Source organism: Pecten maximus, chromosome 16, assembly GCF_902652985.1.
Source record: "Pecten maximus chromosome 16, xPecMax1.1, whole genome shotgun sequence".
Lineage (NCBI taxonomy): Eukaryota > Metazoa > Mollusca > Bivalvia > Pectinida > Pectinidae > Pecten > Pecten maximus.
The window spans coordinates 17,926,120-17,998,208 of record NC_047030.1 but is presented as its reverse complement, the minus strand read 5'-3'; the positions used below and the strand labels follow the sequence as shown (position 1 = coordinate 17,998,208).

At 33.5% G+C, this 72,089-nt stretch overlaps 2 protein-coding genes across 4 annotated transcripts in view; both read left to right on the top strand.

Annotated features, from left to right (window-relative positions):
- LOC117344963 overlaps positions 1 to 5,866 on the top strand; it is a 15,820-nt gene extending 9,954 nt beyond the window's left edge. Inside the window, exons 2-3 of the mRNA XM_033907867.1 lie at positions 1,367 to 1,509; positions 2,225 to 5,866. Coding sequence (XP_033763758.1) covers positions 3,542 to 5,323 — 1,782 coding nt within the window. The 5' untranslated portion in view covers positions 1,367 to 1,509; positions 2,225 to 3,541 and the 3' untranslated portion in view covers positions 5,324 to 5,866. The remainder of the gene's footprint in view (positions 1 to 1,366; positions 1,510 to 2,224) is intronic.
- Positions 5,867 to 14,177: 8,311 nt separating this feature from the next.
- On the top strand, positions 14,178 to 44,212 carry LOC117345202 (beta-1,4-N-acetylgalactosaminyltransferase bre-4-like). 3 transcript variants are annotated; one of them, XR_004536375.1, is made up of 8 exons: positions 14,178 to 14,732; positions 16,154 to 16,386; positions 16,664 to 16,851; positions 20,196 to 20,318; positions 21,000 to 21,104; positions 38,227 to 38,369; positions 39,258 to 39,891; positions 41,752 to 44,212. XR_004536375.1 is itself a non-coding variant. In XM_033908214.1 (7 exons), exons 1-6 carry the CDS (start codon positions 14,423 to 14,425, stop codon positions 38,366 to 38,368), a joined length of 1,101 nt encoding a protein of 366 aa, XP_033764105.1. In that variant the 5' UTR covers positions 14,178 to 14,422; the 3' UTR covers position 38,369; positions 39,258 to 39,897. The 3 variants fall into 3 exon arrangements, 2 of the variants coding, with proteins under 2 accessions (XP_033764105.1, XP_033764104.1); XM_033908214.1 differs by lacking the exon at positions 41,752 to 44,212 and having other exon boundaries at positions 39,258 to 39,897; XM_033908213.1 differs by lacking the exon at positions 39,258 to 39,891 and having other exon boundaries at positions 14,179 to 14,732.
- Positions 44,213 to 72,089: the final 27,877 nt, after the last annotated feature.

Below are 72,089 nucleotides of genomic sequence, written 5' to 3'. Positions count from 1 at the left end.
AGTGTGGTATCCCGGTACAGTTTTTTGATAGCATGATATGTGACATTTAAGGCAGTTATATCTGAAATATGTAAATTAAGACATTTGGTATGCGTATAGATTGTATGTATGTGATATAATACACAACATGTAGGGGGTAATTAAAACCAGATATTTGAATTTTGTCTGAAATATTGTATTATTGTTTAGCATCATCCCCTTCAGTATCTATACATTTTTGCCAGCGGGGTTTAAGGGCCTCAATGCCACTTTTATAGGACCTCTTTTCTTGACTGTTCAGAAAGTCATCTACTGCATGTATGACGTCATCCTCAGACTGAAAGTGGGTGCCTGAAATATCTGTTTTCAGTTGTGAAATAGATGAAAGTCATATGGAGCGAGATCCGGTGAATAAGGCGGATGCTCAATCAATTTAAAGTCACAATCGTCAAAGGCAGCCATGGCAATGACAGAATTGTTAACATGAACATTATCCTGATGGAATAACACACCTTTAGTGAACTTTCCGCGGCGCTTTTTTTTGATATTTCCGCGTAACTGCCTCAGAAGTGAAACATAGTGTCATTGATTGTTTGTCCCTTTTGGAGATAATCTATCAGCAGAATACCATCTGCATCCCAGAAAACCGAGACCATAACCTTCCCAGCTGACGGAACAGTATTTGCCTTCTTTGGCGATGGAGAACCAGGGTGCTTCCATTGTTTCGATTGTTGTTTGGTCTCTGGGGTAAAATGATGTTCTAATGTTTCTATCATAGTGACAAATTTCAGAAGAAAGTTGGCAGGAACTTCCTCAAAAAGGTCACGATTAGCACGCGATAATGTGCGCCTGATGTGCTTATTAACAGTCGGAAGTCTTGGTACTCGTCGGGCTGAAAGCTTTCTCATTGCAAGATCCTCGGTCAGAATGGAATGTACTCTTTTCTGTGAAACGCCAACTCTACTGGCCCACTCACCGTTTCATTGAAGCATATGAAGGGGAATCCTTCCCTCGTGTTGCTACCATATCATTATGGATATCCTTAGGTGTTACACCTTTTATCACTGCTCAATTACCGATTTTGTCCATTTTGCAAAAGCCGCTTGTCTTGTTTACTTTAAAACTTTGCGATGGTAACCCCTTATCTCATGAACATATTATGGTAAATTGTTCAGATGCGATATCAAAATAGCAATTATAATTAAACGATTTTCATACGATCCGGTATACTATCACCCGGAAGTATGTCTATATATATCTTACTAAAACCATTGTATTTATCTGATTTTCATTTTTCTACTTCTTTATCAATTTTTAGCCATTGTTTAATCTAAAACGGTTCACAAGTGGCTTGTTGTTTACCAGTGTGGTCGAATTTTATTTTCAGATTTAAATTATTGAAGGGTTGTACATCCCGAATGCAAAAAGACGGATTGAATAGTTTGAAATACAAACTGCTTAAAATTCAGCATCACAAACTGTACACGAATATTTTAGTGGAAGTCAGAAAAGAGGATTACGGATTGTAATGTAAGTATGTGATATTAAAGATATGTTATCGATAAGTTATTACCAAGCATATTCATTTTTATATTGAGGACATGATACAAATCTTTCCCAGACACGAGCCCTAAGGAAATAAAATGACATCAAACAGAAAGGGTCGGTTTTGTTGACAAAAATGTAATCACGTGTCAATTTGCATAATCATAACTTGAGATAGTATGACTTACATTAGCGAGATTGTGAAATAGTATCATTTATATTATTGAAATAGTGACTGTGTATAACTTATATTAGTGAGATAGTATGACTTACATTAGTGAGATAGTATGACTTACACTAGTGAAATAATATGACTTACATTAGTAAGATAGTATGGCTTACATTAGTAAGATAGTATGACTTACATTAGTGAGATAGTATGACTTACATTAGTGAGATAGTATGACTTACATTAGTGAGATAGTATGACTTACATTAGTGAGATAGTATGACTTACATTAGTGAGATAGTATGGCTTACATTAGTAAGATAGTATGACTTACATTAGTGAGATAGTATGACTTACATTAGTGAGATAGTATGACTTACATTAGTGAGATAGTATGATTTACATTAGTAAGGTAGTAGGACTTTTATCCAGAAACTATTTTGTGTCGCAAAATGTGTTGATTGAAACATAAGTTTCGTGGAGGCCCAATTTATAAGTTCCTTAAAAATATATTGATACATGTATGTTTAGAGGTGACCAGACAGCGCGTGCTTACGATGCAGCCAGGAGTCGAAACATGATATACCAGCGGAATAGACTACGGCACAGTAAAGAGAAGACACGTCAAAATCTGGAGCTACAAGCATTTTGCAATATAAAAACGCCTTGTTTAGAGACCAGGATTGATATAAGAAGAAAGGAATGTGAAATAATGTTTGAAAGGAATAATCGGAACATAAATTATGTTCACGATAAAATACCCACAGGAACAAATTTATAGCAAATTTCTGTTCTATCATCAAGGATTTTCTTAAGAAAGATGTATTCACGACAGGAGGCTCTAGCATTTCATGTTTTGTGATTTTGTTGCTTTTTCTTCAGTTTCTTCGCAAATATGTAAAAGTTATATTATACCCTTTAATCGCGTAGCGAATATTTACATACATTTATTAATTTGTTGTTTTTGTTCTGTTTTGATGATTCATAGATTTACAACAACCGTATAACCTTAAGGTTTAAAACTGTTTGGAGAACTCAAAAATTAAAAGTTGCATGCATTTGCTTGTAGGTAGATATTGATGCAGTATAATGACAGCAATTTATTTGTTTATAAGAATCTTCCTATATTCAACAAACAAAAATCGAAAAAGAATTAGACGAAAAAGAAAGCCAATCATGTGATGGACTAATCACTAATAAAGAAATTAAAGAAGCAATCAGTCATATGAAGTTAAATAAGTCACCGGGTATTGATGGTCTAACTGTCGAATTCTACAAAGAATTCTGGCCGTACATAGAAAACATGCTATTAAAAAGTTTTAACGAAAGCTACCAGAAAAAGAAACTTACAGCTTCACAAAGACAAGGCGTGTTATCACTACTATACAAAAAAGGTGATCCACTAAACTTAAAAAACTGGCGACCTATCGCGCTCCTAAACATAGATTATAAAATTCTAGCAAGATGCTCAGCTCAGCGATTAAAGACAACTCTCCCAAAAATAATAAATTCAGATCAAAATGGCTTCATTAAAGGAAGATATATAGGTTATAACATTAGACAAATCAAGGATATACTCAACTACACAGAAAAGCATAAAATAATGCAGCAATACTATTTTTAGACTTCGCGAAAGCGTTTGACACAGTTGAATTAGAATTTCTTTACCAAACACTCTCCAAATTTGGCTTTAACCAACACTTTATAAACTGGATTAAAATACTGTATAATAACATAAACTGTGTAATCAGTATTAATGGTTGGATATCCGAACCAGTCAAAATATCTAGAGGTATCCGACAAGGATGTCCAGCATCAGCATTACTGTTCGTTATATTGGCAGAAATCATGGCTACAAGAATTAGGAGTGATCAAAATATATTAGGCTTATCCATAAAGAACAATCAACAACGTCCATTCAAGATATCGCAGCTAGCCGATGATACTACACTATTTCTAAAATCAAAACAAGATATTAAAAAAGCCTTAAACATAATAGAAACATTTGGTTCACTCTCACGATTAATTTTAAACAGAGAAAAAACTAAAGGTTTAAGACTAGGAAATCAAAGAAAGATTGAAGATGAATTTGAAGACATCACATGGACAGATGAAATCATTAAAGCACTAGGAGTACACTTCTGCCTTAATCACAAAAAAATGTTAGAAATGAATTGGAATGAGAAAATAGAAAAAATGAAAAAAATTATAAATAACTGGAAAAGGAGAAAGCTAACCATGATCGGAAGGGTACAAATAGTTAAATCCTTACTCTTACCTCAACTAACATTTTTAATGTCTATGCTGCATATAGACCAAAACACGATAAAACAAGTTGAAAAGATAATATATAATTACATTTGGGAAGGAAAGACAGAGAAAGTAAAAAGAAACACAATGATTAAACCATACATAGAAGGTGGTCTGAACTCCATAGACATAAGATCACATATTGACACAGTGAGAATTAATTGGCTTAAAAAACTGGAAACCGAAGATAAAGCACTATGGAAAGTTATTCCACAATTTGAGATAAATAAGTTTGGTTCAAAGTATCTCATATGTAAAATGAATTTAGACAATTTAAAAAATCTCCCTATCAGCGAAAATATATCTCCATTCTATTATGAAATTTTATCAACATGGATGAAATTAAAAAAATCAAATGAACCCAAAAAATACAATGAAATACTTGCACAAATTATATGGGGAAATAAATATATAAAGCTTAAGGGCAAAACCCTCCTATTCAAAAACTGGATAGACTCCGGTATAATTACAATAAAAGACCTATTACAAAACAATAACAACTTAGATGAAAACAATATATATCGAAAACTCATTAGAAAATGCAACTGGCTATCAGAGATATCGATGTTTAAAAAAGCTATACCAAAAATATGGCTAAGGAAAATAGAAGAGAGTGATGTAGATCTACAGAACTTTACAGCCAGAATAAAAAATCAACTTATGTTGAAATTCCCAAAACAAGAACCTATCAAAATTGAAAAATGCACAAATCAAAAAATTTACAAACATATTGTCAGCATGAAGTCAGAAAAACCAATAGCTCACTTATACTGGGAAAACAAGCTAAATTTGAGCGACATAAGTATTACAGTGAAATGTTCAAATGAATTCATATTCAAACATTTACAAAATAATAAACTGAAAGAATTTAAATGGAAATTCTTAAATAAAATTATACCAACGAGGGAAATATTACATAAATGGAAAATTAGTAAATCACCGAACTGTAACTACTGCAAGGTAAAGGAAGACTACGAACACTACTTCATAAAATGTGAATATTTACAAGTTCTCTCTAACAGATTAAAACAAATATTTGAAACCCTTGGTTATAAAAAAGATATGCTAACATTAAAAAACTTGGTTATTGGATATAAAATAGAATACCCCAAATATAATGAAATAAACCACCTGCTAACAGTAATTGGATACAGTATATACAAAAGTTACTACATCAGTATATCATATTGGAGGAACATTCCTCACAATATTTTACAAGTAATAGCAATAAACAAAGCTAAAATAATAAGTATAATTATGTATATACTATATAACCAAATATATACATTGATATATTTCTTTAAACGAAAGCATACGTAATTAGGTCGATAAATGAAACACGTGTTCTGGCCCGTGGTTGAGCAGACGAAACCACTACGCCGTAGTCTACGGTACATTAAAGGTAACGAAGTTTAACTTCTTCTTTCAAAAAAATATATGGCATATGTATCGCAATAACAAATAAAAAAAATAAAATAAAATAGTAATACATACCAATTCTAGCCTTCGCCATACGGCATCCTCGAGAAACACATGTGCATGGCCACGATATCACGCTGAGCAGTCGGAACACCTCGGATTTCATTCTATGGCAACACATCCAAGGTGTTCCGAGATAGTGAGATTAATCTACCAATTCCTTTCTTTACTGATTATTATTGTTATCTATATAGATTTCTATTTCATTAATGTTATAAAAAAAATTAATAAATAAACAAAATGTAAATATCCATAAAACGAGAAAAAGTGAAAATATGCTGATTGTAAGGATGACGAGTGAAAGTAGAAAAATATGAATGAATGAGTGAAAGCCCTCCTGCGAGAGGACACCTATTGTATTGTATATACATGTATTATGTGTAATATGAATAAAATGTGTTTTTATCAAAAAAAAAGAAAAAAAAAAGAATAGTTGTTTCTACCACAATTAAAAAAATTAATATGCAAAACTGACAATGGCAAAAACCTGTGGAAGCATTATAATTTAAGATGCTAACAATTAATTAATTATTTTATTACCTTAAAGCATTAACTTCTTAAAACATTAACTTGATATAAATCAAAATAGAAAAATAATTGTCAGAGTGTGTTATTAATTCAGCTACGGCGTGAAGCGGCCTTCGCTTGTCAGCTAATCAAAACGCCATGAATCGTGTGATTAAAAAGTAGTCACGGTCAAAGTTCACAGTGTCAGCCAATCAAAACGCCATGAATCGTGTGATTAAAAAGTAGTCACGGTCAAAGTTCACAGTGTCCACTACACATTTATAGTTTATTCCACGTGTGGTAGCAAATTGATTTTTATTCAAAAGCTGTAATGAAACACCCATCAATTGTTTTAGAAAGTGAACTCGTATAAATCTGCTTGTTTTAGTATAAAGCTACATAGCAAATGAGTGTTGTAAATAAAACATGCGTATTGTGTTGATTGTTTTAGATACTGATATTATATAAAAGAATGTCATAGTCCTTTTTTTATAATTTCCTTTTTATTCAGTTTTTTCATCAAAAAATGTATAATCCATAACTTTCTCACACATACACACACAGGGGATGGCCTCCTGAACCCGCGGAGGAACTCGAGGTTGAGTTGCCTGAGGAGGGCTTTCTACCCATGATCCACGCTTTTGACAGCAACTTTCACAACTCCTGCTGGTTCACCAATGCTCAACGCAGGGCAGTTAAAAGTATCCCTGCTGACCGGCTCCTCCTGGAGACAGATGCCCCTTATTTCCCAGTCAGCCCTGAGTTCCCTTGCAGTGCTCCCCATCTGTTAGACCATACAGCTCGCCATGAATATAAAAAATAAAGGTTTGTTTATCACCGAAAGTAATTTATGTAGCATATTTGGATGTATTTTGTCTGGGTCGGGCGATATTTTAATATTCAGCTTATGGAGGTGTTGATTTACTTCATTAATGGCAATGCTTTTTACTCCATCTTGTGACGTCTTGACACCTTGTTACTGGTATATCATTCGGTATATCATTAGTCTTCTTCAGTGAAAACACTAGCACTTCGAGGGCGAAGACTTGGAAAAAAGGAGGGAGGTGTGTAGCGGGACTGGACTGGGTCGATCATCGGTGATCAGGTAGCTCAATTGACTAGTGTTCGGAGGTCCCGGGTTCGAACACCCGGTCTGGCCGCTACATTTTCTCCTCTCCTGTTACACTTTTCTTTACTGCGATCTTGTATGTACCTCTTCCACAGTCTGTGTTTCCTCTTTATGCTCTCTTTACGGAGTGGCATGGAGCCCTTGGTGTTTTTCGTCATACTTCTGGGAACATGTTTCTCCTCAGCTGATAAGAGCTTGTCTTAGAATATATCTCACATTTTCAAAGTGTCTACTTGAACTCGTTTTCCAAGTCTATGTATAACTCATACCGCATTACATCAGATACTCCCTTGTAGTAATTAAATCTTTCAATATTGCTTGTCTCATAGTTAAAGAAACAATTGTATTTGAATTTAATGACACTGTGATCACTTGATCCTAATGGGTTTAAATAGTCAATCATAACAATATTGTTGATATCATTCACCAACAACATGTCTAATAACGAAGACTCTTGGCCATGTCTTTGTCTAGTGTTTTTATTAACAGTTCGGTATGAAAAATTATCTCTGAGGCATTCTATATCTGCGGAGTTGAAGTCCCCAGTAATAATTGTATGTGTATAGCTGCATGTACAAACTTTGTTCACAAGTTCCTTTAGGTCCTCTAGATTCTGCTCATTAGATGAGGGACTTTTGTAAACACAACCAAATAACAGTGTATCTTCCTTATTGAGTCTTATTTTTACCCATACACTTTCTTGCAAATCTGCCTCTAGTTGTATTCCTACTGCACTCAGTCTTTTTGCAGCATAAACAAATACGCTTATTATACCTTTGCTAATTATATCACTAGAGAGGAAATCATAGTTAGGTAGCTCCAGTTCCACTTTATTCAAAGAACACTCATATTCTTAAGTAGAACTTTTATGATTGCAATAATATCTTGATAAAATTCTGTAATAATTGAATTCTTCAATCTTGTTTAGGAAATAGTGATGATAAAATGAAATCGAGTCTGTGTTTTCAAAACAACAAAACCATGTAAAACGCTCTTATTTAACCCAGCTTCGATGGTCAGCCATTTGTTATTCAGAATAACATCGAGATCTCAAGTAATCTTACTATTCTTCTTATACTGGTATTATATGAGTGAACTCCAAACATTGAGTTGGGCCGCGGTAGCTAAGTGGTTAAGGTGTCCCGACACGTTATCCCTAGTCCTCCACCTCTGGGTTGCGAGTTCGAAACCCACGTGGGGCAGTTGCTTGGTACTAACCGTAGGTCGGTTGTCTTTCTCCGGCTTTCCTCCATCTCCAAAACCAGGCACGTCCTTAAATGTCCCTGGCTGTTAATAGGACGTTAAACAAAATAAACCAAACTAAACCAAAAAAATGTATCCTACACATTAATTTCTCCTAAAATGAATAACCGTAATATGCATATGTAGGTGAGATAAATACATTTTATCAATTATCATCACACCATTGATGCAGATTTATTGATGAATATCCATGCATCTTTGTTGGGTAGACGGTCGATATTTCAAATTTTCACCAGGAAATTGTGTCTACTGTAATTGCAAATTCTCTACAATATTGGTAAAGCAAACCTTTTTTTTTGGTATATGTAACTATTATAAATTAAAATGCGGGTCAATGTCGTTTAAACAAGAAGTACATGGGTCTCAACAGTCATCATTGTTGTAAACATACTCAGAAGCAAGATTAGTGGTACGGTTGGCCATGGATGCCATCTTGGATTTCTGACCAACCCCGATATAACAGAACTTGATCAGGATAGAAAAGTTTGAGATGAATCACACATGTGGAAGAGAAGAATCAGTTTGAAATGTGTTTGAAATGATATGGCCACCATCTTGGATTAAGTACTAACCCCCAAAAATAGTTACACTTGTTCAAGACCATCTCAGGATCATTTCAGGCAAGTGAATTGAATCCAACAAATGAAACTTGAGAATAAGTTTAAAATGTATTTTTAAAGATGGCGGCAATCTTAGATATCGGGCAGACCAAAAGAATAACAACACTGGGACAGGACCTTTTTAGGATCACCTAAGGAACATTTCGGCTGAATTCCATCGTTGGAACTTGAGTTAAAAAGTTCAAAGTATGTGTTGTCCAGGAAAACCATGATTGCACAATCATGTTACAAATGAAATGACCGTCGAGACTGCCAGGTCAAAGTATTAATAAGGCAGCAAAATAGCAACAATTTGTCAGCTTCCCTTCCACAAAATCCTCATCAACTTCCAACTCAAACATAAATAATTGATAAACACGGCTAATGAATGTGTTTACCTGTATATTTGTTTGTAGAATATCATCCAAATATAGCTGTATCAAATATATTTAAGCATAGCACAGCAAAAAACATTGGTCGTATACTCTTAACTGTTAACATTTAAGTTATCTTTTAAGTATATGTTAAATAAAAAATGAGTTTCATTGTTTCAAACAATATTATATAGAAATGATAAACCATACAAACCATCATGCATTCCTGCATTCCCTAGCCAAAGTCTACCTATAATAATATCCTCAATCTTGGGGAACAGATCCCTGCTGCAATGATCAACTTTCATAATGAGTTGGAAAATAATATAGTTGAAATAATAATGTGTAAAATTCTGACATATTTGCATAGTGTATTACAAAACAGCTAAATATATATATATATTTTATAATGCATATTACTTCGGATGATATTCACTGTAAAACGTCACTATGAAGTATTGAGTAAGTACTAGGGGAAAACATTAAACAGTGAAATTGATATACCTTTGTACATTAACTACTTGAACTAATTTAGTTGAGTTACGGCAAGAAACATGAGTCATACCGGTTGACAATAAACTGTACGATGCTATCTACATTTCACCAGGACATGACTTCGCGAAAACTGGCAAAAATAATTGATATATAGCCCCTTTTTTGATTACTTGAAAAAGTGTTTGTACTCAAATTGCTTCACTAGTATATATACACAAATATCTTTTCCCCATAACTAAATAGCGAGTTGACTTTGCGAAATTGAGTAAAGATTGTGATCTTACACATGTCTTCATTAAATTTATTGAATTAGTTCCTTTCACCTGCAAGGAATCATTATACACACGGTAAATTACTTACAATGTTGACTATCTAGTGTACAATGTCAACAGTGTATATAGTACAATGTTGACTATCTAGTGTGTCATGGCAAGTGTATATAGTACAATGTTAACTAGTTTAACTTGTCAACAGTGTATATAGTACAATGTTGACTATCTAGTGTGTCATGTCAACAGTGTATATAGTACAATGTTGACTAGTTAGTGTGTCATGTCAACAGTTTACATAGTACAATGTTGATTATCTAGTGTGCCATATCAAGTGTATCAAGTACAATGTTGACTATTTAGTGTGTCATGTCAACAGTGTATATAGTACAATGTTGACTATTTAGTGTGTAATGTCAACAGTGTATAAAGTACATTGTTGACTATCTAGTATGTCATGTCAACAGTGTATATAGTACAATGTTGACTAGTTAGTGTGTCATGCCAACAGTGTATATAGTACAATGTTGATTATCCAGTGTATCATGTCAACACTGTATATAGTACAATGTTGACTATTTAGTGTAACCTGTTAACAGTGTATACAGTACAATGTTGACTATCTAGTGTGTCATGTCAACAGTGTATAAAGTACATTGTTGACTATCTAGTGTGTCATGGCAACAGTGTATATAGTACAATGTTGACTATCTAGTATGTCATGTCAACAGTGTATATAGTACAATGTTGACTAGTTAGTGTGTCATGGCAACAGTGTATATAGCACAATGTTGACTATCTAGTATGTCATGTCAACAGTGTATATAGTACAATGTTGACTAGTTAGTGTGTCATGTCAACAGTGTATATAGTACAATGTTGACTATCTAGTGTGTCATGTCAACAGTGTATATAGTACAATGTTGACTAGTTAGTGTGTCATGTCAACAGTGTATATAGTACAATGTTGATTATCTAGTGTGCCATATCAAGTGTATCAAGTACAATGTTGACTATCTAGTGTGCCATGTCAGCAATGTATATAGTACAATGTTTACTATCTAGTGTGCCACGTCAACAGTGTATAAAGTACATTGTTGACTATCCATTGTATCATGTCAACAGTGTATATAGTACAATGTTGATTATCCAGTGTACCATGTCAACATTGTATGTAGTACAATGTTGAATATCTAGTGTGCCATGTCAACAGTGTACATAGTTCAATGTTGACTATCTAGTATAACATGTCAACAGTGTATATAGTACAATGTTGATTATCCAGTGTACCATGTCAACATTGTATGTAGTACAATGTTGAATATCTAGTGTGCCATGTCAACAGTGTACATAGTTCAATGTTGACTAGTTAGTGTGTCATGTCTACAGTGTACATAGTACAGTGTTGACTATCTAGTTTGCAAAGTCAACAGTTTATATAGTGCAATGTTGACTATCCAGTTCAACATGTCAACAATGTATATAGTACAATGTTGACCATCCAGTTCAACATGTCAACAGTGTATATAGTAAAATGTTGACTATCTAGTGTGCCTTGTCAACAGTGTATATAGTACAATGTTGACTATCTAGTGTGCCATGTCAACAGTATATATAGTACAATGTTGATTATCCAGTGTGTCATGTCAACAGTTTATATAGTACAATGTTGACTTTCTAGTCTTCAATATTAACAGTGTATATAGTACAATGTTGACAATCTAGTCTTCAATATTAACAGTGTATATAGTACAATGTTGACTATCTGGTGTGCCATGTCAACGTGTATATAGTACAATGTTGACTATTTAGTCTTCAATATAAACAGTGTATGTAGCACAATGCTGACTCTCTAGTGTGTCATGTATACAGTGTATATAGTACAATGTTGACTATCTAGTTTGCAATGTCAACAGTTTATATAGTACAATGTTGACTTTCTAGTCTTCAATATTAGCAGTTTATATCGTACAATGTTGACAATCTAGTCTTCAATACTAACAGTGTATATAGTACAATGTTGACTATTTAGTCTTCAATATAAACAGTGTATATAGTACAATGTTGACTCTCTAGTGTGCCATGTCAACAGTGTATATAGTACAATGTTGACTATTTAGTGTGCCATGTCAACAGTGTATGTAGTACAATGTTGAATCTATATTGTGCAATGTCAACAGTGTATATAGTACAATGTTGACTATCTAGTGTGTCATGTCAACAGTGTATGTAGTACAATGTTGACTATTTAGTGTGCCATGTCAAGAGTGTAATTAGTACAATGTTAAATCTCTAGTATGCAATGTCAACAGTTTATATAGTACAATGTTGACTATTTAGTGTGCCATGTCAACAGTGTATGTAGTACAATGTTGAATCTATATTGTGCAATGTCAACAGTTTATATAGTACAATGTTGACTATCTAGTGTGTCGTGTCAACAGTGTATATAGTACAATGTTGACTATCTAGTCTTCAATATTAACAGTGTATATAGTACAATGTTGAATCTCTTGTGCAATGTGAACAGTGTATATAGTACAATGTTGACTATCTAGTATGTCATGTCAACAGTGTATATAGTACAATGTTGACTATCTAGTATGCAATATCAACATGGTATATAGTACAATGTTGACTATGCAGTGTGCCATATCAACAGTGTATGTAGTACAATGTTGACTATCCAGTGTAATATGTCAACAGTGTATATAGTACAATGTTGAATCTCTTGTGCAATGTGAACAGTGTATATAGTACAATGTTGATTATCCAGTGTGCCATGTCAACAGTGTATATAGTACAATGTTGACTATGTAGTGTAACCTGTTAACAGTGTATACAGTACAATGTTGACTATCTAGTGTGCCATGTCAACAGTGTATATAGTACAATGTTGACTCTCTAGTGTGTCATGTCAACAGTGTATGTAATACAATGTTGACTATTTAGTGTGCCATGTCAAGAGTGTAATTAGTACAATGTTGAATCTCTAGTATGCAATGTCAACAGTTTATATAGTACAATGTTGACTATCTGTTGTGCCATGTCAGCAGTGTATATAGTACAATGTTTACTATCTAATGTGCCATGTAAACAGTATATATACTACAATGTTGACTATTTAGTGTGCCATGTAAACAGTGTATAGAGCACAATATTGACTATCTATTCTTCAATATTAACAGTGTATATAGTACAATGTTGACTATCTAGTCTGTAATATTTACAGTGTATATAGTACAATGTTGACTATCTAGTCTGTAATATTAACAGTGTATATAATACAATGTTGACTATCTAGTCTGTAATATTAACAGTGTATATAGTACAATGTTGACTATCTAGTCTGTAATATTAAAAGTGTATATAGTACAATGTTGACTATCTAGTCTGTAATATTAACAGTGTATATAGTACAATGTTGACTATCTAGTCTGTAATATTAACAGTGTATATAGTACAATGTTGACTATCTAGTGTGCCATGTCAACAATGTATACTTTCTAGTGCGTTGTTGAGATTCAGTGAACAACATTTCTATATATTGAGAAATCACTACCTGCTCTCGATTCGATTCTCAGATTTTTTTCGGCATCTCAAATTACGTCAATCTTACTTTTACGATCGAATGAACGAGTAACAAATAACGATCAGAACTTTTACAAAAAATCATGACCTTTTCTATGAATGAGGAACGTTAAAGACGTGCTTCAAACCGTCACGAGTGTGCCTGATTTCGTTTTATTTGTAAAATAGGGGAAACGATCTGTAGGTCCATAACCCAAACGTATAATGAATATTTTACTATCCGGACCTATATCATATGCCTTTTTAACGTTTCTTTTCTAATTGAAAATTATCGCTGATTATGGCTTTGCGTACCTACATGGAATTTTTTTTCATAATATATAGGCTAACATGACTTGAAGGTGATTTTGATGAATTTAAAACAAAATTACCGAGAAAAAAATGTTAGGTTTTCGGTACGATGTTAGGGAAATATTCTGGCCAGATAACTCAAATCGGCTCATATTCCGTATGGATCTTTATCAAGAAAACACGTTTCTGCTTCATGCTTTCTCGTACTACTTAATAAACAGTCCATACCCCATTACACGACTTGGGACGTCATCCTTATCCTAGCACTTAGTGGAGGGTAGGGCATAAACCATCAACATATACTACTGGTATGGGATATGAACTTAACGTGATCGCTCTTCATGGACCCATGACCAGCGGAATGCTCGCATGTTAAACGGATATGTGAATGTGACTTTATCCTTGTTTTCTTTAAAAGCAAAATGTCCAGCCAGCGCCGTATAATTGGCGTCTGTGTAACAGTAATAGCAGCTTTAATGTTATCTCAGATGATATTGTATTTCGTTTCACAACGTAATATTATATCGATGATCTATGCAGGCATAGACGTAATTCGGGAATACGAGGATAGCTTTAACAGCTTAAATGTGAGTTTTCATTCAACTGAACAGCATTCAAAAGCCACAAAAAAGATTACTAAAATTTCAGCTACGACGAAGATACCTTACACCAAGACAACAAAAAATGGTACTAAATCGCTTCCTATGTGTCCTTCAACTCCACCAAACAGAGGTAAGTTCACAGTCTACCATTATTTGTTATTGGATCTTAGTTTTAAATAATTTTACAACGGCTGAGAATTGCACATTTAAAAAGATAATTTAGAGAGTCGTACACTGTTGCCCACCTAACAACATACCAACTTTAGAGAGTCCATTCCAGCTGTCCATATAAACTAGACAAATTAGGATACTGATTTCTCTCTGCCAAAGTAAACTAGACAAATTAAGATATAAATTTATCTCTGCCAAAGTAAACTAGACAAATTAAGATACTGATTTCTCTCTGCCAAAGTAAACTAGACAAATTAAGATATAGATTTCTCTCTGCCCATGTAAACTAAACAAATTAAGATATACATTTCACTCTGCCCGTGTAAACTATAGACAAATTAAGATATTAATTCCTTTCAGCCAATGTAAACTAGTCAAATAAAGATGTTAATTCCTCTCTGCCCATGTAAACTATAGACAAATTAGGATATTGATTCCTCTCTGCCCATGTAAACTATAGACAAATTAGGATATTGATTCCTCTCTGCCCATGTAAACTAGACAAATTAAGATGTTAACTCCTTTCTGCCCATGTAAACTAGACAAATTAAGATATTAACTCCTTTCTGCCCATGTAAACTAGACAAATTAGGATATTGATTCCTCTCTGCCAATGTAAACTAGACAAATCAAGATATTAATTTCTTTCTGCCAATGTAAACTAGACAAATTAAGATATTAATTCCTCTCTGCCAATGTAAAGTAGACAAAATAAGATATAAATTTTTCTCTGCCCATGTAAACTATAGACAAATTAGGATATTGATTCCTCTCTGCCCATGTAAACTAGACAAATTAAGATGTTAACTCCTTTCTGCCCATGTAAACTAGACAAATTAAGATATTAATTTCTTTCTGCCAATGTAAACTAGACAAATTAAGATATTAATTCCTTTCTGCCAATGTAAACTAGACAAATTAAGATATTAATTCCTTTCTGCATAAGAGTCTTTATATGGTATGGGGTATAAGCACGACAGGGTTTTACGTCTCTTTCCTTATTTTATAATTATCATCTATTATATTATTTCAGTACAAACTCCAAGATGTTTTTAACCAAAAGCCAAATGGCCTTAAACTGTCATGTGACTTCATTCAAGTTTGCGACTTTGCTTTCATGGAAACTAAACATAACAGTTACGCTATTTTCGCGTATTTCGCGAGAGATTAAAATTCGTGAAAATTAATCGCCGCTATATAGTTTCAATCACGGGTACTGTAGGTATTTTATGACTGTAAATCGCGAAATTAGATTGCCGTAAAAACGTCGTTAGGTATGAACACGAAATTAAGTCCCCGCGAAAATAAGCTGAGTTATCGACTTACATGATTGATCATTTAATTTAGGATTTGATTTCAGAAATATTCACATTTTTTCAGTTGGCCGTTTAGCCACATTCAAGAAAATTCTTTCATTTGAGCAATTGGAGAAGGAATTATTCAACGTCAAAAAAGGCGGTCGTTACATTCCTGTCGAATGTAAAACGGATCAGAGGGTAGCAGTTATAATCCCCTACAGGAACAGGACAGGTCATCTGAAGAGTGTTTTACATAATCTGCACAGCATGCTGATGAAACAGCAGATTGACTACGGAATCTTCGTTATTGAGCAGGTAATTCTAAGATTCTCCAAATCCTACAATATATCTCATATAAAGAGTTTCACAACGTAGATGTTACTACAAACGCTATTCTGGTCTGAACCTGTGTAGGAGGAGCGGGTTAAACATCCATTTCGGTCCAGAGAAAACTATTTTCACCAGAATCTTTCTACATGCATGATGAACTTATTTTGTTTGATATGTTTTTTATTATCGTTATGAATATTCTTGTTTAAAATGATTTGCTTTGTTATACTTCTTTATGCAATGCTTTCATTGTTCCTCCTAGGCAGGAAATAATACATTCAATAGAGGAGTTTTGCTTAACATCGGATATGCCGAGTCCATCAAGACCTACAATTATACCTGCTTCATCTTTCATGACGTTGATCTTATCCCTGAGGATGACCGCATCTACTACGGTTGTGGTCACAACCCACGCCACCTAGCGGTAGCCATGAACAAATACAACTATAGGTAATTATTCAGTCAACACTGACGAGGCACATGTAGAAGTTAGCCATTTAGACATTGCTGATAGTATATGTTTACGTAATTGATCATTTTGATATCGTATTGTATTTTCCAGCAGAAATTGAACAAAATGAAGCTTTGTTTATGGAAATAGATAAATGTAAGTCATATATTCAACAAGCATAGTTATTCCCAAGGTTGAACACTTTTGAAAGAAATTATGTTAAAAAACGTCTTGGGACTAAACTAAACGTCAAGGAAACTAAGCATAACAGAAGATTAATGTCATGGAAACTAAACATAACAGAAACTAAATGTATAGAAACTACACATAACAGAAACTAAATGTCATGGAAACTACACATAACAGAAACTAAATGTCATTGAAACTACACATAACAGAAACTAAATTTCATGGAAACTACACATAACAGAAACTAAATATCATGGAAACTACACATAACAGAAACTAAATGCCATGGAAACTACACATAACAGAAACTAAATGTCAATTAAACTGCACATAACCGGAATTAAATGTCATGGAAACTACACATAACAAAACTAAATGTCATGGAAACTACACATAACAGAAACTAAATGTCATGGAAACTACACATAACGGAAACTAAATGTCATTGATACTACACATAACAGAAACTAAATATCATGGAAACTACAAATAACAGAAACTAAATGTCATTGTAACTACATATAACAGAAACTAAATGTCATGGAAACTACACATAGCATAAACTAAATGTCATGGAAACTACACAAAGCAAAAACTAAATATCATGGAAAATACACATAACAGAAACTAAATATCATGGAAACTACACATAATAGAAACTAGATCTCATTGAAGCTACACATAACAGAAACAAAATGCCATGGAAACTACACATAACAGAAACTAAATGTTAATTAAACTGCACATAACCGGAATTGAATGTCATGGAAACTACACATAACAGAACTAAATGTCATGGAAACTACACATAACAGAAACTAAATGTCATGAAAACTACACATAACAGAAACTAAATGTCATGGAAACTACACATAACAGAAACGAAAACGTCTAGGAAACTAAACTAAACATCAAAAAAGCTAAAAAACAAAAGTCAAGGAAACTTTACTTAACTTAAAGGAAATTTAACTAAACATCTAGGAAACTAAACATGATAGCAGCTCAACTTAACGTTATGGAAACTTAACTAAACATCATGGAAATTCAACTAAGCGTGAAAATGTTAACACAACGTCAAGAAAACTAAACATAATTAAAGCGTAACTAAACGTTATGGAAACTTAACTAAACATCATTGGAGTTTAACTAAGCGTGAAAAATATTAGCAAAACGTCAAGGAAACTAAACATAACAGAAGCTTAACTAAACGTTGTGGAAACTTAACTTAACGTCAAGGAATCGAAACATTATAGAAACCTTACTAAACATTATGGAAACGTAACTAAACATCATGGAAATTTTACTAAGTGGAATAAATTTAAACAAAACGTCAAAGAAACTAAACATAATTGAAACGTATATAAAATTTATTAAACTTAACTTAATATCAAATAAACTAAACTAAACGTCCAGGATAAATGAAACCAAACTAAACATCATGAAAACTAAACACGATAGAAACTCAACTAAACGTTATGAAAACTCAACTAGATGTCAAAGAAACTAAACTAAACGTTATGGAAACTTAGTTAAACGTCAAAGAAACTTAACATCAAGGAAACTTAACATAATAGAAGCTTAAGTAAACGTTATGAAAACTAAACATCATTGGAGCTTAACTAAGCGTGAAGAATGTAAAAAAAAAAAACGTGAAGGAATCTTAACTTTAAATCAAGGAATCTAAACATAATAGGAACCCAACTACATGAAAACTTAACTAAACATCATGGAAACCAAACTACATGTCAAAGATAAATGGAACTTAATTAAACATCAAGGGAAAAAACGTGATTCCAACTCAATTAAACTTTATGGAAACTTAGCTTAATGTCCAGGAAACTCAACTAAACGTCAAAGAAACGAAAATAAAAGTCAAGGAAACATAATTAAGATTAAAGAAACCTAGCTTAACATCAAGGATACTAAACTAAACGTCAAAGAAACTAAACTAAATATCAATGATTCTAAACTAAACGATAATGAAACTAACCTTAACGTCAAGGAAACTTAACTAAGCATGAAAAATGCCAACAAAACGTCAATGAAACTAAACGTAATAGAATCTAAGCTAAAAGTCAAGGACACTTAACAAAGCTGAAGGAAACTTAACTTAATGTCAAGGAACTAAACTAAACGTCAAAGAAACTCAACTAAACGTCAGGAAAACTCAACTAAACGTCAAGGAAACCTTACAGAACATCAAGCTAACTAAACATGATAGAAACTCAACTAAACGTCAAGGAAACGTATGTAAGCATGAAAAATGTCAACAAAACGTCAAAGAAACTAAACGTAACAGAAGCTTAACTAAACGTTATGAAAACTTAACTTAACATCAAGGAATCTAAACATAATAGATACCTAACAAAACGTAATGGAAACTGAACTAAACGTCAAGGAAAATTATCTAAGCATGAACAATTTCCACAACACGTCAAGGAAACTAAACGTAACAGAAGCTTAACTAAACGCTATGAAAACTTAACTTAACATCAAGGAATCTAAACATAAAAGATACCTAACAAAACTTCAAGGAAACTAAACGTAATAGAAACTTAAAAGTCAAGGATACTTAACAAGGATTAAGGAAACTGAACTAAATATCAAAGAAACTAAGCATGATAAAAACCCCAACTAAATGTCATGGAAACTTAGCTAAACATCAGGTAAACTAAACAAAACGTCATGGAAACTTAATTAAACATTAAGGACACTTTACTGAACATCAAGGAATCTAAACATATTTAAAGTTTAACTAAACGTTATGGAAACATAACTAAATATCATTGGAGCTTAACTAAGCGTGAAAATGTCAACAAAACGTCAAGGAAACTAAACTTAACGTCAAAGAAACAAAACCGTACGCATAGGAAACTAAACATGATAGAAACTTTAAAATTTAACATCAAAGCAGCTTAACCAAATATCAAGGAAACCTAACTAAACCTTACTAAGTGTCAAGATCATATCTATCCTGTTTTATGAAGTATGTAACGTTCAAATTTATATTATGACGGCATAATTTCACCACCAAGACAATCATATGATGTCATTCAATATGAAATTATATAAAAATGGATGTAAAAACCTATATATAGAAGCAGTTTCGGGAATGTATGCAATATTTGCATGGAGATTCATGTTATATTTCCAGAGTAGTTTACCCAAAATATTTCGGCGGTGTTTCACAGTTGCCCAAAACTGCCATTCAAAAGATAAACGGTTGCTCGAACTTATATTTCGGATGGGGAGGCGAGGATGACGACTTATACGAAAGGTATTTTTTTTTTTTTTTTTAATATGAATTAATGTTGGGTAAATAAATATGTTACACTGCAGGATATATACAACTTCTAACAATATAAATATATATAATTAAAAGAAAATAATGTCCTTGTGATGGATATACATATGATATGTACATAGTAATAATAATATAAAAAAAAAACACAAACACACCTGAAAAGCTTGCTCTCAAAGTATGTGAAAGCGCTTGTGATTTTCGGGTAGTGTTTTTCATTATTATTACTATATATATATATATTACATGGTAACTCAATTGACAAAGGTAGACAATTTTATGACTCGTGTGGAAAATTGGATAAAAGGAGGGCACAATAAAAACAAAATAAATATTTACACGGAGGCACTTGAAATACGTACAAGAATAATAACTGCTAGTATATATGAAACTGTACTCGTGCTCAAATACACATTTTGTGTTCAGACTAAAATACTTTTAATAATAAATCTGATATCTTCATCAATTTTTCTTCAATAATTTGAAGGAGTTTCAGAAATACTGTGTTTTAAACAACTTTAAAGAAAGTCAGACTGAGCACAGATTTAAGCCTTGAGCAAAAGAATGGTTCCATGGATACTGCCCTAGGTGTTCTAATGCTGTAACTTCATTTGACAAAGGAGACTGTTGTTAAATGAAACTGATGGTTATTTACAGATTGTTAAAGGCCGGTTTTACTATAGAGCGGTACAGTTTGGAGATATCCCGCTACAGAATGATCAAACATACACGTGAAAAGACGAACGCAGTAAATCCCCAGAGGTATGTGACATATATACAGCCAAATCTCGTTATCTCAAAGTTTGTGATGTCATTAAAATAAATTCGAGATATCCCAAGTTTTCGAGGTGATCGAGTGTTTTATATAGGTTTTTTTTACTGTCGGAACTGTTTGTTTTACTTCGAGGATCTATGAGAGTTGGAGATAACAAAGTTTGAATGTATTTATTCAAATTGATAGTATATAGTACGTAGACTTAATATATATAACAATTCACAAAGGTCAAAGATGCAGTAATATCATCGAAAAATCTTTATTTCAACTGCCATAATAAATAAACACGAAACCTTTGAAAATGCCATCTCAAATGTTTTAATTTGCAAAAAAAAAAAAAAAAATTCAGAATAGATAGTCAGACATCGAAGAGATTAGTCATATTCTGCTAATACCTTGTTGTGGCATTTTCTCTGAATAAACAAAGCTTGCTGTCCTATAATGTGTCAGGGTTAAACAAGTGAAGTGCAGGGAACACATAGCAAGTAACAATTTTCAACGGCAAAATAACATACAGCTTTTGTCCTGTTCTGGGTTCTTCAAGTAAGGTTTAAACCCAGAAATGGACGAAAGCTGTCTGTAAGTTGGTCGTCGAAAATCATAAATGGGGAGACGAGTACTTGATATTTGTATACTTTTAAGTACATCCACATATAGACTATGCTACAAGGACGAGTTCTATAGAGATAAATAATATGTGTATGTAATGGATGTCAATAATTCATTTATTATATCCATAATTTTTTTTATAATATCCATAATTCATCTATAATATTCATAACTTATAACTCATTTATAATATCCATAATTCATCTATAATATCCATAATTAATTTATAATATCCATAATTCATTTATAAAATCCATAATTCATTTATAATATCCATAATTTATTTATAAAATCCATAATTCATTTACAATATCCATAATTCATTTATAATATCCATAATTCATTTATAAAATCCATAATTCATTTACAATATCCATAATTCATTTATAAAATCCATAATTCATTTATAATATCCATAATTCATTTATAATATCCATAATTCATATATAAAATCCATAATTCATTTATAATATCCATAATTCATTTATAAAATCAATAATTCATTTATAATATCCATAATTCATTTATAAAATCCATAATTCATTTATAATATCCATAATTCATTTATAATATCCATAATTCATCTATAATATCCATAACTAATAGCTCATTTATAATGTCCATAATTCATTTATAAAATCCATAATTCATTTATAATATCCATAATTCATTTATAAAATCCATAATTCATTTATGATATCCATAATTCATTTATAATATCCATAATTCATTTATAATATCCATAATTCATATATAATATCCATAATTCATTTATAATATCCATAAATCATCTATAATATCCATACCTCATTTCATTTATAATATCAATAAATCTTTTATGATTGTATATATATATGTATTTTACTCAAACGACTTCTTTTATATCTAGTATCAAAAACTAGAATGTTTTACCTCGCGAATTCAAGGAAACCAACTGTTTTACCGCTTTTAAAAGAAAACTAGTCAAACATTTAGTTAAAGTAATATATCAGATACTGTTATTTTTATCATCTATTGTAACAGTAACTTCTCTTTCATAGAGTTAACAATTTATCTATTGTGTATTTTATATGGAATATTTATACGTTATTATTTCCCCCATTATACGTTGTTTTACGAACCAATTGGTGTATATATAGAGGTTACACCACGAGTGGTTGTTGGATATGGAATTTATTTCACACGAGTAAGTTATTTTTTAAAAGTTACAAAAGACACGAGCTTTAGCGAGTGTTTTTTGCAACTTTTAAAAAATAACTTACGAGTGGGAAATAAATTCCATATCCAACAATTTCGAGTCGTGTGACCTGTTTCTACCACAATAATATCGGCTTGAATCAAAGGAAAACGTGGCCAAGTATAATTTCGCGTATGCAAATAAAGTGTACCGGTGACGTCCGGGACCCGGTGATAAGCCTTTGGCATAACATGTATTTATCCTCGGAAAATAAAGACTAGTATTATTATTATTCATTTATTTTTGCGCCAATTACTATTTTTGAAAATCGCTATTAATACAACCTTTATCCCGAGTAGATACGATGAGCTTAAATCTTGAATGTTAATTTGACCTGAAGTAGGACAGAAATCATGTCTGCTAAATGTCTGAACTAAGTAAAAGGACAGAAATCATGCCTGCTAAATGTCTGAACTAAGTAGGACAGAAATCATATCTGCTATATGTCTGAACTAAGTAGGACAGAAATCATGTCTGCTAAATGTCTAAACTAAGTAGGACAGAAATCATGTCTGCTAAATGTCTAAACTAAGTAGGACAGAAATCATGTCTGCTAAATGTCTGAACTAAATAGGACAGAAATCATGTCTGCTAAATGTCTGAACTTAGTAGGACAGAAATCATGTCTGCTAGATGTCTGAACTAAATAGGACAGAAATCATGCCTGCTAGATGTCCGAACTTAGTGATGATTATTTTCTGTGTATATATAGTATGACTTTAAAAACAACCCCACACGACTGGTATAAACCGCAGCCAGCATGATTAGCTAAAAAGATGAATACATATCACTTATCATGACAGCCTAAAATGTCCACGATCTTCCTGTCACAAGGAGTTCATTATCTACTTCGGCATCGTCGGATGCGCATGGTTGATTGTACTATACGTATTATATATGGTAAGTGTAGCGTAGCATGCTTCGGCTAATAACACATATTTTTATAGGTTTGGTTTAATGTCATTTTAACAGACTCTGTTTCACAACACAAACCTGTTTGCACGGCTTTCAAACACAGAATATTAATATCTAAAACGATGTTCCCAGGCTTTCCCCAACAAAACAAACAAAGTCCTGCCTTACCCTTTTTACTCTTCGATGCGCTTCAGTGCATTTTTGGGGTATAAATCGCTCACCATGACGAACATGTCCTTATGGGTATGAAATTTGGTATATCGTAAGGCCATGATCGGAGCTGAGCAGTAACTATCTGGCTGTCTACTATTATGACACATGTAACACAACACGGTTAGACAATAGTTCGTTTGTCGACGTTCATTCTGTTCTTCTGGGAATTGTTGTTAGTGCAGTGTCTTGTATTCAAAGTCTTATATATGTCTGGTTCTGTCATTCAAAATAGTCTGTCGTTTTCCTCTCCGTTTATCTAGCTAACACTCTCCCCATGGTCTGTAGGTATCTCCTTTTCTAAATTTGTCGTAGCCTATTGTACACGGCTAGCTGACCCCTAGCGATCATTTTGCTTTCAGTTTATACGGTCATATCTCACCTTGATATATTTCCTTATCCTGTCTGGAGCATAGTGTTACAATCCTCCCCTCATCAAAGAAAGTTGATTGTGTTATCAAATTTAATTTTGAGCAAGTACCCGTTACCCCCTTCCCGCCACGAAATACTTGGTTAGATACATTGTTAGGGAAGGCTTGAACATGATAAATGCAATATATTGAAACTAACATGGATAAGACTATGTAAATCAGAGTCTGCATGGCGTATTGTAAGTTTAAATTAAGCAGTAATATATGAAATGTTAAAATATCAAATGATGTTAAAGTATGAAATATTGCATCAAATAATATACAAAGTTATTGAAGTGTACATACATATTATTAATGTAATGTACGAAGTTGAATTATCAAATGATGTTGAAGTATCAAATGCTGTTGAAGTATCAAATGATGTTGAAGTATCAAATGATGTTGAAGTATCACATGATGTTGTGATGTTGAAGTATCAAATGATGTTGAAGTATCAAATGATGTTGAAGTATCACATGATGTTGTGATGTTGAAGTATCAAATGATGTTGAAGTATCAAATGATATTGAAGTATCAAATGATGTTGAAGTATCAAATGATGTTAAAGTATCAAATGATGTTGAAGTATCACATGATGTTGAAGTATCGCATGATGTTGAAGTATCACATGATGTTGAAGTATCAAATGATGTTGAAGTATCAAATGATGCTGAAGTATCGCATGATGTTGAAGTATCACATGATGTTGAAGTATCAAATGATGTTGAAGTATCAAATGATGTTGAAGTATCGCATGATGTTGAAGTATCAAATGATGTTGAAGTATCAAATGATGTTAAAGTATGAAATATAGCATCAAATAATATACCAAGTTATTGAAGTGTACATACATATTATTAATGTAATGTGCGAAGTTGAATTATCAAATGATGTTGAAGTATCAAATGATGTTGAAGTATCAAATGTTGAAGTATCAAATGATGTTGAAGTATCAAATGATGTTGAAGTATCAAATGATGTTGAAGTATCAAATGATGTTGAAGTATAAAATTATGTTAAAGCATCAAATAATGTACCAAGTTATTGAAGTGTGCATACATATTATTAATGCAGTAATGTACGAAGTGTGTAATATTAATATGAGTGCATTAATATATGAACTGTACTACATAAATTATACTATAATGTAGTGATATTTCAAGTGTATTTAGCAAGATATTATTTTGGCACTAGTAACTTAGTAATATATACTTACACTATAAATGTGCATATTGAAGGTGTATCAACTAAGTAAACATATTATAGAATTATAAGTCATAATGTTCCAATTATGTTGTTTAAGAAATTTTATTATAGAAACAATAAGATATTTATAACGCACAGATATAATCTACATAAATAATATAGCATTATGCTAGATAAAATACATTGCATAACACTTAACACACAAGGAATTAGAGAAAAACAAAAACGAAATAGACTACACCAATGGATAAAACAACAAAAAGCAAACATAGTATTCTTACAAGAAACACATTTCACAGAAAAAGAAAAACAGTATGTAAACACAGAGTGGAATGGTTATATACAACACAGTTTTGGCACAAGTCCGAGCAGAGGAGTTTCTACTCTCATTAAAAATAATATTGATTATGAAATAATAATCAATACATGGGCGGATAAAGAAGGGAGAATACTAATGATCAATACAAAAATAAATAATAATGTCTACACTCTAGTAAATTTGTATGCACCAAATGACAGACAACACAGAAATAATCGATAAACAATCTTAAGGTATTGAAAAAGGAACATAGTTTAGTTGACCCTTGGAGAATTTTAAACCAAAATACACAGCAATTCACATGGCGTAGGAAAAATTCAAATAGAGAAGCAAGTAGAATAGACTTCCTTTTAGTTTCGAAAGAATATATACCAAAAATTCTAAAATCAGACATAAGGCCAGCAATGATAAAATCAACAGATCACCAAGCGGTCTCACTTATAATTGACATTAAAAATACACACAGAGGGCCAGGATACTGGAAACTTAACAACAGTCTACTAAAAAATGAAAAATATGTAAAATGTATCGAAAAAATAATAATTAGATGTATAGATACCGCGGAAAAAAATCCAGATCAAATTGATAAAACTTGGGAATTGTGTAAAATTGAAATTAGAGAAAAAAGTATATTATTTAGCAAACAATTAGCAAAACAAAGATGAAATAAAAGATTTAGAGAATGACTTGAAAAAAATGTATGAAAATAATGAAAACAACGAAGAAGAAATTTCAGAAACTGAGAAAAAAATAGAAAATCTATATACAGTAAAGGCTTATGGTGCACAAATAAGATCACGTGGCAATTGGATTGAAGAAGGAGAAAAGAACACAAAATTTTTCCTATCATTAGAAAATAAAAGACAAACACAAAAAAAACAATAACAAAAATAAAAGATGAAAATGAAAATGTTTTAAACGACCCAGAGAATATTTTAAACAGATTGAAGCAGTTCTACGATAAATTGTATAATTCCAAAAAAATAGATAAAATAATACGACGTTGTGACAACGTCTATACAACGTAAATAAAACGTTGCCACATCGTAACTCAGTAACGTTGTGGGAACGTTGTATGAAAACGTTCCCCAAACTTTCATTTGCAACATTACTACAACCTAAATGCAACGTTGCATCCTGACGTAACTGCAACGTTCTCCAGACGTTGTGTGCCCACTGGGATGTTTGTTCTTCAAACCTTATTCCAATAATCTCTATTCTCGCTTATAGGAAGTACCCACTCCATATGTTAATTAATCAGACCAACCCCTACAGGCCCCACAAACACACTTCCCTTAGGGACTTGGTTTACACGATACAGCAGCTGATTGGCTGAATAAGTTGTGCGAGTACATGTTGTCGGTTTGTGACGAGTCGTCCTGACACTCGGTTTTCGTCACGATAATAGGATCTTTCGACCACCTTTGTGTTTGGTTTCTAATGCCTAAATTTTACCTTTCTACACAATTACATCTATATGATTTTAATATTTGTTCCATTTCGTTTAAACGAACTAATTTTAATATGGGATTGGCCATCCGATATTGTCACTGCAACCCGCTGTTTGGGCCGAGTTTTGCGGGACGAAATGTACATATCGAGAAAAAACCAATAACAAAAACATTCATGACATAACACGCGCTGCCATCACATCGAATCAACCCGCGATGCTTTTCTGTTAAACCTTTAAGCAGAGACCTATATACTAGGGATTCGCAACAAGCTCTTTGGCTTACCAAACGTCACCGCCGAGCGGAAGTTCGGGTAATTTATCCCAGAGTGCATTGCTGCTCCTACTGTTTAGACGCCATATTGAAGGTACGCCTGAAACACGGTCAGCTTTATGACAGCTCATAGAAGACTATTTTCCGATAACAAATCACGGGAATCAAACGTAAGTGCAATTATTTTTATGTAAACTGGTGTTTCAAACGTATTCCGTCGTACTTTATGTTCGGAAGACTGCACATGTGATCGTTCTTTTCACGGCGATTACCACGCTGGTTAGCTTATGTCTGGTGTTAAAGACGATGCTACATGGTTTTAGTTTAAATGTTAAACTCCTTTTTTATTTATTGACCAATTTCAAAATGGTTTTCAAATAATTGTTGTTCGATAGTTATACTGTATCGCGTTTAGTCAAATTTGTTGTGTTATTCATTGTGAATATTTAGTTATTGCCCAGTGAAAATAAGTAAACAAACAAATTATGGTTATACTGTGAATGGCTGGTGTTAAGGACAGTGCTACATGGTTTCAGTTTAACTCCTTTTTTATTTATTGACCAATTTCAAAATGGTTTTCAAATAATTGTTGTTCGATAGTTACTGTATCGCGTTTAGTCAAATTTGTTGTGTAATTCATTGTGAATATTTAGTTATTGCCCAGTGAAAATAAGTAAACAAAACAAATTATGGTTATACTGTGAATGGCTGGTGTTAAGGACAGTGCTACGTGGTTTCAGTTTAACTCCTTTTTTATTTATTGACCAATTTCAAAATGGTTTTCAAATAATTGTTGTTCGATAGTTACTGTATCGCGTTTAGTCAAATTTGTTGTGTAATTCATTGTGAATATTTAGTTATTGCCCGGTGAAAATAAGTAAACAAAACAAGAGAAAAAAGATGGCTGGTATACTATCGTCTATTTTGTTTTTAACTGGAAGGTGTATATAATTTAAACTATTCATTAATTATATTCAATTCAACTTGAATATCATATTTATAATTAGATTAGTGATTTGATAGCTATAATCTGTAGAATTTTATATAGTATAATCATGACTTCTGTTAACATTGATCTCATGAATAATAAAGCCATTATTGAAAGAAATGCATTAATTGAAACTAATTGAAAAAAGCATAAATCAGTCTTATGTAAATTAAATATTATACTTTTTGTAAATTATTTAGTGTTTCAAAACAGATATTTGATACAGAATTGCAGGGATTGATCGAGGAATGAGTGTGTTGGAATATAATAGTTATGATATCTTTTGCACATAGCAAAATATTAAATACTGCGGTATATATTTTATTGTATTGTGTGGGAAATTAATAAAATCAAAAGGCTATATATTTTTTTCCCCATTATGACCGATATATATACCCCCCCCCCCCCCAAACCTTAGGGGCATTGATCACACCTCACCTTTGATAAAAACATTAACACCTGGTCATGGGGCATCTCCAAATAAACTCAAAGGTGGGTCCATTCAGAATATATGTAGAGTATATACCTGTACTTCTGGGTCTACAGAAAAAAATATTGTCATGGTGATCACCTGGGCTCCCCCACTCCATCCAAACCATAGGGACATTGACCACACCTTTATTACCTTTGAGATATACATGAATCAACAGGTGTGTCTCATTGTCAACACCTGTCCTGAGGCTGGCCATGATCATCTCCCCAAAATACTAGAGTTCACTAAAGTCATGCTGTGCAGTATACAATCTAAATATTTACCTGTACTCTGGAAGACAAAAATCCCTCAGGTATGTCCTCATTCCCTAATTAAACTTAAATGGGTCCATTTATATTTAGATATATATGTTTTTAGGTTAATTTTGAATTTACGAATCTGTTTAATCAACATTTGGGGTATATGAATTTACTGCAGGGTATTTGAAATTTGAATGTTTCAAATTTAAATCTTATAGAAGCTTCTCTGCCTATTCTATACCATAATGTATCAATACTTATTAAACTTGATTTTTTTTCAGAAATCCAAAGAAGAAAAGATCTACCATTGGTACATGACCTAAGCACTATCAAAGTTTTCAATACTAAATAATAAAATATTATCAATCATCAAACATGACAGTGGTTTTTTTTTTTTTTTTCATTTTACTTAACACTTTTGCTATAGCATTTGTCTAATAAACAAGAAATATCTCTAAAAAAAAAGATAAAAGGCGGAGTTTTAATGCTGGTTTTTACACTGTAAAACTGCTGGTGAAATAAATCAACGAATCACTGGTCTAGTGATGGGTGCAGATGAGCTCTATAAGATATATGCCATTAAACAACTACAGATGGGTACAGGAGAGTGTTACATACATGTACATGAAAACTGTTCAATATGAAATTATCTACACTAATTTGTCTTTTGCAAGCCAAGTATAGATATTAACCTAAATTTGACAACACTCTAACATTATTAACAGATAATAGTTGGATCAATTTAAAAACAGAATGTCTTTTGTAATAATATTGTTTTATACATTTTACCCTCATACCTGTATATAATGGACATATCAAAATAAAATGAAACTCATCCTCGATGTCACCCAAATCACAATTGTTACAGGTTCTATTTCTTTGGGTAATATTATTATGTCTACCTATTTCTATATTTAATTTGTGTGAGGATGCTCCACATACATTTATATTTACTTTCTATAGGTTTAAAACTGTACACAGTGGCTATCTATCAGATATCGATATATAATCTACCTTTCGACGAACTAGATATCTATTAACATGTTTTGTTTTGTAACATCGGTCAATCTCTGCTCAATGCTTTTAAAAGCATAGTCTATTGGTGAATTAGAATAAAACATGTACTCAATAACTAAAGCGGCTAATTCATTCTTAATGTCACATATCCACACGTCATTCTCATTTACCATTTCATCAAGACATGTTTTCAATACCAGATTCTACCACAATACCCTGTGTTATTCAACTCTCAGACCATCAGTTAATCATTACAGCTGTTGATTAACAATCTGTTTATACCACACGTGGTATAAACTCTGTACGCATTTCGATTGGCTAACACGGTGAACTTTGACCCAAGCTGCAATTGTTATTGGCGTCATAAATAATCTAATGACGTCACATCATCGGGTCCCGGACGTCACCGGTACACTTTATTTGCATACGCGAAATTATACTTGGCCACTTTTCCCTTTGATTCAAGCCGATATTATTGTGGTAGAAACAGGTCACACGACTCGAAATTGTTGGATATGGAATTTATTTCACACGAGTAAGTTATTTTTTAAAAGTTGCAAAAAACACTCGCTAAAGCTCGTGTCTTTTGTAACTTTTAAAAAATAACTTAAGCGAGTGTTTTTTGCAACTTTTAAAAAATAACTTACTCGTGTGAAATAAATTCCATATCCAACAACCACTCGTTGTGTAACCTCTATTTATCCGACTGTTTCAACAATATTTGAACACTCTTAATTTTCTCATAGTTAATGGTAATCTACCCAATTCACAGTAAACGAAGTCATTGCAAGTTGATTTAGGCACCTTATTAAGTTAAGTATTTTTTTTTACAGAATTTCTAATGTACGCTTTCGACATCCGGTGCTTTATGAAATCCCCATATTACCAATGCATAACGTAAAATACTATTTACATACGAATCAAAAATAGAACAATAAGTTTCTACATTCAAGCAATACAGACGATTCGGGCCAAATCGGACCAAGATGCTGTTGCATGATGGCGGGAGGCGACTTGCTCTTTGAGACTCACATTTAGTCGCCTCCTGCCATCATGCAACAGCATCTTGGTCCGATTTGGCCCGAATCGTCTGTTTCCCGTAGCGTCCTGTAGGGACATTTCGGCATTCGTATTTCTTATATTCTCAGTCTTGATAAATATTCGTAGTAGTTTTTTCACACCACTCTATATAATTCTAATGATCTTAAACATATTTTTCTATAGTTTTTCAGACTTTGTACACAATATTTAATCAATCACTGTAGAGACGATAATGCAACATTTTTATTCTGAAATCTGATATCAATACAATGTCGTCCACTTGCTTTATTTAGGGACGAATCGTCTTTGAACTCTTTGGTATACTTTCACGTGCGGGGGAATTCAAAATATCTGCCGTTGGTCGCATAGCGTTCTAGTGTTGAACATGATACAGTCACGCTAGTATCCGCCTTCGGCCCACTTTTGCCGAAGGATTCATTGTGGTTTCTCCAGTTACTAAAACATTATTCTTATTGTATTTTATTGTATTTCCAGTACTTATATATAATATGTGATTGTATTTGTATTTTTTATGGAGGCGTTTACGCCTGCCATATTACAATCACCTACGAGTTGTGACGTCACAATCTCTCACTTTCATTTTCGTTATATTTCCTTTCACAGTTCATTTTGTAGTTTCTTTCGGTTCATATATGATGTAGTTGAACTATATATACATTTATGAAAACTATCAAGACTACAAATAAAGTGCTATTACATGAAAAAAAGTATATTCAGTATAAATTTCTCTTCGGCGGAAGCCCGGAATTTGAGAACTCTGGTGGTAATTTCTATAACTAGGGGTAATGATTCGCTTATACTATTAGTTCCAAGTATGAGGCACGTCATTGTAGTCCGTCATTCAAAGTAGATGTGCACAGAAATGTATTAACTATGCTTATAATGTTGTGAACATTTCAGGAACTATTTTGAATAAACAATAAGAATAATGTCTTGTAAATATCTACACCTGCATCGATTTTTGCAAATCTATATCGAAAATACTGTTTGAAGGGAGATAACTGCGAGATTCTGACGTTACCTTACAGAGGACACTTTTTTAACTACTAGGAATAAAGACGGCATAACAACCAAGCGCAAACAAATTCCCGATTTTCATAATACCCTCCAGGTTTTGGCTAACAACATTTCTTTTGTTTAAAACTTGGTAGTTTGTTCACGAGATTTTATGAGATTTGGTCCGATATTTAGCGATCACGTGTTCCGTCTGTTTTCGTGAGCGAGCACTCTGTCAAAATGGAGGCACGTGGACACGGGCTTCACACGAAGCATCAAAGTGTGATGTTTGTCGCTAGAAATTAATATCTATCAACATGAATTAAAGGCAAGTTGCTTACAAAGTTTAAATCTGTTTGTTGACCCACTGAAATAAGCGTTTGTTTATTTAGGACGAAACTGTTTACGATAAGTTGTTCAAGCCTGGCCAGACCACAAAATCACAATATCTACTGCGATTATAGTCCGAATTTTCTGACGATCTTCCTATATACTATATGCAGACTTTAATCAGCGATATCAACACCAGAACCCTTCGGATTACTGCGATAACTGATCGAAGTCCCTGTGTTTCAAATCTATGAATCGGTAGACCTAACGTGATCGGTGATGGCGTGATGGAATTCGATCGTTTATTTTTTTAAACTAAGAAAACTGGCACATATCTGTCGTGGTGGTCATTTGTGCTGTACCTTCCCCGACAGAGACAATATACATAATCTGGGCTTTTGTGATAAGGTTTACTGCAGTAGCTACTCGCACTCGTAATATATATGAAAATGCTAAATTATTATTGAACCAGCTTGTCTTATTTATATATTATTCAGCTCACGATTCAACCTTTTCAAATGTTTTCATGTAATATAACTTTTTGTTGTTTTCATGAAAAATAATAAATACATGTATATCTATTGGCAATCGATATATCAAATCCATATAATATAAGACTTTCTCAAATATCAATATTCCTCATAACTTTCAAAATAAATCTATATTTGCTTTTGAAATTTAATTAAAAATGTTTGATTTTCATGTCACGAACAAATCCCTTAAAACGATCATCAATCTCCTTATTGGTCTCCAGAAAGTGTGAAAATAAATGAAACTTTTTTGTCAATAATTCTATTTATTATGAATTCATGTAAATATGTATAACCATTTAGGTTTTTTCCAATGTTGACCTTTAAAACTATATATATATAAGCAACAATCTGTGGGATGTCAAATATGGAAGGCTATATAGCTGTTTCAGGATAAATTGCCAAAAATGCTTATAAGTACTGTTTCTTATCACTGGTCACATATATTGGGTTTTTGACTATTATGTGTTATTGCTACTTAAGTGTGAATTTTTTCGGCTTAAGTGATAATGTATTTCTTTGTACTTGTGTGCAACAGACATCGCAAGAGTTTAATTCTCCTACATATAATATTGACTCCTACAAAAAGAAGTTGAGTGATCATGAGTGGTTGACTACGAGAGGCATTTTATCAAATCTCATATTGACCATACTGATTGCTCATGATCATATTTCATCCGGCCTAGTAAACTCTAGAAAAAACATCTTAATTTATGAAAGTAGCTAACTCCTTTAATGTATGTGTAAAAATTAAGTATATATATATATCGTACAAAACATCAAACTTCTAATATGGTAGATATGAAACATACATTTAGGCTGACTGCCTGATAATATGATACAATTTGTACAGAGTTTACAATCCTTTGACATTCAGCTCATAATATACACCATTATAATTTGATCTGTCGTCATGCGTCGGTCTTCTTCTTAAGACCAAGATATCGCAGAATGGTGTACAAAAGGTTCTTAAGCTATTTTATCAAAATTGTTAATTTCATGGCCCCCTATGTGTCGCATTCCCCCTGGGGAGAGGATACATTTTACTATAGTTTATATAGGAAACTCATCACACATATTTTAGCATAATTTGTTTCATTTTCATTGGAAATTGGTTAGCACGTGGTTAGGGCAAACTTTTCTCAATGATATAGTGCCAGAGAATGTCAAGGCCAACGACTTGTTATGGGTTCGAATGTCAAAAATAAAAATCTTATATTGATTATTTTTTTCATTTCATATGAACGAACATAGTCCACTGAAACAGAATGTGCATATTTTATTGTCATCAGATAAAAATATGGCAGAAAGATATGGCACTTGGAAAAGAATCATAAAGCTATTTTCTCCAGCCAAAATTAAAAAATAATCCAAAATTGCAGAATAAAGGTTTCTGCTCTTTTATCTATAATATACACATGAAGGCTTGATGTTTGGCGCATCGATAACGTATGGCTGGCTACAAATGTTATACTTATATTTGACCTTGACCTTCATTTAAGGTCACGGGGGTCAAATGATGAAGAAAATTCAAAGTTCTTTCAAAATTATTAATTTGGGTCACATTTTAAAGAATCGGCCCTTTTAAAGGTGTGTGCAATGTATCAAGGTCAAATAATCAAAATGACGCAGATATGGCACTTTTAAAAAGAAATTCCTACCAAAATGAAAAAATGACCCAAAACTGCACATACACATGAAGGCTGGATATTTGGCAAACAGATACATGTAACATGTGTAACTGGCTACAAATATTGAGTTTATCTCTCTGACCTTGACCTTCATTCACATTTTAAAGAACCGGCTCTTATGAAGGTGTGTGCGAAGTTTCAAGGGCAAATTATTAAAAATGATGCAGACATGCCCTTTAAAGAATGTTTTCTTGCCAAAATCAAAAATTATCCTTAAACTGCAATTCAATTGTTGGCTCAAAAGGGGTCAATTTGGCTCAATTGACATAAATAACTTCTTCTTTGAAACTAAGCAATCGATATAGCTCATACTTGACTGGTAGCATCCTTTTGGGTAGGGATTCAAAATTGTAAAAATGGTGGGGTTGATCCCCGGGGGGCAGGGTCAAAAAGGGTCAATTGGTTTCTCTGAAACTAAGTTATGGATATAACTCACATTGGTGTGGTAGCAATCCCTATGGGGTTGTACCCAAAGTCAATTTCATTTCATGGATTAATTGCACAATTTGGTATAAAACCTACATTTGTATGGTAGCATGGTTATGGGGTGGGTATTCGAAATTGTACGAATGTTGGGGTTAACCTCCCGGGGGCTGAAGGATGGGACCAAAATAGGTCAATTTCGCTAAATTGACATTTTTACACAATCCTGATGTAAAAATAGGCCCAGGGTTCTTTCCCCACCCCAAGGGACTTATACAATCGTATTGAATTGATATCAAATATGAAAGTTTTCTTCAATATTTTGCATGTAAAACGCTGTATATTTATATACAGTACCTATAGCTACTAGGCTATTATCTACATCTTGGTGGTAAATTAAAAAGCAACAAATCACAGTTTATTGTTAATATTGACATTGGATCTATTAAAATAGATGGAATTGATATCTAATTTTGAAATAATTGTCCTTAAAAATGAGGTCTTTGTTAAAAAAAAGTGTAATAACTTTTAAAAGCTGTCAATCTAATTTTGATATTATTCTAAGATCAAAATAGAAAGGAATACACAATTTTGTTTACAAGATATTGAAAGACATTGTACACTTTCAACAAAAAAGTAGCAGACACTCCCTGTATTTTCAATACATATCGTGTATTGCTTAACTTATCGAAATGCATATCTTATTGTTTCGTCATTTCTAATACCCAGGCCTATAAAATATGTTTGTTTTAAACACATAAATGCAAATTTTGAACTACTTAAGTATAAAAGATGGTTTAAAGTATGAATGTTAATGACATGTACCTAAGTAGACGTTGATTTGAAAAAATTTAAATTACTTTTTAAGTAAAGGTTTGATTGAAATAAAAATGTTTAACTTCTTTTAGAAGTAGGTTTGCAACTTTTCAGATGGTTAAAACCATTATGTACATCGGAACAGTCTAAACCATTACATTCATCAGGACTGTGAAAACCATTATGTCCGGTTGGTTTGACACATTTAAGTGGAAATGTTTAGTCATGTTGATATCAGTTTAATTTGTGTTCTTGCTTTATTTCAAATATCTCCTTTTACATCTGACTAACGCCTCCTACAGTACTTTCAGTACTTTGATTGTGTTTTGATAAAGGGGCGGATTGCCTCGAAAATTTAACAAGCCTCATTGTTCACACTGTTTGAATTACTTCTTTGCCCCATATTGTTATAAACATTTATTTTACTTATAAATTAAGTCATATTTAAAGATCCTTGGTGAGTTGGTGATATTATACAGCTTTTGGGAATATTGGGAGACATTACAGTGTGGTATCCCGGTACAGTTTTTTGATAGCATGATATGTGACATTTAAGGCAGTTATATCTAAAATATGTAAATTAAGACATATGGTATGCGTATAGATTGTATGTATGTGATATAATACACAACATGTAGGGGGTTATTAAAACCAGATATTTGAATTTTGTCTGAAATATTGTATTATTGTTTAGCATCATCCCCTTCAGTATCTATACATTTTTGCCAGCGGGGTGTAAGGGCCTCAATGCCACTTTTATAGAACCTCTTTTCTTGACTGTTCAGAAAGTCATCTACTGCATGTATGACGTCATCCTCAGACTGAAAGTGGGTGCCTGAAATATCTGTTTTCAGTTGTGAAATAGATGAAAGTCATATGGAGCGAGATCCGGTGAATAAGGCGGATGCTCAATCAATTTAAAGTCACAATCGTCAACGGCAGCCATGACAATGACAGAATTGTTAACATGAACATTATCCTGATGGAATAACACACCTTTAGTGAACTATCCGCGGCGCTTATTTTTGATATTTCCGCGTAACTGCCTCAGAAGTGAAACATAGTATGTGTCATTGATTGTTTGTCCCTTTTGGAGATAATCTATCAGCAGAATACCATCTGCATCCCAGAAAACCGAGACCATAACCTTCCCAGCTGACGGAACAGTATTTGCCTTCTTTGGCGATGGAGAACCAGGTTGTTTCCATTGTTTCGATTGTTGTTTGGTCTCTGGGGTAAAATAATGTTCTAATGTTTCTATCATAGTGACTGATTTCAGAAGAAAGTTGGCAGGAACTTCCTCAAAAAGGCCACGATTAACACGCGATAATGTGCGCCTGATGTGCTTCTTATTAACAGTCGGATGTCTAGGTACTCGTCGGGCTGAAAGCTTTCTCAGTGCAAGATCCTCGGTCAGAATGGAATGTACTCTTTTCTGTGAAACGCCAACTCTACTGGCCCACTCACCGTTTCATTGAAGCATATGAAGGGGAATCCTTCCCTCGTGTTGCTACCATATCATTATGGATATCCTTAGGTGTTAAACCTTTTTTTATGCAAATATTATATCACTGCTCAATTACCGATTTTGTCAATTTTGCAAAAGCCGCTTGTCTTGTTTACTTTAAAACTTTGCGATGGTAACCTCTTATCTCATGAACATATTATGGTAAATTGTTCAGATGCGATATCAAAATAGCAATCATAATTAAACGATTTTCATACGATCCGGTATACTATCATCCGGAAGTATGTCTATATATATCTTACTAAAACCATTGTATTTATCTGATTTTCATTTTTCTACTTCTTTATCAATTTTTAGCCATTGTTTAATCTAAAACGGTTCACAAGTGGCTTGTTGTTTACCAGTGTGGTCGAATTTTATTTTCAGATTTAAATTATTGAAGGGTTGTACATCCCGAATGCAAAAAGACGGATTGAATAGTTTGAAATACAAACTGCTTAAAATTCAGCATCACAAACTGTACACGAATATTTTAGTGGAAGTCAGAAAAGAGGATTACGGATTGTAATGTAAGTATGTGATATTAAAGATATGTTGTCGATAAGTTATTACCAAGCATATTCATTTTTATATTGAGGACATGATACAAATCAATATAAGTATCTTTCCAAGACACGAGCCCTAAGGAAATAAAATGACATCAAACAGAAAGGGTCGGTTTTGTTGACAAAAATGTAATCACGTGTCAATTTGCATAATCATAACTTGAGATAGTATGACTTACATTAGCGAGATTGCGAAATAGTATCATTTATATTATTGAAATAGTGACTGTGTATAACTTATATTAGTGAGATAGTATGACTTACATTAGTGAGATAGTATGACTTACATTAGTAAGATAGTATGACTTACATCAGTGAGATAGTATGACTTACATTAGTAAGATAGTATGACTTACATTAGTGAGATAGTATGACTTACATTAGTGAGATAGTATGACTTACATTAGTGAAATAATATGACTTACATTAGTGAAATAATATGACTTACATTAGTGAGATAGTATGGCTTACATTAGTGAGATAGTATGACTTACATCAGTGAGATAGTATGACTTACATCAGTGAGATAGTATGACTTACATTAGTGAGATAGTATGACTTACATCAGTGAGATAGTATGACTTACATCAGTGAGATAGTATGACTTACATTAGTGAGATAGTATGACTTACATTAGTGAGATAGTATGAGTTACATTAGTGAGATAGTATGACTTACATTAGTGAGATAGTATGACATACATTAGTGAGATAGTATGACTTACATTAGTAAGGTAGTAGGACTTTTATCCAGAAACTATTTTGTGTCGCAAAATGTGTTGACTGAAACAAAAGTTTCGTGGAGGCCCAATTTATAAGTTCCTTAAAAATATATTGATACATGTATGTTTAGAGGTGACCAGACAGCGCGTGCTTACGATGCAGCCAGGAGTCGAAACATGATATACCAGCGGAATAGACTACGGCACAGTAAAGAGAAGACACGTCAAAATCTGGAGCTACAAGCATTTTGCAATATAAAAACGCCTTGTTTAGAGACCAGGCCCCGCTGGTATAAAGAAATCTCAACTTGAGATTTTCTCAAGTTGAGATTTCCTTAACTGAGATTTCCTCAAATGTGACTTGTATAAAAATTCCTCAAATAACTTGAGGTCGTCCTCAGCTGAGGAAAAGTTGAGATGTTTTTGCGATGATGTAAGCGGTCCAACCGAGAACTCTTTTTTAAAAGGAGGTACATAACCCGTGTAAACAACGCAAACTTTCCCCCGTAAACTGTCAAAGCACGAGATGGGGTGAGGGTAATTAGTTGTATTACGCGAACGTCAGAACGGATCATGTCTGAAGTAAACAAAGTAAGAAGTGCGAATGGGACCGAGAGGGAGAAAGTTGTAGATCTATTAATGGAGAGTATGCAAAGAGAGGGAGAGTTTGTAATTTGGAAAATTATCTGGGACCGGCGAAAGTGCGGGGATATCTAATAGATCAAAAGAAAAAGAATGGAAGGAGGTAACTGCGGCTGTCAATGCGTAAGTACAATGCATTATTAATTTTATGAGATCCATAATATAACACGTGCACCATACACAAGTAGGAATTAATATTTACAGGTAGATATGAAGAATTCGAACATTTTACCACAGTATTCTTGCTAGAAGTTCGTGAACAAAACTAGACTAGGCTACAAGTAGTACACGGGCGTTTTTTTATATATATGTTACCACAGAGCCGTATGCCTGTACCAAATCATGGTCGACACGAAGTCCTGGTCGGACGATCTACACCATGACTATTGCATAAGATCTCTTAATTAATCTCATCTGTGTATTTTCAATGCATTTTATGAAATCCAAGTGGAGATGTATCAAATAACTGTTACAGTAGCCTATTACATTATTTCGGGATAGACCTAGACTTCTAGCTAGAGATCGGTATTTGCCGAAGTGATGGGAATGTTTACAAAGGTGCTCTCGGCCAGGTTCGAGCAATTTACAGGGGATTTATAAAAAAAAAATCAATAAATAAATATAGAATTCTACATGTAGGCTAGATCTAGAAGGCAGGATTTTTTTTAAAGAACAATATCAATTTAATCCTTGCTAAAAAAGATTATCTAAAAATAAATACTGTAAATGAAAATGTTGCTAAATTAATTTTAAAAATAAAAAAATATTGAAACATCTATGCAAAAATATTACATATTAATTTGTATGAGCATAAATTATCACACATATTTCAAAACATGTCTTTAGTTTTTTTATTACAATTATTTCATTTATCGGATAAGCATTACATTAGAACTTTATCATACAAATTGTATGTGCTGACTGAAATTTTCGGTTTGACTCATAATGGCATATTGATGTTAATGATGCCTGGGTCAATGTCATGTTGTAAATGACATATATAGGTGACAGAAGAGAATTTCAAGATGTGAAAGTTAATAAGCAGTAGCTTTGAATTATCTAAGTTCATGCATATGAAATTTAAAGAAAATCTGCTAAAATAAAACAGTCATAACAGTTACAAATTTGTCTAAATGCATGAATTATCAAATGATGTGGCCAAATACTTTTGGCATGACAAAATAAAACAAAAAATGTATTAAGCAATTTAATTGTAAGCACATACAGGTAGTTATACATTGATAAATCTACATGCCTATACGGAGTCTTGTACTTATAGAATATATCTAGAATTTTGATAGGACTCATATAACTTCTGGAAACAGTTGAAATTAAAATTGTTGGACAAATTGTTTTAACAATACAATTGAAAAGGATTGACTTTTGGAAATTAATTGTAGAATATTTACAGAACTTTGTCTTTGCATTGTCCTATTGAAATGATAAACAAAGGCAGCAAGCTACCAATTGCCTACAACACCAAGTGTTTTTATTCGGTCATCAATCTCCACTGTGATGTCATCAATTTCAGCCTGTCAGCACTTGATTTGCAGCTCCGAAATAGTTTGAAATAATTAAATGAAAAAATTCTCCGTTAAAATGTAAATATGATTATTGAATATTTTAGCATGGTTTAAAAGGCTTGATTTAAGTTTGTCAGCAATAACAATGTGTGATGTTGATATCAGATCCGTGCTTAAGATTCGGAAGCAGTTTGATAATATCAAGCAGCAAGGTACATATTTTCACCTGTATAACTAAATAACAACAGTATATATTACAGCCTACATGCCAAGAACTGCTGTATTGAGTAAACTACTTACAGAGAAGAAACGATTAATTTTTTGGAAATGATCATGTTAATTAAAAAGTATAATTTATACATATATATATACATATATTCAACTTTCTTATTTATACTCCAATTAGAAAACAAATCAGAGATCATTCAAACACTTCAATTTGTTTTCTAATTTTTCACAGACAAGTCAAAAAGACCTAAAACCGGAGGTGGTCATGCTGTCCAAGATACAAACACCATTGGAAACAAGAAATATCTTTTAAAAAGATAAACGGCATGGTTTAAATGCTGGTGGCTATAATGTAAAACTGCTGGTGAAATAAATTAACGATAAAATGCGTTTCAGCATGGATAACAGAATTATATCAGTTTGAATCATTTTTAATCAGGAATTAAATTTTATCTATGTATCATTTGAAAAGATTCATCTGCTTATTCAGCTTACATTCAATCTTAACTTTGTTTCGTTTTTAACTGCATATATCTGCAATTTGCATTTACCGCTACATCGACCAATCACATACTTCATCTTGACCAGTAACGCCACCTGTCGCGTCATATCCGGGGCAAAAAGAAAGTATATGGCTATGCCGAAAAATCTTTATAGAGGGTCATAATGGCAGGCCAAATATTGTGGGGTTAGGGGTATCTTTAAATAAAGAAGGTAACAAGGAAGATAACTAGATTGCTTGTTTTGAGTTTATGAAATAAGAAAACGAGACAATGATCATTTCACTGTGAAATCTTTATTTTTTTCATCTTATAAAAAAAAAGTACAATACATTGGGTCTGTACAAAATCCTGTCTAGTGAAACTGATCATGTCTAATATCATTTCTGTATAGTAATAATTAATCATTTGTTGCAATGTGTGTACCATAAACTTTATCTCTCACACACATACATGCTCGCATTTGTAAATCCATGGTTGAATACAATACATTTCTTTATAACAGAATATACTTTTTCATCTTTATGTAAATTACTCTTTACCGTGTCATTCTAGTTGCATAACATTTTGTTTTACCACAAGTTCTTAGTAATTTTAGCGTCATGATAGCAGCCTTCATTGGCTCAACACATAGTCCAAGTGATAGACAAGGAAATATCATTTTCAGTATTCCAAATGTCTGCTCAAACTTAACTCTGGTCTTACACAAACCATCGTTATATTTGATTTCTGATTGGGTAGATGGATGGTGGTATGGTGTCATCCGAAAAGTTATGCATGGATATCCAGAGTCACCTAGCAACATTCAGTTATGGCTACCTGTAATATAAATATGCATAATTGTTTTAGGTCAGAATGAATTTATACTTATTTGTGTATTGCATGATTTCACACAGGAAATCATTATTATAATTAGCAGTTTATCAATTACTAGTTATAATATACCCGGTATAACAAATGGTTGAGTAGTGCAATTACATAATTATATAGCTTTATCAAAATAATGACAAGAGTGTAAATTGTGGAATGAAAGAAAAAAAAATGATAATGATATCAGTCACATGCACTAAGAAATTACCTACAATGCAGCTCATAAGAATTGGTTTTACTTGTTCATACATATATGATGTCATATTGTATGATAGGAATGTACTCCTGTACACAGGAATTTACAAGAATGTAATAATACAGTTTTATTATAGGGCATTTCAAAATTTCCATGTTATTTGCCATTTTCAAATTTAAATCCTGAAATGTATGACAATTTGATTTATAAAGTAAAATGTTTAAATAGTTAAAGTATTGGCATCACAGTATTTATAGTATACACAAATGTACATGCACAATTCTTGTATCATAGATCATCATTGATGTGCATCTTGTATTATGTATATGGATTACATAACCATAATTGAAAAGTATATATGTTTACGTATGCACTTCTATAGAATATACTAGTTCATGTGCATATCATGATTATAATGCTTTACTGTGAACATACCAAGTATACTAGTAATTCTTTATGAGTTTGTTGTTTTTTGTTGACACTTTTTGTGTATACTATCTGTGTACATTTTTGTGTCAAGTATATATATGCATAAACTGAAATCATAAATTATCCTTTGTCCACTTTCATGTAATCTTATATTAGCTGTTATGACCTAGCCAAAATATATCTGCAGGCCAATATCACATTTTAACATGCCTATTTATTTAAGCATGTTTTGGGAATAGCTAGACTATAATTTTGTTTTTGCACAAAAATATGTATTGACTCATATTTCAAGGAACAGAGGCCTATAGGTCAAGCACGAAACAAAAATATTGATTTCAAATTATTTTCAATATAATTGGAGTTGTAATATCCATGCTCTTATATATATGTAATTGACTGTAGTCTACAATAGTGGGATTGATACCAGGCTCATATTTGTAAATCATAAATTTGATTATGTATTTTATTTAAATGAAATCAAAATGTTAAGTTCTAAGTTCAAATTCCAAAATCATAATATGTCTTTCCTTATATATTTTAACTTGTTGATAATTTATTTAACTTATTTGAATGATTTATAGATAAATTCAGAGGCAAATATATGTAAATCAAAATAATTACTTCTATTGAATTTGAATACTGTATGTTAACATGCTATGCTTAATAAAAACATATTTTTTGTTATGAATTTAATATGATGCAGTATTTGTTTTTCTTTTCTTTGATTGTGACATTTATTCTATTCTGAGTAAACACAAGATTGAAGGGAAATGTTTATTAGAATAAAATGCGTTTTCACTTCAAATCCAAGTGTATTTAGGAACCATTAACTTTCCGTGTATTGAACAGTTTCATGAAATTACTTTGTCCATGCATATTAGCAAATGGGCAGTGCAGAACTTGATATAATATCAAACACTTTAAACAATCTTTACTGTACATTTCCTGTTTTGTGCCAACTAGTTCTACAATTGGGTATATATATACATGTAGATCTAAGACATTAATTACAAGGCGCGATTTTCTTTTTTACGACAGTAGTTATTTGTATTATATACCAATGTGATCATATTACTTTCTGAAAAACAACGGTCCGAATACCGGACTTTGAGGCTAATTTTATACACTCCCGGATCAGAGACATCGTCACCAATATTGCATTCATTGTGTAATGCAATGCACGTCAAATAGTTTCTGTGTAAACCAATGTTTCAAAGGAATTTTATTACCTAGGTGGCATTGTTTTGGACGTGATAGTATGTGATTTTGCTTGCTTTTTATTGCACGCCGCATAATGATAACCGGGTTTCGGGTTCACTTTTACATTAAATATTAGCCGGATGTTGTCGTAACCAAAATTGCGAATGAAAGTTTACCTGCTATCCTGGAGAAATCTGCCTTCACCCTTGATGCTTCGGCCCTGGCATACTTATGTATCTTCTTGCCTTACTTACGATTACTAAGCACATAGAATGTACTGTTCTGGAAACTTGGCTTTCGGATATTATACCAACTGAATCACCGATCAATTTAAAGAAAGCTCCCGTAGCGAAAAATCGGAGGGTAAGACTAGAAGAACTTTTAAGTCAAGAGCACTTGCTACAGCTGTGATGGGGACTGAATTCCTCCTTGTTGGCCTTGCAATAGCTGTGTCTATCAGACTAGTGATATAATATCAATGTATCTAGCGAAAATCTGAAGCGACTAAAAGTTTCTTCACTTGACATTCCTCCGAGACTCACTCTGGGTAAAAACACACGATTTCTCCTTCCCTGTTTTCTTCTGCGTCTCAATCGACCTAAATTCGCCATAGTTGAGGTTGCTCTGTAGCTACCTCAAATATTTGAGGAAAATCTCAAATTTATTTGAGGAAAACTACTTATTTTACAATTACATGTACAGAGCATTTGGAAAGAAAGTAATCGATATATAGGCTTACATATGTATATTTATGGAGAGAGAGAGAGAGAGAGAGAGAGAGAGAGAGAGAGAGAGAGAGAGGGAGAGGGAGAGGGAGGGAGGGAGGGAGGGAGAGAGAGAGAGAGAGAGAGAGAGAGAGACACCCTTTTAGCAAAAATTGACACCACCCTGGAATAGGTGATGCGTGTAGTCTGACGAACACATCCTCCTTTTATATACTCATAAATTGACTGTCTTATATATTATAACTACCTTACAGTCGACAATCAATACAATTGTTTGTTTTATTTGATAGAATTCCTTTGTCTTACTAAGATAGAATCCCTTTGACTTCTTATATTTGAAATACTTCCTTTGAAAGGAGTTTTTATTTGATAGACTTTTTAACACCCTTTGAAAGGATATCCAGCACTTTTAAAATTTAACTACATGTACTGTTATCACGAAGCGGCCTTCGCGTGCCAGCCAATTAAAACGCCATGAATCACGTGATTAAAATTAGCCCCAGTCAAAGGTCACCGTGTCAGTTAATCAAAACACATTTACAGTTATTCACGTGTGGTATAAACTGAATGTTATTGAACGGTTGTAATGATACACACATATTAGAATGGCTTCGGTCGCCCTCTCATCTTTTTAATATCTTACTTAGGCCACTGTGTATCCGTCTGAAGCTATCTCATAAATCCCTCAACAGAAAACCATCGTAACATCACACGATGAGGTTCTTCTCAAATTAAGATTTCGGCGGTCATTGGTCAAAGTTACAGACTGGTCTCTAGCGATTCTGTCGAATTACCTTTGTGGGTTCTTCCTTGATCCTTTGTGGTTGTGTAAAATGTCATTCTTTGTCCATATATGTCACAAAAACATGGCGGGGGCAGCCATTTCTGGAAACGAAACGCGAACAAAAAACAGACAGTGATTAAGGGGCAGCCACCAGCCTGACAAGCAGCAGTGTGTTTATAGCTTATACAATCTGCTGCAAATCAGAACATTCAACACGTTTTCTCTTTTTAAAAAAATAAAAAATATTCTCACATTCTAATAATTAACAGAAATAATTACATCAAATATCATATGACGTCCTCTCTCACTTTTGGCCGTAAAGTAAATTTTATCAAAAAATTAAACTTCAATATAATGTTTACACACTATGAAGTTGTTCATACATTGTCAACTTTAAAACTTCCTTTCACACACCAAACGATGACGTAGTTAAATGAGTTTGATCATAATTGTATAGATACGCATAGAAAAGTCAAGATGATGTTTAATGATTACATACATTATGTTACAGTTAATCAATACCCGATATACACCATTCGAGATCGTATTCCAGCACTACCATATACAATGTTATTTTCCTGTCTATGGTAAATTATTACCATTTATACTTCAACATTTATTCAAATTTAATAAAATTTGAAATTCTGATATTGATAGCGCTTAATTCTAATATTGATGGCGCTTTTTAATTCTTTTCTGTGATTTACTAATTACCCAAAACGGACAAATTACATATAAACTAGTAAAACAAAAATATAGAGAAATTGAGGAATTATAGACTATGAGCTTGAGGAATGATAGACTATGAACTAGAGGAATGATAGACTATGAACTAGAGGAATGATAGACTATGAACTAGAGGAATTATAGACTATGAGCTTGAGGAATTATAGACTATGAACTAGAGGAATTATAAACTTTGAACTAAAGGAATTATAGACTATGAACTAGAGGAATGATAGAGTATGAACTAATGGAATTATAGACTATGAGCTTGAGGAATAGACTATCAGCTAGAGACATTTGTGGTTAAGTCATTGAGTTATATCCGGAATACAACAGACTTCAACTGTAGTGAAGAACTCTGCCAGAACAAGCAATCTTATTTTCTTTGATATCCCTCCATTCCAAGAAAGAAAAGCTTAAATCATGTGAAGTGGTACCAAATTCATGATCTAATTCCATAGTCGAAATAACGACAGAAATCTGACTTTTACAAATGGCATATCGATGATGGTTTTGGGATATGCTTAGGCAGTCCGAAACAGTTAAAGGTATTTGTAGAGTATGTCAATACACGTTATACAAACAAGAACATTAAGGCAGAAATATGTTGGGAGTCGCGAGAAAATTGAAATTCTGCACACATGTGTTTTAATAATAGAGAATGGCCACATAATCACCGATTTGTATATGTGAAACCTTCTTATAAGGAATGATATTTACTCAATTCTTCACGTCATCCGTCGCATACTTAGAAGTCACTAGTATATAGATTAAGAATGAGGATCAAGAGGATCTGCAGTTGAAACGAGGACTATATAAAACAAAGACTACACTGAAAACGTAATTACCGAAAAGAGGATACAGCGGCAATAGAGTAAGTAAATCAACAGCTCCAGGGTGTTGATCAAATAGAGAAAGAGGGGAGCTTCTGATACTCCCAAAACACACATACGCACTGAACACACGCATGCATGTCGCACGCACGGGAGGCCGTCCTTAAATGACCTTAGCTGTTAATAGGACGTTAAACAAATTAAACCAAACCAAACCAAGTTCACTAGATGTTCTTAGTCTAGTAGACTATCTCTCTTTCTAGACTTTCATAGCCAATAGATTGTTTTTATTTACTAGACTTTCTTAAACCAATTGACAATCCTTGTTTACTAAGTACATTGTCAGAACTTTTACCACGTTAAACGTATTGATCAATATTTACATTTTAACTACAATGTAGCTTGTTCTTAGTTGTGCTACTTGTTCAATTTTGAGACTGGCAAAGAGAATTTCTAATCATCGCTTTTTCTTAGGAAGTTCTGTACAGGTTAATTGGTAATGATTAGTGATCGTATCCATATTTCGCATACCATCTTTATACAGACCAAGGCCTACATTTATGTTATCTAATGGAAAAGATATCTTTAAAAAAACTTTTACCGTACACTGGAGAGGGTGTATGGGTAATACATACTGGCACAGGAATACCTTAATATTACATTCTCGTCCGTGGATTTAAGCGTATCTTCCATACTGCAAGCACGGACAGTTTTAGTGCTCAGCTTTTATTTAAAGATTCCCTGCATATGCATGTTATTTTGAGATTGATCTAGGAAGTTCATTATTGCCATTATCTTATTTTATTTGTATATGCGGCCATCTAGGCTAGTAACTTAATCAATGTGTTATCGCTATTTTGCAGACAAGTCTACATTAACTCTTTCGAATTTTATTTGAAGGTTCTTCCTTGCTCCTTTGCGACTGTTTGAATATTCATACTTTGTCCATATATGTCACACGAACATATGAGTAAGAGAAAATATGAAAACAAGTGCAGAAACGAAACGTCAAGACAATAACAGACAGCGATTCACATGGGTACCCCAATTTAATTGACACCAAACTTAACACCAGTTGATAATGACTTCCTACGTACACCAGTCAGACAGATCAGGACTATTCAACAGAACTTATCACGCATCCTGATCACTAGTTGCTCATACAGTATGTTATTTACACAACAATATCATTCAGATATGACGGATTGTTATCTGACAGGCAATAAAGAGTTTATACCTGTCAACTAAACATCACAATATTAAACAAGTTTTCTGTCTTAACTTTAAAAATATCTTCACATTCCAATGAATACAATATATTACTCTACATCAAATCTCATTTGACGTTACAACCCACTTTTAGACGTCTGACAGACAACAAAGAGTTTATAGCTTAGACAGTCCACTGAACATCAGAACATTAAATAAATTTTCTCTGTAAACGTTTTCAAAATATCTTCGCATTCCAGTGACTAAAATATATAATGTTCTACTTCTTATTTGACGTACTCTCTCACATTTGCCCCTGTAGTAAGTGAGAGTATTTTTATCAAATTTTTTTTTTTTTTTTTTTTTTGTAATTTATATTTTATTCAGTTAAACATATATTATCAACAAACACAATACATCTACATTTTATGGTCATTCACACCTTTCAGCACTGATGTGTATTTCTATTATAATTTACTACGCACAAGCTTACACACACACATACACACCAACACACCCCCATTCTCGCCCCCAGAGTCTTCTAAGCTACACCACCGTACTGACCGAGTGACATATGAAACAAAGGGAAGTAACTCTGATGAATGAGAATGACACACCCCACGCAAACACCTTCCCACACACATGAATGTTCTAGTACATATACATACATGTACACAACACTATACACATATACATGTTCATACGTACTACATATAGTCATATACTAACTATTGCATATGACAATGAGCACACATGCTTTACTACACTAATACATGTACTATTTTGATATCCATCCATTTGCATGTACACACAGCACTTACATGAAAACATATCCACATACCGCACCTACTACAACTCAAATATACCCATACTAGTGCACACATACTACACATGTTGTATATATTATTGTATACATACATATATAAGAAAATGCATATTAAACACACATTCTGTTTCTATTATCCTGCTATTCATCCATGTACAGACAAACAGACAGACATACACACAGACAGATACATAAACCAACACCAACCTATTTAGACAGAAAGATACAGACAGACTAAACAGAGACACAGACATATACAGAAAGACTGACAGACATACACACAGACAGACAGATACATAGACTAACAACACCAACCTACTTAGACAAAAAGACACAGACAGACTAAACAGAGACACAGACATATACAGAAAGACTGACAGACATATACAGACAAACAGATACATAGACTAACACCAACCTACTTAGACCGAAAGACACAGACAGACTTAACAGAGACACAGACATACAGACAGTATTGACATACATAAATAGAAAGATAGATAGACAAAAAAGGGAGAGAAAGGGGATGGAAAAATCACAATATATTATCAGAGCAACAAAGCAAAATTATTGACCAGTTTAGTGTTTTAGAGCCTAGGAGACATGTCAGTTAAATATATTATGAAATGAAAGCTATAACCTAATTAATATTTCCCATTTTAGCCATTCGTTTCTAAATCTCTCCTTATACATACCTCCTTTGCTATAAGCTACACATCTTTGTATATTAAAATAGTCCTGTATAGTATTTATTAAAGCATTTAAATTTAAGGACTTGTGCAGACAGCGCATTTTATATATGTACTGTTTAATTACAATGAGAATTTCATTATCAATTTTACCATTTACACTTTGTGTGAGAAGACCAAATAAAAATGATTCTTTATTAAAACCAAAAGGAATAAGGAGTGTTCTAAAAGAGTTTCAAAGCTAAGAAGAAGATTTTGAACCTCCTGACATTCCCATAAAATATGAATAATGGTTTCAATCTCTGAGTTACACAGTGTACACAAAGGCGATGGCACCATTCGAGTTTTAAATAAAAGAGAGTTTGTTGTAAGAATATGGTGATTGATTCTATATTGAAACCATTGGAATTTTGTGTTATTAGTTACAATAAACGGAAGTTTGAAAACCTGACTCCAGTAAATATTGCTTCTATCAAAAATTGAATTCCATTTTCTTTGTCCTGAGGGCACAATATTATTTCTGATCATAATGTTATAAAAGTGTTTTGACCCTTTGAAATGTTTAAAAAAAAATTCAAAGTTTACTGGAATAAATGGACGTGTTATTTCCAGCATGGGGAGAACAGGATTGGGATTGAACTTTTTTACAGCTGAAATGACACTATGATATTGGAGAAAATTAGTCCGTATTCGATACAGTTGTGTAAAATCTTGAAACGTATAAAATGTACCAGCATTATGATCCTTTATCAAATCATTTATATTTACAACTCCTTTCTTATACCAGTCTTGGAAAAAAACAGACTTTTTGTCCATAGTAATTTTGTCATTAAACCATAATGGTGCCTTCAGATACGCATTTATACAATTAATATTTATATTTACTTCATTTGATGTAACAAACTTTCTACATGCTTTCAAAACATCTATCCAAAACAAATTTTTACATTTCTTTTCACATTGCTGTAAATAGTCTGAGCCACACTGTATCAACATATCAGTATTCACATATGTTTTTATAATTGCTTGCCATTTGGAGGTGCTAGAAAATAATCTTCTTATCCAACCTAACTTAAGAGAGTCTATGAAAGCCTTAATATTTATCATTTTTAAACCACCATTAATGTAGTCTTGAACAATTACATCTCTTTTAACTTTGTCAACTTTGCTATTCCATAAAAATTCAAAGAAAATAGTATTTAACTTACTAATAAACCTATAATCTGGGTTGGGTAGTGAGATAAATAAATGATTAAATTGTGAAACTAAAATTGATTTAATAATGTTAATTCTACCAATTGGCGTTAAAATTCTCCTGTTCCATGATCTAATAAGAGATTTAAGCTTAGTTAATTTCTTATCGAAATTGAGCTTTGGAATCTCATGTAAATTAATATGGAATTCAATTCCCAAAAGTGTAAAATTTTCCCTTCCCCACTGTAAACCCAGATCTGGAAGAAATTTGTCAGAACTAAACTTTTTACTACCTATCCAAACCACTTGAGTTTTAGAAATATTAATTTTTAATCCAGATATATTTGCATAAAAATTAAGTTCGGATATTGATTCCTGTAGAGATAGTTCTGTACCATCAAGAGCAAGAGACGTATCATCTGCATATTGTGACAAAAGTATGGGACAGTTATCAACGTCAATACCTTTGATTTTTGAATTTTTTATCAAAAATATACTTCTGTATACTGTTTACACACGGTTAAGTTGTTCATACATTATCAACTTCACTTTCATTCACATACCAAACGATGACGAAGTAAAAATAACTATGAGTTTGCTCATAATTGTATAGATACGCGTAGATAAGTCAAGATACTGTGTAACGATTACATACATTTGGTTACAGTTGGGCAATACCTAGTTTACGCCATCTGAGATCGTATTCAAGCAATACCACATACAATGTTGTTTTCCTGTTAGATTCTATGGTAAATCACCATTGATACTTCAACATTGATTCATTATTTTTTTTATTTTTTTTTTATTTTCCCGTTAGATTCTATGGTAATTCACAATTTGTACTTAAACATGCATTCAAATCAAATCAAATTGGTTTAAACAGTATTTTATTGTTCAAATATTTACATAGAATATTACACAAACATAGAATAGTAAAGAATTCGGTAAGAAGTACTTTCGTACTTATATAAATCCGTCTTCTCTTTGAGACAGGCAGATAACATAATAAGCAGATATCATGGTGAGCTACAGACATACAACTTGTACGTATGTAGATCGACATGACTCTGGCCCGTACGCATATAAATAATGTAATCTCAGCAGAGAATTTGCAATACTGTCGAAATTAAAATACAATGGTAATAAACAGTAATTACATTAATACATAGGTTAAGAAATTATTTCATTAATACTAATCTATTTGAGTAGTGGGGGAGCGGAAGGGGGGGGGGGGGGAGGGGGGTGATGGTGGTAGAAGAATAGGAATGTTAGTGCAACATTTTTCCGTGAGTCCTCATAAAGAAGTGACAACGAGGGACATGGGTTTCAGTTTTTGACATACATTATATTCTTAGAAAAATATATATGTTTAGATGTCTTATTAGAAATGCAACTAGAGAACAATTCCTAAAACAAATTTTTGTAAGTTTGGTATTGATAAACCAACTGTGGTGAATTAATTACACCGAAAGAGAAAATTACATATATCAAAGCATACAAAGCTCTGACATCTGTATCTTAATGTCATAGAAGAAGTGTCCTCAGGTATATGTCAGAATTTCTGACACATTAAAGGAAACATATACTAGATATAATAAAATGAAGCATTATCTATCAATGTACAAAAAACCAAAAACCTTTTCCATGAATACATCTTTGATGATATGTTAATATGTTACTTGTGATTTTTCGTATTAATGTTCACATTTTAATGAAAACGACGTTTAAAATATATTTTAATGTGGTCAAATAAATAACTTTTTTTTAAATTTAAAAATATGCATTTGATTTGGTTAACAGCTTTAGCATCGAGCCCGTAAAAGGCGAGATCGCTACCACTGCGCCACCCAAATTGAATGTTGCTTGATTGCAACCCATTTTCTCGGCTGATTATTCAGCCTTGGCGTTGTTAAACTGAGCTCGGCTCATGGTCAATAAAGCCACATAAGTACCAGGATAAAAATATATCGCTATGTATGAAATACAACACTGTGTGTAAACCTGATACATGACATTGTAATGCATCAACGAATTTTGTACCTCACTAAAGGGTTTGAAACTTTTATCAAATGCGTTAATCTTAATTGATGGTATCATTTAGACGTACTCTGCTGAGCTCTAATGATTGAGGTTTGCGCCTTTTGTGTACATCTTAAAAGAATTTTTATTCTTTAATGGAAAACAACCCGTCTGTTACATTTCCTGCTTGGTCACATCCTTTGTGTTCTCGCTGTTCCCTGAACGACAGCATAATCTTCAATACACCAGAAATAAGTAAACAAGGCTAGATAAGCGCTTGCTTCAATGAATTTACATCGTTTGATTTGGACTCTGCCTACCCGTGTCTCAGATAATCACCTGCATTCGTTTTGGTTTAAGATAGTGTCCTGTCTCGCACCATAAGTTAAAAAAATCTACGTAGAAAGGAGTGTTAATTGGTAGTAGCCAACGTTCTCTACTAATGATCGCCATGGCCGAAAGTTCGGTTACTACAATGTTGAAATGAGCTCGACTAATCATCGATTGACTTATAAGAATGCGTCATAAGTGAACAAAATATAACACTTCGCATCAAACTAGATATTACATATCAATGCATTGTGTTAACACTGAAAGGTTTGAAATTTGGGTGTATCGCTCATAAGATATTTTCATTTTAATGGAAATATTTGTATGTGGTCTTCCTCGTATAATGACTTGGGTGTGAGCGTTTTAGTACTTCTCGGTGATGTACGGCTATAAATAAGACAGGTTACTCTCTCCATTATACCCTTTTAGCAAAAGTTGACATCACCCTGGAATAGGTGATGCGTGTAGTCTGACGAACACATCCTCCTTTATATACTCATAAATTGACTGTCTTATATATTATAACTACTTTACAGTCGACAATCAATACAATTGTTTGTTTTATCTGATAGAATTCCTTTGTCTTACTCAGATAGACTCCCTTTGACTTCTTATATTTGAAATACTTCCTTTGAAAGGAGTTTTTATTTGAGAGACTTTTTGACAAAATCAAAACACATTTACAGTTATTCACGTGTGGTATAAACTGGATGTTATTGAACGGTTGTAATGATACACACATATTAGAATGGCTTCGATCGCCCTCTCATCTTTTTAATATCTTAAGCCACTGTGCATCCGTCTGAAGATATCTCATAAATCCCCCAACAGATTTAGCAAACCATCATAACATCACACGATAAGGTTCTTCTCAAATTAAGATTTCGGCGGTCATTGGTCAAAGTTACAGACTGGTATCTAGCGATTCTGTCGAATTACCTTTGTGGGTTCTTCCTTGATCCTTTGTAGTTGTGTAAAATGTCATTCTTTGTCCATATATGTCACAAAAACATGGGGGGACAGCCATTTCTGGAAACGAAACGCGAACAAAAAAAAACCAGACAGTGATTAAGGGGCAGCCACCAGCCCCTCCCCCCCCCCCCCCCCCCCCCCTTTTTTTTTTCTTTTTGGAACTTTAAGTTTACCAACAAAGAGTGATTGACAATTGGACAGTGTATCGTGTGCATATATGAACAAGTCGAATATGAAAAGAATTAAACAATTTATTTGAATGATGACGTAGTGATGACGTATAATAAAGAACATTGTTGTGGATACACGATCCAAATATTGTTTGATAAACTTTCATTTCAATAGGTGTTTGCATATATTTAAATTTCAGAGGCAACACTTGTTCACTAAATGTAACAACAGTTGATATTGACATGAATATGTTTTACACCAGACAGACAAAACAGTATTACACTTACATGACAGGGATACTACCTGACAAGCAGCAGTGTGTTTATAGCTTATACAATCTACTGCAAATCAGAACATTCAACACGTTTTCTCTTTTTAAAAAAAAAATAAAAAATATTCTCACATTCTAATAATTAACAGAAATAATTACATCAAATATCATATGACGTCCTCTCTCACTTTTGGCCGTAAAGTAAATTTTATCAAAAAATTAAACTTCAATATAATGTTTACACACTATGAAGTTGTTCATACATTGTCAACTTTAAAACTTCCTTTCACATACCAAACGATGACGTAGTTAAATGAGTTTGATCATAATTGTATAGATACGCATAGAAAAGTCAAGATGATGTTTAATGATTACATACATTATGTTACAGTTAATCAATACCCGATATACACCATTCGAGATCGTATTCCAGCACTACCATATACAATGTTATTTTCCTGTCTATGGTAAATTATTACCATTTATACTTCAACATTTAATTAAATTTAATAAAATTTGAAATTCTGATATTGATAGCGCTTAATTCTAATATTGATAGCGCTTTTTAATTCTTTTCTGTGATTTATTAATTACCCAAAACGGACAAATTACATATAAACAAGTAAAACAAAAATATAGAGAATATAGAATCAAAGAAAGCTCACATATCTTTATCTTAATGTCAAACAAGTGTCCTCAGGTATATGTCAGAAGTTATGACACATTAAGGAAACATATACTAGATATGATAAAATGAAGCATTATCTATCACAATATGTACAATGTGCAAATAAATGTTTCTACATCAAAATATTATGAAGAAAACAAAATACTTCACACAAGATAAAAAACATTTGTACATCTAGTTATAACGATAATATAGTTTACAATCTAAACTTCCAGAAAACTTAACATGGCGCCTGAAGTGCAGCAGGCATTCATTACTGCAGTATAGCGATATCACCATCAGACCAGAAAAAGTTCTAGAATTGTCGTTGTGGATAAGACTGAAGCTGCAAGGGATAGAATTTTGCGTGACACACTTGAATATTGCAAATTCAAGTGAAAATGGATTGCAGTTACAACATATGCTAAAAAAATAAAACAAGGTGTACGTGACATGGAAAGTAAACAGCTAAACGTTCGACCAGGAATGTGATGTATGCTTTGATATGCAAGAACATGGAACACCTGCGTGATCAAACGGCACTTTTGTGACCATGACAAGAATAATTAAAAACAAAAATGTCCAGAAGACTACTGACTGTAGAAAAATATTGGCTTCTCCATGAGGAACAACTGATTATAAATGTTCGGAACACAACCATCCACATGGCTGCAATGTCAAGCCAGTGTGATTGAGTGATGCATCTGATACGGAAATTGAAGACGCCACTATGGCTCGTTTGTTTTGATGACATCTTAATTGGATTGTGGCGTCATGGTTGCATAGATTTGAAGTAGAAGAGCCAAGATGGTGACTTGAAAGGAATCAGTTTCCTTATTAAAGGCTCATTTAAGAAGCCTTTAAAATTTGGAATTATAGACACGTTTATTCATGTATTCAATTTGAATAAATTTAAATAATTGCAGAATAAAGTTTTGCTGTCAAGTATTGTTCAATGTAATGTGCGATGACTATCAGCTTTTTACTGTGGTGTGCCAAAAGTATTTGGTCATGTGATATTTTTACTATGTATTTCATGCATTTTAACAAACTTTCAATGAATTTTCATGTCCTCGTTTTGCAATGAAATTTACTGAAGTTTCACATACACATAGAGAATTATTTGCTCATTCCTCTGATATTTGTAAAATATTCCGTAGCCAATTTTATAAGCTATTGTATGTATTAACAGTCTAAAAAGATTAGCAACTAATTAGGATAAAGCAGAAAATGACGCCACACTTTATTTTGTTGTACATATATCAATCTATTCCAGGAAAACCAAAACCTGAAAAAATCCGTGTATGTAAAAAAATACCAGGTGAAAGATCAATTGTCTAGTAATGTATAAAATTTGAAAATAGAGGTAATCAAAATTGATCAAAAATTTTTTTTTTTAAATGCATGAAATACATTTTAGAAATATCATAAATTATGTGACCAAATACTTTTGGCACGTTACGTAATGTCGAAACAAGGGATTGTTATCAAACTTAAAGTATACAACGTTTGTTGCCTATTTGATGTCCGTGTTTGTTGCCTTGTTAGGTATTGTAGAAAATAAGGTTTATTATCAAAATTGCATACAATGGATTGATCAATATTTTGGAAACAATAAAGTGAAAATGTCTACAAAATAAGTAATGCTGGCTTTGATACAATTATATGAAAAAATATATATAAAGTAAGAAATTAACATCTCCAAAATATCAACGTGCATAAAAATGTTAAATGATTTAGTACACAGAGTATATATAAATGTATGTATCTTCAAAGGATATATATAAATATCCTTCGTTCTTACCCGGACACATATACTGCAGTACCTATATACCACACAAGAAAGACATAGTGAGATGACAGTTTGTCAATCGCCAACCAACAATGGGAAAAGGCATAAAGAGTGATTCAATTACTTCTCTCCAACATGACAAATCGTTAATCAGCCTTTGTCTGTTATCGGTGTAAACAAATTATCACTGGCATTGCTAGGTTTTATTATAACTAAATATTTTATAATTTGGGCCTAAAATATACACTACTAAAACTCGACAAAAAAAAATTGTTTTAAAACTGAAAATTTACGATTCATGCTTTTTTAACCATCTGTCCAAAACAAATATTGAAAATACTGACATGATATATTATTGTGTACAGTTTGGTTCATCCTCAAAACAGTTTCAATTCTACAACGGAAACAACACCAATTCTTAAAAGTGATATTTCAAAAATTATTTTCAACCCATCCAGAAAAATTTGAAATCATTTGTCAGCTACATGATTTTAACTAATTGTTAAGGAAAAAGGCACAAAGAATCCCAAATATCTTTAAATATTTGAAACGGCACAAATTGTCCTAATTACTCTGCATAGGGTTCGCAAAGGCTTGACGATTTAACAATAATCAATGTAAAAGATTTTTCTACTACAACAATATATTTACTATCTCTCTTTCTAGACTTTCTTAGTCCAGTAGACTATCTTTGTTCACTAGATCACTAGATCTGCCCTGCAGGTAGGGCGTAAGAATTGTACCAGCTGCCCCCATTGCATGATCGTAAGAGGCGACTAAATTTGGGATCTTATCTTTTCTCTTCTTTCTTAACAACTTTCTTCTTCCTAACGTCTCCCTTGACACTGCCTCACTTTTGGCCTTTAGTTGAGCGTTCGCCCCTGTGAGGAAGGCTTTAGGTTCTGTCCCCTGGCCGAGACATACCAGTCTTTAAAAATGGTAGTTGCTGCTCCTGCTTAGCGCTCAGTATACACGGAGTGGGACGACTGGTTCGCCCGTTGTCAGTATAATGTGACCGGGTGGGGTGTGCTGCTGGGTGTCTTCGGCAGTATGCTTCAGTGAGGTAGCACTATGAATCGGCAAAAGTTCCGGCCTATCACAAGGAGACTTAACACGAACATACCGCAGCCTCCCAAAACACACATACGCACTGAACACACGCATGCATGTCGCACGCACGGGAGGCCGTCCTTAAATGACCTTAGCTGTTAATAGGACGTTAAACAAATTAAACCAAACCAAACCAAGTTCACTAGATTTTCTTAGTCTAGTAGACTATCTCTCTTTGTAGACTTTCTTAGTCCAGTAGACTATCTTTGTTCACTAGATGTTCTTAGTCTAGTAGACTATCTCTCTTTCTAGACTTTCATAGCCAATAGATTGTTTTTATTTACTAGACTTTCTTAAACCAATTGACAATCCTTGTTTACTAAGTACATTGTCAGAACTTTTACCACGTTAAACGTATTGATCAATATTTACATTTTAACTACAATGTAGCTTGTTCTTAGTTGTGCTACTTGTTCAATTTTGAGACTGGCAAAGAGAATTTCTAATCATCGCTTTTTCTTAGGAAGTCCTGTACAGGTTAATTGGTAATTATTAGTGATCGTATCCATATTTCGCCTGCCATCTTTATACAGACCAAGGCCTACATTTATGTTATCTAATGGAAAATATATCTTTAAAAACACTTTTACCGTACACTGGAGAGGGTGTATGGGTAATACATACTGGCACAGGAATACCTTAATATTACATTCTCGTCCGTGGATTTAAGCGTATCTTCCATACTGCGAGCACGGACCGTTTTAGTGCTCAGCTTTTATTTAAAGATTCCCTGCATATGCATGTTATTTTGAGATTGATCTAGAAAGTTCATTATTGCCATAATCTTATTTTATTTGTATATGCGGCCATCTAGGCTAGTAACTTAATCAATGTGTTATCGCTATTCTGCAGACTAGTCTACATTAACTCTTTCGAATTTTATTTGAAGGTTCTTCCTTGTTCCTTTGCGACTGTTTGAATAATCATACTTTGTCCATATATGTCACACGAACATATGAGTCAGAGAAAAGATGAAAACAAGTGCAGAAACGAAACGTCAAGACAATAACAGACAGCGATTCACATGGGTACCCCAATTTAATTGACACCAAACTTAACACCAGTTGATAATGACTTCCTACGTACACCAGTCAGACAGGTCAGGACTATTCAACAAAACTTATCACGCATCCTGATCACTAGTTGCTCATATAGTATGTTATTTACACAACAATATCATTCAGATATGACGGATTGTTATCTGACAGGCAATAAAGAGTTTATACCTGTCAACTAAACATCACAATATTAAACAAGTTTTCTGTCTTAACTTTAAAAAATATCTTCACATTCCAATGAATACAATATATTACTCTACATCAAATCTCATTTGACGTTATAACTCACTTTTAGCCGTCTGACAGACAACAAAGAGTTTATAGCTTAGACAGTCCACGGAACATCAGAACATTCAATAAATTTTCTCTGTAAACGTTTTGAAAATATCTTCACATTCCAGTGACTAAAATATATAATGTTCTACTTCTTATTTGACGTACTCTCTCACATTTGCCCCTGTAGTAAGTGATAGTATTTTTTATCAAAAATATACTTCTGTATACTGTTTACACACGGTAAAGTTGTTCATACATTATCAACTTCACTTTCATTCACATACCAAACGATGACGAAGTAAAAATAACTATGAGTTTGCTCATAATTGTATAGATACGCGTAGATAAGTCAAGATACTGTGTAACGATTACATACATTTGGTTACAGTTAGGCAATAACTAGTTTACGCCATCTGAGATCGTATTCAAGCAATACCACATACAATGTTGTTTTCCTGTTAGATTCTATGGTAAATCACCATTGATACTTCAACATTGATTCATTATTTTTTTTATTTTTTTTTATTTTCCCCTTAGATTCTATGGTAATTCACAATTTGTACTTAAACATGCATTCAAATCAAATCAAATTGGTTTAAACAGTATTTTATTGTTCAAATATTTACATAGAATATTACACAAACATAGAATAGTAAAGAATTCGGAAAGAAGTACTTTCGTACTTTTATAAATCCGTCTTCTCTTTGAGACAGGCAGATAACATAATAAGCAGATATCATGGTGAGCTACAGACATACAACTTGTACGTAAGTAGATCGGCATGACTGGCCCGTACGCATATAAATAAAGTAATCTCAACAGAGAATTTGCAATACTGTCGAAATTAACATACAATGGTAATAAACAGTAATTACATTAATACATAGGTTAAGAAATTATCTCATTAATACTAATCTATTTGAGTAGTGGGGGAGCGGAAGGGGAGGGGGTGGGGAGGGGGGTAGGTGATGGTGGTAGAAGAATAGGAATGTTAGTGCAACATTTTTCCGTGAGTCCTCATAAAGAAGTGACAACGAGGGACATGGGTTTCAGTTTTTGACATACATTATATTCTTAGAATAATATATATGTTTAGATGTCTTATTAGAAATGCAACTAGAGAACAATTCCTAAAACAAATTTTTGTAATTTTGGTATTGATAAGCCAACTGTGGTGAATTAATTACACCGAAAGAGAAAATTACATATATCAAAGCATACAAAGCTCTGACATCTGTATCTTAATGTCATAGAAGAAGTGTCCTCAGGGTATATGTCAGAATTTATGACACATTAAAGGAAACATATACTAGATATAATAAAATGAAGCATTATCTATCAATGTACAAAAAAAACAAAAACCTTTTCCATGAATACATCTTTGATGATATGTTAATATGTTACTTGTGATTTTTTGTATCAATGTTCATGTTTTAATGAAAACGACATTTGAAAAATATTTAAATGTGGTCATTTAGGGAAAGGTGTGTTGAATAACTTTTTTTTAAATTTAAAAACATTTTTCAATATTATCAATTTCTAAGAATAGGACAGCTTACAGTTTAGATTATATATATATTATATTATTATAGTATATTGACATTGTGAAAGGACTTTCAATTAATAGTGCTTATTATGTATAGAGCACTCAAAGTTAAAAGAATTAAAATAATTCATGCATTTGATTTAGTTAACAGCTTTAGCATCGAGCCCGTGAAAGGCGAGATCGCTACCACTGCGCCACCCAAATTGAATGTTGCTTGATTGCAACCCATTTTCTCAGCTGATTATTCAGCCTTGGGGTTGTTAAACTGAGCTCGGCTCATGGTCAATAAAGCCACATATGTACCAGGATAAAAATATACCGCTATGTATGAAATACAACACTATGTGTAAACCTGACACATGACATTGTAATGCATCAACGAATTTTGTACCTCACGAAAGGGTTTGAAACTTTTATCAAATGCGTTAATCTTAATTGATAGTATCATTTAGACGTACTCTGCTGAGCTCTAATGATTGAGGTTTGCGCCTTATGTGTACATCTTAAAAGAATTTTTATTCTTAAATGGAAAACAGCCCGTCTGTTACATTTCCTGCTTGGTCACATCCTTTGTGTTCTCGCTGTTCCCTGAACGACAGCATAATCTTCAATACACCAGAAATAAGTAAACAAGGCTGGATAAGCACTTGCTTCAATAAATTTACATCGTTGGATTTGGACTCTGCCTACCCGTGTCTCAGATAATCACCTGCATTCGTTTTGGTTTAAGATAGTGTCCTGTCTCGCACCATAAGTTAAAAAATCTACGTAGAAAGGAGTGTTAATTGGTAGTAGCCAACGTTCTCTACTAATGATCGCCATGGCCGAAAGTTCGGTTACTACAATGTTGAAATGAGCTCGACTAATCATCGATTGACTAAAAAGAATGCGTCATAAGTGAACAAAATATAACACTTCGCATCAAACTAGATATTACATATCAATGAATTGTGTTAACACTGAAAGGTTTGAAATTTGGGTGTATCGCTCATAAGATATTTTCATTTTAATGGAAATATTTGTATGTGGTCTTCCTCGTATAATGACTTGGGTGTGAGCGTTTTAGTACTTCTCGGTGATGTACGGCTATAAAAAAGACAGATTACTCTCTCCATTATACCCTTTTAGCAAAAATTGACACCACCCTGGAATAGGTGATGCGTGTAGTCTGACGAACACATCCTCCTTTATATACTCATAAATTGACTGTCTTATATATTATAACTACTTTACAGTCGACAATCAATACAATTGTTTGTTTTATTTGATAGAATTCCTTTGTCTTACTCAGATAGACTCCCTTTGACTTCTTATATTTGAAATACTTCCTTTGAAAGGAGTTTTTATTTGATAGACTTTTTGACAAAATCAAAACACATTTACAGTTATTCACGTGTGGTGTAAACTGGATGTTATTGAACGGTTGTAATGATACACACATATTAGAATGGCTTCGATCGCCCACTCATCTTTTTAATATCTTACTTAAGCCACTGTGCATCCGTCTGAAGATATCTCATAAATCCCTCAACAGATTTAGCAAACCATCATAACATCACACGATGAGGTTCTTCTCAAATTAAGATTTCGGCGGTCATTGGTCAAAGTTACAGACTGGTCTCTAGCGATTCTGTCGAATTACCTTTGTGGGTTCTTCCTTGATCCTTTGTGGTTGTGTAAAATGTCATTCTTTGTCCATATATGTCACAAAAACATGGGGGGACAGCCATTTCTGGAAACGAAACGCGAACAAAAAAAAACCAGACAGTGATTAAGGGGCAGCCACCAGACCCCCCCCCCCCCCCCCCCCCCCCCCCCCTTTTTTTTTTTCTTTTTGGAACTTTAAGTTTACCAACAAAGAGTGATTGACAATTGGACAGTGTATCGTGTGCATATATGAACAAGTCGAATATGAAAATAATTAAACAATTTATTTGAATGATGACGTAGTGATGACGTATAATAAAGAACATTGTTGTGGATACACGATCCAAATATTGTTTGATAAACTTTCATTTCAATAGGTGTTTGCATATATTTAAATTTCAGAGGCAACACTTGTTCACTAAATGTAACAACAGTTGATATTGACATGAATATGTTTTACACCAGACAGACAAAACAGTAGGACTACTTATACACTTACATGACAGGGATACTACCCGACAAGCAGCAGTGTGTTTATAGCTTATACAATCTACTGCAAATCAGAACATTCAACACGTTTTTCTCTTTAAAAAAAAAAAAAATAAAAAATATTCTCACATTCTAATAATTAACAGAAATAATTACATCAAATATCATATGACGTCCTCTCTCACTTTTGGCCGTAAAGTAAATTTTATCAAAAAATTAAACTTCAATATAATGTTTACACACTATGAAGTTGTTCATACATTGTCAACTTTAAAACTTCCTTTCACATACCAAACGAGGACGTAGTTAAATGAGTTTGATCATACGTAATTGTATAGATACGCATAGAAAAGTCAAGATGATGTTTAATGATTACATACATTATGTTACAGTTAATCAATACCCGATATACACCATTCGAGATCGTATTCCAGCACTACCATATACAACGTTATTTTCCTGTCTATGGTAAATTATTACCATTTATACTTCAACATTTATTCAAATTTAATAAAATTTGAAATTCTGATATTGATAGCGCTAAATTCTAATATTGATAGCGCTTTTTAATTCTTTTCTGTGATTTATTAATTACCCAAAACGGGCAAATTACATATAAACAAGTAAAACAACAAGAGATCCCAGAGGGATCTTGGCGCCCACCATTGAATGATCTTTATAGGTTCCATGTCAGATTGATCTTTTCCCTACTTTTCCCTTCCTCTAAGTCTTACTTATCTGTGTAAATTCAGAAACAGCCCTCTAGTACTTTTCAAACAAGGGGAACCTATATACAGAATTTAAGATTTAGCTATAATGGCTGTCTGTCGGCCATGTTGTTTTCGTATTGGTCCCAATATGCAAAACTAGGCACTGAGGGGAACCTACATATAAAATTTGAAAAAGATCCCTTTAGTACTTTCACAGAAATAGCGATAACAAACTTCAATTGTCAAAATCCGAAATGGCTGCCTGTCGGCCATGTTGTTTTCTGATTAGTCTCAAAATGCAATATGCATAACTAGGCACCGACGGGAACATGCATATGAAATTTTAGAAAGATCCCTTCGTCACTTTCTGAGAAATAGCGATAACAAACTTCAATTGTCAAAATCCAAGATGGCTGCCTGTCAGCCATGTTGTTTTCTGATTGGTCTCAAAATGCAGTATGCATAACTAGGCACTGAGGGGAACCTGCATATGAAATTTCAGAAAGATCCCTTCATTACTTTCTGAGAAATAGCGTTAACAAATTTTAATTGTCAAAATCCAAGATGGCTGCCTGTCAGCAATGTTGTTTTCCTATTGGTCTCAAAATGCAATATGCATAAGTAGGCATCAAGGGGAACCTACATATGAAATTTGAGAAAGATCCCTTCTGTTCTTTCACAGAAAAAGCGATAACAAATTTCAATTGTCAAAATCCAAGATGGCTGCCTGTTGGCCATGTTGTTTTCCGATTGGTCTCAAAATGCAATATGCATAACTAGGCACTGAGGGGAACCTGCATATGAAATTTCAGAAAGATCCCTTCATTACTTTCACAGAAATAGCGATAACAAACTTTAATTGTCAAAATCCAAGATGGCTGCCTGTCAGCCATGTTGTTTTCTGATTAGTCTCAAAATGCAATATGCATAACCAGGCACAAAGAGGAACCTGCATATGAAATTTGAGAAAGATCCCTTCAGTACTTCCTCAGAAATAGCAATAACAAACTTCAATTGTCAAAATCAAAGATGGCTGCCTGTCGGCCATTTTGTTTTCCGATCGGTCCCAAAATGCAATATGAATAACTAGGCACCAAGAGGAACCTACATATGAAATTTGAGAAAGATCCCTTCAATACTTTCTCAGAAATAGAGATAACAATCTTCAATTGTCAAAATCCAAGATGGCTGCCTGTTGGCCATGTTGTTTTCCGATTGGTCTCAAAATGCAATATGCATAACTAGGCACTGAGGGGAACCTGCATATGAAATTTCAGAAAGATCCCTTCATTACTTTCACAGAAATAGCGATAACAAACTTTAATTGTCAGAATTCAAGATGGCTGCCTGTCAGCCATGTTGTTTTCTGATTAGTCTCAAAATGCAATATGCATAACCAGGCACAAAGAGGAACCTGCATATGAAATTTGAGAAAGATCCCTTCAGTACTTCCTCAGAAATAGCAATAACAAACTTCAATTGTCAAAATCAAAGATGGCTGCCTGTCGGCCATTTTGTTTTCCGATCGGTCCCAAAATGCAATATGAATAACTAGGCACCAAGAGGAACCTACATATGGAATTTGAGAAAGATCCCTTCAATACTTTCTCAGAAATAGAGATAACAAACTTCAATTGTCAAAATCCAAGATGGCTGCCTGTCGGCCATGTTGTTTTCTGATCGGTCCCAAAATGCAATATGCATAACAAGGCACCAAGGGGAACCTACATATGAAATTTGAGAAAGATCCCTTCAATACTTTCTCAGAAATAGAGATAACAAACTTCAATTGACAAAATCCAAGATGGCTGCCTGTCGGCCATGTTGTTTTCCGATTGGTCCCAAAATGCAATATGCACAACTAGGCACCAAGGGGAACCTACATATGAAATTTGAGAAAGATCCCTTCAACACTTTCTGAGAAATAGAGATAACAAACTTCAATTGTCAAAATCCAAGATGGCTGCCTGTCGGCCATGTTGTTTTCCGATCGGTCCCAAAATGCAATATGCACAACTAGGCACCAAGGGGAACCTACATATGAAATTTGAGAAAGATCCCATCAGCACTTTCTCAGAAATAGCGATAACAAGAATTGTTTACGGACGGACGGACGGACGGAGGGACGGACGGACGGACGACGGACCACGGACGCAGGGCGATTTGAATAGCCCACCATCTGATGATGGTGGGCTAAAAATATAGAGAATACAGAATCAAAGAAAGCTCACATATCTTTATCTTAATGTCAAACAAGTGTCCTCAGGTATATGTCAGAAGTTATGACATATTAAGGAAACATACTAGATATGATAAAATGAAGCATTATCTATCACAATATGTACAATGTGCAAATAAATGTTTCTACATCAAAATATTATGAAGAAAACAAAATACTTCACACAAGATAAAAAACATTTGTACATCTAGTTATAACGATAATATAGTTTACAATCTAAACTTCCAGAAAACTTAACATGGCGCCTGAAGTGCAGCAGGCATTCATTACTGCAGTATAGCGATATCACCGTCAGACCAGAAAAAGTTCTAGAATTGTCTTTGTGGATAAGACTGAAGCTGCAAGGGATAGAATTTTGCGTGACACACTTGAATATTGCAAATTCAAGTGAAAATGGATTGCAGTTACAACATATGCTAAAAAAATAAAACAGGGTGTACGTGACATGGAAAGTAAACAGCTAAACGTTCGACCAGGAATGTGATGTATGCTTTGATATGCAAGAACATGGAACACCTGCGTGATCAAACGGCACTTTTGTGACCATGACAAGAATAATTAAAAACAAAAATGTCCAGAAGACTACTGACTGTAGAAAAATATTGGCTTCTCCATGAGGAACAACTGATTATAAATGTTCGGAACACAACCATCCACATGGCTGCAATGTCAAGCCAGTGTGATTGAGTGATGCATCTGATACGGAAATTGAAGACGTCACTATAGGCTCGTTTGTTTTGATGACATCTTAATTGGATTGTGGCGTCATGGTTGCATAGATTTGAAGTAGAAGAGCCAAGATGGTGACTTGAAAGGAATCAGTTTCCTTAATAAAGGCTCATTTAAGAAGCCTTTAAAATTTGGAATTATTGACACGTTTATTCATGTATTCAATTTGAATAAATTTAAATAATTGCAGAATAAAGTTTTGCTGTCAAGTATTGTTCAATGTAATGTGCGATTACTATCAGCTTTTTACTGTGGTGTGCCAAAGATATTTGGTCATGTGATATTTTTACTATGTATTTCATGCATTTTAACAAACTTTCAATGAATTTTTATATCCTCGTTTTGCAATGAAATTTACTGAAGTTTCACATACACATAGAGAATTATTTGCTCATTCCTCTGATATTTGTAAAATTTTCCGTAGCCAATTTTATAAGATATTGTATGTATTAACAGTCTTAAAAGTTTAGCAACTAATTAGGATAAAGCAGAAAATGACGTCACACTTTAATTTTGTTGTACATATATCAATCTATACCAGGAAAACCAAAACCTGAAAAAATCCGTGTATGTAAAAAATACCAGGTGAAGATCAATTGTCTAGTAATGTATAAAATTTGAATATAGAGGTAATCAAAATTGATAAAAAAAAAATTTAAATGCATGAAATACATTTTAGAAATATCATAAAATATGTGACCAAATACTTTTGGCACGTTACGTAATGTCGAAACAAGGGATTGTTATCAAACTTACAGTATACGACGTTTGTTGCCTATTTGATGTCCATGTTTGTTGCCTTGTTAAGTATTGTAGAAAATAAGGTTTATTATAAAAATTGCATACAATGGATTGATCAATATTTTGGAATGCAAAAGTATTGGAAACAATAAAGTGAAAATGTCTACAAAATAAGTAATGCTGGCTTTGATACAATTATATGAAAAATATATATAAAGTAAGAAATTAACATCTCCAAAATATCAACGTGCATAAAAATGTTAAATGATTTAGTACACAGAGTATATATAAATTTATGTATCTTCCAAGGATATATATAAATATCTTTCGTTCTTACCCGGACACATATACTGCAGTTCCTATATACCACACAAGAAAGACATAGTGAGATGACAGTTTGTCAATCGCCAACCAACAATGGGAAAAGGCATAAAGAGTGATTCAATTACTTCTCTCCAACATGACAATTATAAAAATTTTAAATATTTGAAAAGGCACAAATTGTCCTAATTACTCTGCATAGGGTTTGCAAAGACTTAACGATTTAACAATAATCAATGTGAAAGATTTTTCTACTACAACAATATATTTACATCTCTTCCTTCTCCAGCTTAGTAAACTTTGACTTCTTTAAATTATCGTAACCGCAGTGAAAAAAGTCTCAGCGGAGTAATAAGTGCGGGAATCGGTAACATAACCATGAAGCGCTATATAGAATATGTCTGTATCCCATTGCGTTTATATTAACGTAAACGCAATAAAACACGGTTCAATCCCTATAACAAAGATTTACCTTATGTGTTAAATGCATCTCTAAGTGAAGAATTTCCTATTTTGTCTGCCTCTGTGCACCTAAGTTGAGATCAGAATGTTTCTGCACCAAAGATATGGATTTCTCAATGACGAAACAATTCATTTATTACAATCTATGCTAGCAAGTCCTCGAAATAATGGGGGACAGGACAAAGAAGCTATGACCTCTGATAAAATATATAAAATATTCTCCTGAGACATATCATTAACATAATTATCTATCTGTAATCTATTTAAATGGCACAGAATCTTAATGGTACCGTTTCACGTGCGCCATGATATTATCATACAAGAAAAAAATTAACTGCAGCTACATGACTGTACTCTTAAAAATATTATGCAATGCATATTTTCTGGAAAGAATTCCTTCCAAGAATTATTAACAATGAGCAATTGAAATTGAAAAATTATCAAAATCATTGTAATTATTATCAGTCAAAGTTATATAGAAAAACATCCTGCATTTAAGTACAATATCTTTTGTTATGGGTAAATAATTGTTTAATGATATATATATAATGTTATTTACAAAATATGAAAATTAAAAAAAGCACCATAAGCATTTCTCATTCATAGTAAGTTGTATCTGTCATTACTGTATTAAGCTAAATTGGCTCATTAGATTCGATCAAGATACTGAATAATGTTGGCTCAAAAGGCTTGTCATAATTTTTTTTTTTTTCATTGTTTCTGTGTAAAAAAGGCATGTAATTGTATATAGACACCAACAGCCAGGGTCACAGGAGGACAAGTGTCTAGAGTGAAACACCATCAACCAGGGTCATGGGAGGAAAAGTGTCTAGTGGGATACACCAACAGTCAGGGTCACATGAGGACAAGTCTCTATAGGGACACACCAACAGCCAGGGTCACATGAGGACAAGTGTCTATAGGGACACACCAACAGCCAGGGTCATGGGAGGAAAAGTGCCTAGAGTGATACACCAACAGCCAGGGTCACATGAGGACAAGTCTCTAGTGGGATACACCAACAGTCAGGGTCACAGGAGGAAAAGTGTCTAGTGGGATACACCAACAGCCAGGGTCATGGGAGGAAAAGTGTCTAGTGGGATACACCAACAGCCAGGGTCACAGGAGGAAAAGTGTCTAGTGGGATACACCAACAGTCAGGGTCACAGGAGGAAAAGTGTCTAGTGGGATACACCAACAGCCAGGGTCACATGAGGACAAGTGTCTATAGGGACACACCAACAGCCAGGGTCATGGGAGGAAAAGTGTCTAGAGTGATACACCAACAGTCAGGGTCACAGGAGGAAAAGTGTCTAGTGGGACACACCAACAGCCAGGGTCACATGAGGACAAGTGTCTATAGGGACACACCAACAGCCAGGGTCATGGGAGGAAAAGTGTCTATAGGGACACACCAACAGCCAGGGTCATGGGAGGAAAAGTGCCTAGAGTGATACACCAACAGTCAGGGTCACAGGAGGAAAAGTGTCTATAGGGACACACCAACAGCCAGGGTCACATGAGGACAAGTGTCTATAGGGACACACCAACAGCCAGGGTCATGGGAGGAAAAGTGCCTAGAGTGATACACCAACAGTCAGGGTCACAGGAGGAAAAGTGTCTATAGGGACACACCAACAGCCAGGGTCATGGGAGGAAAAGTGCCTAGAGTGATACACCAACAGCCAGGGTCACAGGAGGAAAAGTGTCTATAGGGACACACCAACAGCCAGGGTCATGGGAGGAAAAGTGTCTAGTGGGATACACCAACAGTCAGGGTCACATGAGGACAAGTGTCTATAGGGACACACCAACAGCCAGGGTCACATGAGGACAAGTGTCTATAGGGACACACCAACAGCCAGGGTCATGGGAGGAAAAGTGCCTAGAGTGACACACCAACAGCCAGGGTCATGGGAGGAAAAGTGCCTAGAGTGATACACCAACAGCCAGGGTCACATGAGGACAAGTCTCTATAGGGACACACCAACAGCCAGGGTCATGGGAGGAAAAGTGTCTATAGGGACACACCAACAGCCAGGGTCACAGGAGGAAAAGTGTCTATAGGGACACACCAACAGCCAGGGTCATGGGAGGAAAAGTGTCTATAGGGACACACCAACAGCCAGGGTCACATGAGGACAAGTGTCTATAGGGACACACCAACAGCCAGGGTCACATGAGGACAAGTGTCTATAGGGACACACCAACAGCCAGGGTCATGGGAGGAAAAGTGTCTATAGGGACACACCAACAGTCAGGGTCACAGGAGGACAAGTGTCTAGTGGGATACACCAACAGCCAGGGTCACATGAGGACAAGTGTCTAGAGTGACACACCATTAGCCGGGGTCACAGAAGGACAAGTGTCTAATGGGACATTATTAAGAAAGGGCAGGCAGGAGAAATGAAAAGGTCAACATCCAAAGTGTAACATTGGGGGCAATAAGTAAATATCAGGTCAATAGCAGACATGGGAGAAAATCACCAATTCATGAAGGTTCAAACTTTTAGCTTGAGCAAAAGATTTTTTTTTTCACGGAAATCATGAAATGGACATAATTTTCCAAAATATTCAATATCTTAATAGATAATTTGTTGGTGATTTTTGTCCCTTCTGGAAAATGGCATAAAATAGAGACAAATAGATATGTGATGCGTATCACCGGGCCAGGTAAAAAACGGTTTGTGGAGAATAAGTCATCCTACAACTTGCGATGCACGTAAAGCCTGGTGCAGCAATTAACATCGAAAACAAAGTTAAATTATACATCATGTACTAACTAACTTGCTCATTTTGAGACAATTTTACCAAAAAAGAATCCTAATAACAAGGGCCC

What these genes read in the sequence shown, in the direction of transcription:
- LOC117345202 (XM_033908213.1), top strand. Translation starts at nt 14,423, where the DNA reads ATGTCCAGCCAGCGCCGTATAATTGGCGTCTGTGTAACAGTAATAGCA. An exon ending in TTCAACTCCACCAAACAGAG is followed by an intron (nt 14,733 to 16,153) that starts GTAAGTTCACAG and finishes ACATTTTTTCAG; the next exon opens with TTGGCCGTTTAGCCACATTC. An exon ending in AACGCAGTAAATCCCCAGAG is followed by an intron (nt 21,105 to 38,226) that starts GTATGTGACATA and finishes TTTTATTTTCAG; the next exon opens with ATTTAAATTATTGAAGGGTT.